General features: G+C 41.3%; 2 protein-coding genes across 2 annotated transcripts; both read right to left on the bottom strand.

The window, feature by feature from the left end:
* Positions 1-1,345: 1,345 nt before the first annotated feature.
* Positions 1,346-17,514, bottom strand: LOC141627369 (uncharacterized). The gene is made up of 6 exons (XM_074440676.1): positions 15,659-17,514; positions 14,846-14,997; positions 14,303-14,759; positions 14,023-14,217; positions 2,285-2,712; positions 1,346-2,181 (listed from the first exon to the last, which is right to left on the bottom strand). Exons 3-5 carry the CDS (start codon positions 14,427-14,429, stop codon positions 2,411-2,413), a joined length of 624 nt encoding a protein of 207 aa, XP_074296777.1. The 5' UTR covers positions 14,430-14,759; positions 14,846-14,997; positions 15,659-17,514; the 3' UTR covers positions 1,346-2,181; positions 2,285-2,410.
* A 10,433-nt stretch (positions 17,515-27,947) lies between these two features.
* Positions 27,948-28,280, bottom strand: LOC141629459 (uncharacterized). The gene has a single exon (XM_074442458.1). It carries the CDS (start codon positions 28,278-28,280, stop codon positions 27,948-27,950), a length of 333 nt encoding a protein of 110 aa, XP_074298559.1.
* Between the last annotated feature and the right edge of the window lie 32,668 nt (positions 28,281-60,948).

The raw sequence follows: 60,948 nt of genomic DNA, 5'->3' as shown, positions 1-60,948 counted from the left end.
CCGGATCAATAATTCAGTATTAATTCTTCCCCTTTCTTTTCTTCTTTAATTATTGTTTATATTCATTGTTATTTCTTTATTTCTCGTTCTTACTATAATTATGTCTAGCTAATTCCGTAGTATGTTAGGATTAGGGAAGCCGTGGTAGCATGTTTTAATTGACTTGAATAGATTAGTCTTGCGATAAGAATTGTATTAGGCAATTTAATTGTTATCAGGTTGAATGAATGCATGCAGGAGACCAAATTTATCTAGTTAACCCCGACCTGGATCGAAAGATTGGAAGGGAAGGCTTGCTTAATTACAATAGGTGATACCTAATTAGGGCGAAAGCTAAGTTAGGAGACCCTAGGGCGGTTTAAGGACCGAAAGGTGACGACCATAGCTCTTCTTATCAATAGTTTAATCGTCTCAGTAAACCCGATAGTGTAGCTGCCACGGTAGACCGACTCCTAGCATATTTCCTTTCTATTATTGTTAATTTCCTTTATCCCTTTTCACTTGCCTTTAGCTTCAGTAGTTTAGTTAGTCCAAATCAATCAAACCCCCAGCATTGTGACATTAGATAGATAAATAGACAAATAGATAGTAAACCGCCTCCCTGTGGAGATCGACCCTACTTACCGCTGACTTCTGTTAGTAGTATCTAGGTATTTTATTTTTGGTACGAAAGGACAGTATCAGGAAGGACCTTACCTGATTGATTCAATAATAGGGCAGGGAGCCTACAGGCTACAGACCCTAGACGGAGAAATGATCCCCAGATCGTGAAACAACTCCCACTTAAAACTCTTTCATGTATAACCCATTTATCTTATGCTTCAACCAGGTAAGACTATTAACCTTACCTCTTACCTAGCATGATTCTATGTGTAACCCCTGAATAAAATGATCCATGTTCTTTCTATGTTCTTTCTATGTGCTTTCCTGCTAGTTGCAATTGCCTGTCATAATTACAATTTTTACCATATGTCTCAAATTACCATGTTAAATCCTGAAAACTTGTTTTACGCCTCTACTGCAATTATCTAGATTATTATATTTGCATGCTTAAACAAATATTCAGGATTGAGAGCCACTCCACCCAACCTGGACAGCATCCCAGAAATGCTTCACAAACCTTTGCATTTTTGCCACATATAAAAAACACATAAAAACTGAGCTTAGTATGAAAAGACAGGTATGATGGTGAAATAAATCCAGGCTACTTGTCTTAAGCCCTCCTGACAGGTTGAGGGCCATAAGCCCTCCTGACAGGCAACTATCTCTCTTACCCAAAAAAGCCCTCCGAACAGGCTAAAGAGCCACAAATTACTGAACGGATTGATGGCCATAAGCCCTCATGACAAGCATTATCTTAACAAATAGTTCAAATTGCATTATTTCAACAGGTATTATCTAAACAGACCAAGCACACAATGGGAACTAGAAAGCAACTTCAAATGCATAAAGAAAAGAGCAAAGACAAAGTTTTTCCAGGGAACATCCTCCCTTGGATGGGACAAAAACCAACTAAAATAAAAATTTGAAGTTTGTCCAGGGAGTACCCCTCCTGGATAGGCCAAAAAAGATTACCCTAAACCAAACTATCAGCCTGCCTTGAAAGCAGTAGCAGAGCTTATACCCTCATCAGTTACCTCTTCCTCTTCATCATCCTCATCCCCGTCAGCCTCACCGCTCTTACCTTTAGTTGGAGGAGAGCCAACCTCATCATCAGCATGCAGCTTGCAGAGATCAGGATATGTAGCATTAAGGTCAACCATTTCTTTCTCCGGATTCCAGTACGGCCTGACCTCCATAGGTTCCTTCATAGCATCAACACGACCTTTGCCAAAGAAATACAAGGAAGCATCCTTATACTTGTCCTACATCGTATCCCTCTTGACAGCCAGCTCCTCATTTGCCTTCAAAAGATCCTGCATAGCCTGCTTCTCAGCCTTCAACTCGTCCTGGACTGCAGCAAGTCTAGCCTGCGTGGACTTCACAGCATTCTGACCCCAACTTGGATGTTTCAACAACCAATCTTGCCTTGACTGCCTCATTCTCCTTCTTTAAAGACTCATTCTCCCTTTTCAACCCTTCTAAGTCCGTCTTCAAAGATTTAGTGTTCTTCTTCAGGCATTGCACCTCCCAGTCCAAAGTCTCATTCTTGGCATTCGAAGATTTTAGTTCACAGGCACCCTTTAGCATGTCATTTACATTTTGCAAGAAAGTCACGAATCAGGCAAACTAGGGCAAGAGACAAACAAGCAAAATAAAACTAAGGGAAAAAAAAAAATTATACCTCCTGCAATAGAGTAACCAAATTAGCAGCACGGTCCCTAGAATGGTACATAGTAGCTACTGCCTGAGCAGACATCTCCTCAGCCTAATATTTATAGCAAGGATCATCAACCAGAAAAGAGTGAGCCTAGATTTGTTCCTTGGCAAATTGAACATCGGCGAGCCTAGCCCTGATCTCACTCACACCTTCACCACCAACTCTTTCAGAAACCTCATCCGACCTTTTTCTCTTACCAGCTTGACTGGGCTCATCAACCACAACCCGCGGAGGAGACACCAATTGAGCCTGATGATCAGGCACCTGGATTTGAAGCGTACTATCACTCCCTGTAGCCTGACTACTCCGGGAATTTTCCCCTGTAATCTGGGAAACACCTGCCTTTACCAAGGACAGGCCAAAGCTAGCAATCCTTGCAGAAGCCCTAGTAGCTATACGACGAAATTTTATATCAGCAATACTAACATATGCTCAGGCATTATGATACGTGCCTAATGTATAGTCTTTTTGGCCTATTTCAGCACGTATTTCTATGCATTTCTATGCTATTTTTATAGTATTTTGCCCCGAATTGGCTACTTTGGTGTATTTGGTCCTTTTTGTAGGAATGATCGCAAAAGTAGCGGAACCATGCTCTTTTCTGTCCTTTTGCATGCATTTAGAGGAGACGGGATTGTCCCAGAGTGAGATGTTGCACTTAGAAGTGTTGTTGCACGCATTACGAGGTATTTTGGTGAAGACGCGAGCTGAATTGAAGACCCAGGTGGTCTATCGAGCTGTCAAGTGGTCTATCGAGTTGTTTTGTGGTCTATCGAATGGCCCCTAAGCTTCCCAAGACTCGATCGAGCTATTCCTTACTCGATCGAGTAAGATGCACGTGATCCAGGCCTCGATCGAGTGACCTGTTGCTCGATCGAGGGCCTTCTGTTGAGACATTGGTCGATCGAGTGGTGTTGCCTGCTCGATCGAGAGGATTTTGACTCCGTGGGCTTAATTAGTCCATGTTTTATTTTCCGCATAAACACTTAGGGGTTTTGGCTATTTAACCTATGTTTTACTAGGTTATTAGCATTCACTCTTTACTTAATCATACTTTACTATCTCTTTTACTCTCAAGTTTTATTTTAGAAAACCTACTGTTACTCTTACGTTACTTTCACCTTGGGATTATTTCACTCGGATTTCGTTGTTCTTTACGCCGGATTGCTTAGATTGTAATCTCTTCCTTCTCTTAATAATAATTAACCTTTCTTGTTGCCTTAATTCCTGTTTATGTTATCGTTCTTCTTTGCCCTAATTTCTGTCATCGCATTTTATTATTATTTCGTTATGTCTTCTGCTGGAATTTTATGTGCTGTTAGATTAGATATGAATATGAGTAGCTAAACCCCTTCATGTTGGGATTAGGGGATCTGCGGTAGGATAATGACGACGTAGTGAATGAGTTAGACGAATTGACTAAGAGACCCTGTCACTGTAGCAATATAACTGTAATCACCGACCTAGTTGAGTGCACGCTTCTATGTCACCCATTAAACTGGCTACAATTAATCTTGGATCGAAAGATTGGACTAAATAGGCCTGCTATAAACAGTAGACTACCCTAATGAGGACGAAAGTTAAGTTAGTGGTATTTTAGGGTGGGAAGTGGACCGAAAGGACCTTCTAATATCCGTCTCACATTAGTTCGTCTGAGTCATTTACTGCTAAGTTGTTGTACTACCGTAGTGAACCGAGTTCCCGACATGTCCCCCTCTTATTGATAGTTTTAAATCGTTTTATTGCCTTTACTGCTTTTTGCTTTATTTCTCTTCCTTTTACTCCGTAGTTAGAACCAAAAATTCAATCAACCCCCATTGTTACCATAGGATTAGAATTAGACAGCTGTAATTGCATTACCTCCCTGAGGATTCGATACTCGACTGCCTCTACTACATTTTTAGTTGAGACCGTTAGGTTTTATTTTTGACAGGTACGCGACAGCCGTGTCAAATTTTGGCGCCGTTGCCGGGGAGGCAATTGTCCAATTTACTAGCTGTTTTATTTTTAATTCTACTTTTGGTTTAAGGAACATCGTTCCTTAAACTATTCTCATATCTTGTCTTTAGTTTCGTCTTATGCGCAGGTCGCAGGGTGGCCCACTACTACCTTTTGATCCCGAGATTGAGAGATCTCTGCGCGTAAAAAGGAGACTATTTCAAGAGCAACAGGCCGAGGAAGAGCCCAGTTCTCGCAGTAACTTTTACGAGAACGAGCTTTTTGAAGACAATCCACCATCTTCTCCAGTTTCCAATTCATCACTTGAGTCTATCACTTTCCCAGAATTTCCCGAAATGGCCGAGGAAGCTACCATTGCTAGTCACTCCGAGCCCACCGCTGACAATATTTATAAAGGGTTCGAACTGCCTGGAGATGCTAGGAAGTTCGAGCCTAAGCCTTCTTACATTAGCATGGTCGAGAAAAATCAGTTCGGGGGAGCTGCGAAGGAAGATGCAGCTCAACATATGGAGACTTTCATTGATTACTGCTGCTCCATACCACCTCCCACCGGCGTGTGATACCGACCAAATCAAAGAAACTATGTTCATCTTCTCACTCCGCGATCCGCGAGGGAGTGGTACAGGATTTAGACAAAGTCGCTCACGGCATAACAGATTGGAATTCGCTAGCATTAGCGTTTTATAAGAAGTATTTCTCTGCTTCGAGAACCATTGCCATTAGAGCTCAGATAACCAGTTTCAAACAGGGTCCCGACGAGAACTTCCACGAGGCATGGCTGCGATTTAAGAAATTGGTGCGGACCATACCGCATCACGGTTTCGAAAAATGGAGTCTGTGCAACCATTTTTACAATGGTTTATATGATGATCAGAGGGCTATATTAGATGCTGCAGCCAACGGTCGATTTTCTGACAACTTGGGGCCGACGAAAGGATGGAAAATCATAGATGATTTAGCCACCCATAGGGCTGAATACGGGAATTCAAGGGGAAACCAAAGGAGAGTTGCTGAGTCCTCTTCAGTGGCCGCGTTAGAGGCCCTTACTGCTAGGTTCGACAAGTACGAACTAGGGGGAGCTCTCAAGCCAGGGATGTACCAGGTTAATGCTATGACAGACGGCCCTTTCGTCTGTACGAGGTGCGGGGTAGACGGACATGTCGCTGATTATTGTCCTAGTCCTTATGAGCAATGTGCTGCCTTCCAACATTACAGGCAAAACAACACTCATTACGAGCCGAATATCCACCCCAACTTGAGGTGGAGTAATCAGAACAATGTACTCAATCCCACCGCCCCTCCAAATCAGTCGCAACAACCATATATCCCTCCACATCAGAAGCAACAAGGCTATCAGAAGCCTCCGTCCTTTAACCCTCCTAACCACGGTTCATCTTCAGGTGGGGTGAGTGAAATGGGCGAGTTAAAGTCTATGATGCAAGCCATTACAAAGCAGCTTCATGCGAGTGATCAACAAAGAAGCACGAGTGATCAACAGAGAGACGCGACCATAAAGGCACTTGAAACTCAAGTTGCCCAACTCGCCGCGAATCAATCCTCGAGGAAGCCAGGTCATTTACCGACTCAAAATGAGAAGAACCCAAATGAGACGGTACATTTGATAGAGTTGAGAAGCGGTCTTTCTTATGAGGGACCAGAAATGAAGAAATCAGACCTGGAAATAGTCAGAATCGATGATGAACAAGTGTTTCGTCAAGAAGAAGGGGCTCACGACAAAAAGATTACTCGATCGATCTGAAATCGGTGTTCGATCGAGTGGAAATGGTGAAGAATCGTCGATCGAGTAGTCACTCGCTTCGATCGAGTGAATCGAAGTCGAAGATGGTCGATCGAGTGGACTGTTGCTCGATCGATCAAGTTCTTGAAGAAGTCGCGATCGATCGAGTGACCACATTACTCGATCGAGTGATATTGATGACGGGAAGCTTATTCGAGAGCCTGCTAGTGCTCGTTTAAGCGATGAATTACCAGAACGGCCTCGTTCGAGAGGTAAGAAGCGTCCAAAGGATACCGAACTCGCTCCGGAAGACACTTTGGAGGCGAGAAATAAGGGACTCGAGATTCCACCATCGTTCCCTTCCGAGGCGGCCGAGAATACCAAGATTAATCAACAGTTTAGCAAATTTGTTGAGCTTTTGAAGAGTTTGGAAGTTTCCGTGCGTTCATCGAATTGCTAACTAAGGTACCTTCTTACTTGAAATTTATGAAAGAGATTTTAGCACGTAAGAGGACCATAAATGATAATGAGACCGTAGCCTTGACCGAGATGGGGTCAACCCTATCTCAAAATAAGCTACCTATTAAGCAATCGACCGGGTAGTTTTTCGATCCCTTGTCACATAGGTATGCAATTGATTGATAATGCACTATGCGATTTAGGCGCTAGTGTAAGTGTTTTACCTTTGTCTCTAGCTAAGAGACTTGGTGTGACAAAACTGAGTTGCACCAACATGATCGGCCCGATGGCCGACCGTAGTTTATCACGGCCACTAGGTGTAGCAGAAGACGACTGTTCGGATCGGGAAGTTCTTTATTCCCGTCGATTTTGTCGTCCTAGATATCCCCGAAGATGTGCACACCCCTATCATTTTAGGGAGGCCATTTTTGTCTCATCGCCCGTGCAAAGTGATAGATGTTGTGGGAAGACTTTGACATTTCAGGTAGGGGATGAGGAGCGATTTTTCATCGCCCAAATTCGGAGGGCCCCATGCAAGCTCAACCTTGCAATGCCCTCTTCTCGTTGACCCTATTATTGACACTCCGGATGAAAGTTTGGAGAATATTGCTATTATTGCTAACCCTCCGCCTCAGATTGAGAGCAGCAAGGAGGAAAATTCGTCTGTTGTCCTTACTGCAGGTACAGATGAAGGCAAGAAAGGAGCAGCCAAAGGACAGGGTGGAACCATTGTCAATCAAACTGGAGCCAAGAAGGCTAAGGAAGCTGACAGAGCGACGAGAACAAGGACAGTTCGAACCTACATAGATTTGAACTATGTTCCTCCTCCTCTTGCAAACAGCAATTCAAGCTCATGGAAATCAAAGAGGACTACAAGATCGCGAAGTGACGTCCTCCGATAAGCCCACGAAGGGGCTACTGAAAGCTAACGGGAATTAAACGGGGAAATGCCCCGTGTAACAAAGTGTAATAGATATTTATTTGAATTTCCTTTGAATTGACTTTATTACGTTTTTATTAGGACAATTAGTTAGACATCCTTTTCTTAGCGTAGAATAAGACTATAGACTGTGTTGCTGCATATTTGGTATTTTTGGGATGTGTTTGGATATGTTTTACGCAGGTTTGGGGAAGATGCACGCAATTCAAGGAAGAAAGGACGAAAATTCACGAAGAAGTCCTCGATCGAGTACTTTTTGTACTCGATCGAGTGGAAGTTGGTTCGATCGAGCGTGCTTGCTACTCGATCGAGGAAGGCCACAGAGGAAATGGTCGATCGAGAGGCTGACTACTCGATCGAGCAAGGGACATCAAAAAGACCTCGATCGAGTGACTTAAAATCACTCGATCGAGTGAAATGAACAGTGGACGGGAGTTTCTTCTATACTTAACTCCTTATTATTTCAGTTTTCATTTCTAATTGTTTTAACCCCTAATTTCCGTCTAAACCTCCCCTAATTGCGATTGTTTTTTCCCCCCAAATCCCCATTTCTTGCCCAAAATACTCAATCCACCACCTACATTCTATTGTTAACCAATTAATCTTCAATAACCCCTTAATTTCCCCCTCCTTCTTGCTCGTTTTTGCGGTTTTTAAAAGGGATTAGGGTTCGCGGTTTTTCTTGATCGAAAATCCGCCTTGCTTGCTTGCTATTTGAAGTTTAATTGCACATTGTAGGTTAATCATCATCAAGTAAGTATTTCTATCACACTCCTTGCAATTTCTCTTGATTTAATTCAAATTTCTTTGAGGTGATTGCATTAGGGTTCGAAAATTCCATGTATAGTCGAATTTATTCGATTAGATTGTGTTTTTTTTGCCCTTGATTAGATTGTTGATGTTATCTTAGCAATTCCTCGCTGTTTCTACATGTTTTATTCGATTTTTGCGCGAGATTCCGCGATTAGGGCTTCTCAGTCGACAAATTTCATCGATGTTAGAGACGGTTGTCTTCGCCATGCTTCATTAATTGCGGTTATCGCCTACTTGCTACTCGTTTTTAACCGCGTTAATCGTTTTCCGTCCCCTATCGCCATTATATTTGTGAATGGTTACTCGCCGAGTGGTTATTCGCCCGGAGTAATACATGCCCCCATTTTCGGTTTTCATGATGTATTCACCCTTTTGCAGTCGCTGTTTTATCATATTATCACCACTCACATGCTATTTTTCGAAAATTTTTGAGGAATTGTTTGGTTTTGTATGCTGTACGTCGATTGTTTCGACTGATAGGGCCTCATTTTTTCTTTGTCACATGTTGGTTAGCGGGTTGTTTTAACCACGGTTAGCAGCTACCTCACCTTATTCATGCCCTTTGATAATATGCAGGATGGACGCGAGTTCTATGTCCTCTACTAGTACGTCCTCCTCCACTCGTCGCTGAGCGAGTCGTGGTTCCTTCGTTGCCACTAGCTCGCTTGGTCACCACCGCAAAGACCGGTTCTACTTGTCTCACTGCAGGACGGTTTACTCCGCGGCTAGCTCTGCCGGGAGCTCGGTTCAGGCTACACCAGCCACTACTCCTAGCGGGTCTTTCTCTTTGCTGGCCTGTGGACGCACGCCCCGTTTCCAGCAGCCTGGTATGCTGCCACCGAGACCACACCAAAGCAGCTAGCGCCTAGCCATCACTTCCACCCGTCCGAGGTCAGCAGTTACGGAGAGGGCGCTATCGCACTGCATCGAAGATGCCCACGGTGACGTTTCGCTTCGCAGGCTCACCGGAAACGGTTAGTCGCCTTACTTCGTTGCCCCCTCTCCTCCACCCGTTTCCTTGCGCGGACTGACCTAGAGACCTTAGGCATTTACGAGGAGGTCTGTAGTTTGTTGAACGGGACGGGTATGTCGGGCCCGATCACCATGGAGGAGGCTACTATTCGCACCCTTACCTACGAGTTTTTTAGCTCCTACTCTTTTGACACCGACTCTTACACCGCCGACCACCCAGTTCTTGTATTTACTTTCGACTCCGCAACGAGTCACATCACTGGACTTTGGCCTCGGTTTGGCCAGGTTTTGGGACTAGTTAGTAACGGTCTCACCCCCCACCTAGAGACCTCCTTCAGCCACTTTGGGTCGCTCTTTCTCACACTCCCTTCCACTCACGGAAGGGAGCTCACATTCATTTACTCGCGCCGTTACTACTTGCGTCGTTAGGAGAGACCATTTTTGGGCGCCCGAGTCCAACAACGTGACCAACACCGAGCTAGCGATTCTCGCGGGTACCTCAACATTGACTACGGTACCCCGTTTGTTCTAAACATTGCTTATCTAGTAGCTCAAAGATTGGAACGGAATTGGGACTCGGGTCAAGACCGCTATTGTCTGCGGCGGGCTAGTGACTAGGATCGCCCGTCACCTTTACCCCACTGACCCTTCACTCACTTCACCTGACGAGATGGCTTACCTTGACCTCGATGCCATGGCTGTCTTGACCTGGTTCCCAAAGGCGAAGGGGAGCGCGAGGACGTGGAAGATCTGTGGTTCCACGTCTGTTACCTTGCCGTGCTCTACCCTTCCGCCACTTTTACCGCTCCCTACTGCTGCTGAGGGAGCGAGGCCACCTCCACCTACCTACCACCTTACCTTCACCCCTCCTCCTTCTTCTTCCAGGAAGAGGAAGCGGGAGGCCGGAGCCTCCTCTAGCTCTCGTGCGCACATGTGCCCAGCCGGACCGACCCCCACGCCTCGCGCCTACACCCACACAGCCTCCCACACCTCTACCTTCACTCACTCCACCTCCTTCTGGTTCGGTTTTTCCGGCCAACTTTGTCTGCCCTCCTGCTTTAGAGGCGCCCGAGGTCATGGACCAAGGGCGTCGTGATGCCGTGCTTTCGGATATGTGCAGGTACATTACTGAGATGAGACGGGATATGGCTTTAGCTGTATTCCCGCTCTACGAGTTCCACATCCGAGCCCGGCGACCGATTCCAGAGGGGTGGCCGCATCCTTCCTTCTACCGATACCCAGCGGACGGGTACCCTCCACTTTCTTCTGACTAAGAGGAGGAGCCGGAGGAGACAGAGGTAGCACGAGAGGTGCGGTTACGGGCAGAGCAGGCGGCACAGCGAGCTTCCAGAGAGGAGGAGAGTGACCCTCCGTTCGTACCCAGTCCGGAGGATCAGGCTGGAGATGACGACTGAGTCTCCCCCTTGTTTGTTGCTGGTTTGGGGAGACTGTTTTGTTGAGTCGGAGTACCTGAGAGACGGCGGTGCCGACGACGAGTAGGGCTTTATCGGTCTACTCACTTCCCCAGTTTTCTGGCTGGTTTGGGGAAGTTCGTGTTTTGTATGTTTTCTTACTCTCTTTATTTCGTCTCCTTTATTTTTCTTTTGTTGGTTGTATACCCCCATCCCCCATTTTTCTGCTGGTGTATGCTGGAGGACAACGAGGGCGTTGTCCGTTTTGGTTTGGGGAGGGTATTGCATCCTTTTGAGTCTGCATCTGCATTTGTCTTGCATTCACGTTTAATTTTTCAGTTTGCATTTGTTGTTTATTTTCATAAAAATCAAAAATCCAAAAAAAATTAGAAAATGTTAAAAATTCAAAAAATTTCACGTTTATTTTTGCATTTAGGTTGAGTCGGAACGGTAGATTCCCGTGATGAAATTGCACTATAGCTTGTCATATTACTTGAGCCTTGCACTTTATCGATGGTTTTCAGCCTTGTCATACGCATAATCTACGAATTTCTGTTCAAATACTAGCTGACTGTTTAGACTTGACCTATAAACTGGCAAACTACTTAAAAATTCTGAGTTTTAGAGCCATAACTGACATTCATGACCAGTTCATTAGGAATTTTGAGAGTAGTACTCCTTGCATAGCATGTTTGTCTCATTTGCACATTTATGACATTCAATTTCTCGTCAAATGCACATATTCGGGTTTGTGGTTGGTGTCACATGCAGGGAGGGTCTTGCAATTCCCCTTCTTTATTTATCTTCACCCATTTAGCTCCACTTTAGCCAAAACTTGTCTTTTTGACCCATCAGCTACATTCCAAACTGAGCCTGCCTAGTCAAGCTAGTTAGTTTGTCCTTTTGTGGTATGTTTTTCCATTGCAGTTTGGCCTGTCTTTCTTGTTGGAGTTGGTGTTGTATTAAGGGAGGAGGAAAGAAAAAAAAAAACAAGTTTTGAAAAAAAAAGAGAAACGTGAAAGAAAAGAAAAAAAAAAAAGAAAAAAAAAAAAATAAATAGAAAATGAAAAAAAAATGATGAGATTCACGTATATAATGAAAAAAAAAAGAAAGAGAAATTGTGTAAAATGTTGTCCCCTCTCGTCAGAGTTGAGAAGATGTTCGAAGATGTACAATCGACAAGAGGGTTGGTTGTTTCAGTCAGTTGTTTCAGACGATGTGTTTAAAAAAGGGAATTTTGTGACCGTCTGACTCCTCCATTCTTATTCCACATTTTTTGAGGAGATTGTGTTTGAGTCTAGTGAGTTTTGTGCCAAGTGAAGGGCACTAGTACTTAGTCTTTCAGTCAGTTTGAGATCCGGATGGTTTATTATGGTCCTGTTAGGAACTAGCTTGACGCTTTTACCTCCACATTTCCATAACTTGTTTTGCCTTTTCTCACCTGAACCTCACTATTCCCATATTATTTGCATACCCTCGGCTGTGACGGACATTGTTGGTTGGAATTTGTGCATTAGTACTTGAATTGTCTTTCATCTTTGTTGCATGCATGCTATGTAGGTCGCAGTTAGGTGAGTGACTGTCTTTTCTTCTCTCTTTTACATATAGCATTTGCCCTTTGCTTCATGAGAGAAGAGTGACCACGCGAGAGTCCAGTTTTGTTGGTCTTGCAAGGTCGATAGGTCACTTTATTTATGAACGACTTATAATTCGTTTTGCGTATTGACCGCTTGGCTCAATGTTGATTTTTGTTGCATTAAATTGGTTCAAGTAGACAAGTTAAGCTAGCTCTGAGTTATCATTTCCGTTCCATTAGTTTAGTTTTGAGTTTACTCGAGGGCGAGTAAAGGTTTTGTTTGGGGAGATTTGATACGTGCCTAATGTATAGTCTTTTTGGCCTATTTCAGCACGTATTTCTATGCATTTCTATGCTATTTTTATAGTATTTTGCCCCGAATTGGCTACTTTGGTGTATTTGGTCCTTTTTGTAGGAATGATCGCAAAAGTAGCGGAACCATGCTCTTTTCTGTCCTTTTGCATGCATTTAGAGGAGACGGGATTGTCCCAGAGTGAGATGTTGCACTTAGAAGTGTTGTTGCACGCATTACGAGGTATTTTGGTGAAGACGCGAGCTGAATTGAAGACCCAGGTGGTCTATCGAGCTGTCAAGTGGTCTATCGAGTTGTTTTGTGGTCTATCGAATGGCCCCTAAGCTTCCCAAGACTCGATCGAGCTATTCCTTACTCGATCGAGTAAGATGCACGTGATCCAGGCCTCGATCGAGTGACCTGTTGCTCGATCGAGGGCCTTCTGTTGAGACATTGGTCGATCGAGTGGTGTTGCCTGCTCGATCGAGAGGATTTTGACTCCGTGGGCTTAATTAGTCCATGTTTTATTTTCCGCATAAACACTTAGGGGTTTTGGCTATTTAACCTATGTTTTACTAGGTTATTAGCATTCACTCTTTACTTAATCATACTTTACTATCTCTTTTACTCTCAAGTTTTATTTTAGAAAACCTACTGTTACTCTTACGTTACTTTCACCTTGGGATTATTTCACTCGGATTTCGTTGTTCTTTACACCGGATTGCTTAGATTGTAATCTCTTCCTTCTCTTAATAATAATTAACCTTTCTTGTTGCCTTAATTCCTGTTTATGTTATCGTTCTTCTTTGCCCTAATTTCTGTCATCGCATTTTATTATTATTTCGTTATGTCTTCTCACTGGAATTTTATGTCTTTGTTAGATTAGATATGAATATGAGTAGCTAAACCCCTTCATGTTGGGATTAGGGATCTGCGGTAGAATAATGACGACGTAGTGAATGAGTTAGACGAATTGACTAAGAGACCCATCATCGTAGCAATATAACCGTAATCACCGACCTAGTTGAGTGCACGCTTCTATGTCACCCATTAAGCGGCTACAATTAATCCCGGATCGAAAGATTGGACTAAATAGGCCTGCTATAAACAGTAGACTACCCTAATGAGGACGAAAGTTAAGTTAGTGGTATTTTAGGGTGGGAAGTGGACCGAAAGGACCTTCTAATATCCGTCTCACATTAGTTCGTCTGAGTCATTTACTGCTAAGTTGTTGTACTACCGTAGTGAACCGAGTTCCCGACATGTCCCCCTCTTATTGATAGTTTTAAATCGTTTTATTGCCTTTACTGCTTTTTGCTTTATTTCTCTTCCTTTTACTCCGTAGTTAGAACCAAAAATTCAATCAACCCCCATTGTTACCATAGGATTAGAATTAGACAGCTGTAATTGCATTACCTCCCTGAGGATTCGATACTCGACTGCCTCTACTACATTTTTAGTTGAGACCGTTAGGTTTTATTTTTGACAGGTACGCGACAGCCGTGTCATATTAAGTCAACATATAAAAGACAAAGACTTACTTCCTGATGATGAGGCCCCTGAAGCCTTGGCACTTTTAGCAGCCTTATAAGTACTCAGCTTAGCCTTCCTGAAGCGAGGTAAGGGCTCTTGACCAAGACAAGCAGGCCACACCCTCTCCTCATCTGGCAAGGCCATAAATGCTGTAATAAGGTCAGTCGATCCCTCAGCATCAGGATCACAAGCCCAGTCAGCCACTATGGTACAACAAAAGTAAGTTTTCATTAAAATCTGATTTACATACTATTATAATTTGAATTGAACGCAGGGAAGAGAACTTACCACCCTCTACAGCCGGATAACTAAGATAATCTAGGTCAGGGGCAACAGAATCTGCCTTGATAAACATATAGGTTGTGGCCCAACCCTTTTCATCACTTGAATCAAAGTTGGTTATTAGATGAGTCATCTTTTCCCTGAGTCAAAAGTTGAAGCGCCCAGTGGTATTACTTTTCAAGTGATAAACGTTCTTGAAATCTTCAAGGGTGATCACCAAGTTGTGCTTGGCACATAGATGCTCGACAGATTGAACAATCTTCCAAACCATCGGCATAAGTTTAAAAGGAGCAACCTTGATGGCCCTGATAACCTCAACCATAAAAGGAGTGAAGGGAAGCCTGCAACCCCCCTTGAACGCCCATTCAAAGATACAAAACCAGCCAGGGTTGCACCAGTTAGCGCTGACTGGACCACTCTCAGGGACCCAGACCTCAACATCAGAAGGAAGTAGACCTCTACCCTTCAACAAATGTTTAAAAGAAGGTTTCAGTTGATTGGCCTCAGGGAATGAAGCAGACAAAGATTTCACAGGGGCAAAACCGATACCTTTGTGCGTAATAGACAGAATTTCTGCAGGGGAAGAAATTTCCATAACCTCATCCTCATGGACGACTTTTGGGACATTTACCACCATCGGAGGCTGATCAGCCTCACCAGCCTTTGGTGCAGCAGTCCTTCTTCTTCCACCAGCCAATTTTCTTGATTAAAGTATGAAGATTATTGAAACAGGAAAACTTGCCTTGCAAAGAAATTAGAGAAGAGAGAAAGAAAGTTTGAAGAATTGAAGAATGAAAACGTGAAATCAAATAACGGCTCAAACAATTTATAGCCGCAAAAACAAGCCAACGGATAATGCAAGTGGTTGAGTTCAATCATGACTCTCCTAGGGTTTGATTAACCTACCCCATTTAATGGACACTGGGCGTTATAAAGTTAAAAGGGGCTCAAATTCTTTTCCGGTAAAGATTCTCATATTTTTTGCCAGACCTGATTTTTTTATCTTCTCAGTCCTGGCCAGACCCAATGTAAATAAGGAGATAAGGGGCAATTGTTGGGCCAAGATTTGTCCTGCCTGATCAGACAAAAAAATCAGGCACAGAAATACCTAGTCTAGCCTGAACGGAAGCAACTCAATACAAAGCATATTATACCCAAGCAGGTGCCAGTCAGGAGGGAAAGATAGGTTAGGCCATCTATCCAGACCAGACTTGAAGGAATAACTCACCAGTCGTATATTGGGCACTACTAGAACAAGTCAGGCAACAACCAAAGCATAACTAAAGCCTAGAAAGACAGTTCCTACTTTCATGGAAGACCTATTCAACAGAATCAACGAAGAGTGTGGAGAAGTTAACTAACCAAAGATAACGGCAGACGGTTTCTGGAGTCAAACACCTACCTCCGGGTAAATAGGGCACGAGGCCTATTACCTAGGAACGTCCAAAACAAACGTTAGAGAGCCGTTGCAAACAAGATAAAACTACTATAAATAGCAAGAAGGAGAAAGAAGAAGGATCATCTACTATTCACTCATTTTTACCCTCATTTTATTATTGTAATCACTCTGAGTAAATCTACTAAACATTTACATTTTATCTCTAGCCTGACATACAAATTCCCTGTCAGGATACACTAAAAGATAGTAATAATCCCTCCTGGCTTGGTGCCCGTAGTTTTTTTCCTTATTCCCAAGGTTTTCCACGTACAAATCTCTGTCTTTCACTTTATTGTTCATTCTTTATTCATCGTAGTAGTCAGGCATAATTATTTGAGTTAGATTACCATACAATTAAATTCCTGTTCAGACTTTACTTCCGTATGAAATCTGACTAAAAAAATATAATATAATATAATAATAAATATAGAGCTGAGTTCCGGTGAGAACGGATCTCAGCCCTTCCTTTATCTCACTGAAGTCAACGGTCAACATCTGACTTGGAAATAAACCCAAAACCACGCCAATCTTTTGTCACTTCTCACGACCAAGTAACTATGCTGGAAGACATCAAGCACTTATCAAAGCTGAAGAAACCAACTCATCAAAGAAAATATAGTGCCGCCATATATCATCGTTGAACCTTCTGAGCAACCTCGTCGGTTTCTTCAACCTACAACCACTTGTCGTCATTGATGATGACCCTACTTCATCGTCAAATATGACCAAAGGCTAATCTCCGGTGTTTACTGGTGTTGTCGCACCGTTACCGCCTTACCGGCCAACATACCGTTACATCACTTCCCTTAAATTTCGTCATCACGACCCTACACCGTTGACCTTTCAATTGATTGGCTTTGAAGCACTTAGGTTGCCATCAGTACGTAAGTGAACTAGTGAAGCCATACATGATCAATCTTTCCTTACTCTCAACATGTCTTTCTACTCTCATGTGCTGTGTAAAACCCTAGATGAGTCAGGATTTTTGGACTGAATACAACATGTTTCACAAATAAAAATAAAATATCAAATGGACTTTAAAATTCATGAAATTTGGTAGTAATTAACTTTGATATATGAATAAACTCCGAGTAAATTTCAGGATTTTTAAGCCACTCTAACTATTTTTAATAAACTCAACAAACTAGCCTAACAGATGAAATGTCTGACAGTGTGCCTAAGCTGAACTGTGCTTGGGTTTAGAATGACACAACGATATAATTATGTTCTGAAATTTCCACAAAAGACTCACAATGAACTTAAGAAAATAATTTGACAAATCTAAACAAAGAAATCCACAGATTGACACAGGAATTCTAAGCCTAAATCTAAACAACACAGTCAAGCATAGAATTAATCTGATTAATGCCAAACAGACTTTGATCAATTAACCATAGAAGATTCATAGATTAATTATCAGGTCTAGACTGAAACTACAACAACGAACAAGTTTGAAAAAGGTTGAGAGGAATTTCAACATTTAATTTCATTCAAAAGTAGTCTGTCCCATACAGTGGTGGTAGAGGTCCTTATATAAGCCTCTTACCCTAATTTTTTGAGTTTCAATCTTATATCCAAGGGCTGATAATCTACTTTAGGAAACGTACAAAGCAACAGACATATTTTACAAGAGAAATAAAAAGATTGGATACAAAACAAACTGAATTAAAGTTGGTGCAGGCTGAGATAAGTGATGCAGGTGTCTTGTGCAGGGTGGTTGTTGTTGTTTAGCGATTGATCTTTTCCAAGGTCAAAGAGTGAGGACAATAAGGTTTTAAACTCTTTGTCTTGGAGTTTTGCGGTAGCTTGAAGTAGGAAGGCAGCTCCACAAGGCTTTATCAACAGCTTCAACTTTGTGTATCCAAGAAAGGAAATTCTGCTTTATGTCACTATCAGTCCTTTGCATCAACATGTGACTTAGTTTGGGGTTAATTTGTTTAGCCTTTACTTGGATGATTTTTGTTGGCTTCTAATCTTAGTTAGGGACCCTCCCAGCTGGCCAGGTTGGCAGCTGAAAGTTGGACCTAGTGAGCCTTCTAGAAGCCTGGACAATGGGTGGTGCATTGGTGGTTGACCGAGCCTGCTCTGCAGCCTGGTTTGAACTATGAGCCCTTGATTCAGCTCCTGCTGCATCATGCCTCGCACGACATTTATCCGTCCTCGAAATTTTAAATTAATGAATATACTTCACTTAAAAGTTCTATTGTATCCATTAAATTGTTTCTATGCAAATCCAAAATATACATTAGCTTATATGTACGTAAAATGTTATTCATGTTTACATAAAATGCACCTATTATGTATGTAAATTAAATCTCAAATATACGTAAAATGACTAAGTGTATATGTAAAATGTACCTCACTACGTTTATATAAAATGCATATAATGTATATATAAAGTTAATGTACCTCACATAAACATAACATGTACTTAATGTATGTTTAAAATGTACATAATATATGTGTAAAATGTAACTCACATGCACATAAAATTTACATAATATGTATAAAATGTATGTACTCTCTCCATCTCGATCATTTGTTTACCTTTGGTTTTGACATATAAACCAAAGATAGGGGAGAAGACCATTTGTAGATAGAATTATTGGATGACAACTGACAAGTGGATCAATATGAGACGGATGATCAAATAACACATACAAATCATTCTTAAATAAATGTTTAGGGCGAAGGAAGTAACTCAAATGTACATAAAATGTACCTATTTTTTTTTTTTACGGAATGAACATATATTAAAAGGAAAGGAAAAGGTTCAAATACATCATTGAGGGAGGTCGAGATTCCGAAATAAAGTCTACCATATAAAGGTCTATTACAAATGAAGGGGCATTAACCCAAATAAAACACCCATTATAATGGCTAATGTCTTTGATAACGAATTTAGCGATTGCATCCGCTACTTTGTTGGCCGATCTCTTCTAAAAAACAAGCTTCAAATGAGGACATGCCTTTAATTGTTCCCTACACTCAAGAATAATGTTAGTTAATGGACCACAAGGAGTGTCCCTCGTCAAAATTGCGTTAACGGCATTGATACAATTAGAGACTATCATAAAATTATTAGTGGACTCAATAGCATAACGCAAACCCTCTCTAATCGCAAGCACCTCGCAAATGAAAGGGTTAGGGGCAACCAAGCGAGTAGACAAACCCCAAACCTAATAACCAATACTATTCCTAACAACACACCCACAACTAGAGAAAGGGGAGGAGAGGGAAAAAGCTGCATCAACATTGATCTTAGACCAATTATGCGGGGGAGAGGCCTAGCTATAAGAGCACGAGGCAGAAACACGAGGACCAAGGGTCAAGGGTGAGGGTTGAGAACGCTGGTTGGAAGAGACCCGCGAGGAGGTTTGGGAGGAAATGGTAACAGAGAGGCAGGATGTTGAAGGCAGAGGGTTCTAAGAGAAAATAGAGTCACATCACCTGAGCCACAAACGCCAAACAATAAACGAAAAAAGGGTGGTCCATGAGCTGTCCGCAGACGTGCAGTTTTCATGTACCCAAGGCTGAAGAACGAGGGAAAAAAAAGGAGGGTTTAACATTAAACCGGGACCACATATCACTATCAATACTACAATCGCGTAGGATGATGCGTGCATTTTATATAGGTATTTCATACTTCATTTGCACGCATTTCTATGCATTTTGTGTAGTATTTAGCTACAAATGTCTCCCGAATTGGCTACTTTGGTTTGTCTTGTATTATTTGCAGGTATGAACCGGAAAGGAGTGTAATCAAGCCTAAAACATGTCCATATGCATGCATTTAGGAGATGAGTTGAGTCGGAACCTTAAGACTACTATTTTTAGATGCGCAAAGGAGTAAGACAGCTATGCGAACAAAGGAAGAACTTCAAATTACTAGTGCCTAATTTAAAGAGCCATATCTCGAGTTCTACAACTGATTCTCAGGTGATTCTAATTGGAGATGAAAGTTGTCCTCTTAGCTTTCCAACTCCACCGGAAACGCCCTGTTTGCCCAAGTAACGAAGAAATGGCAGCCGTTTGAAGTTCAGTGCGCGAAGCAGGAATTGTGCGCTGGAAAGTGCTCGATCGAGTACAATTATGTTCGATCGACTCCTTTTTCTACTCGATCGAGTAGTGCCTATTTAATAAGTGTTCGATCGAATACCTAAAGTACTCGATCGAGAGGTTTTAGCTTGTTTTTGCTCGATCGAGCGATATAAAAGTCCTCGATCGAGTAAATCTCTATTAGGCTCGGGCTTTTTAGCTTTAATTTGTGTTGAGGTCAAATAAAATCCTATTTCCTATAAATAGGAAAGCATCAAACGTCATTTTTATGATACTATAGACCAAATACACTACTTTTTCTCCTTTCCTCTGTTAGACACTGTTTCTTTGCTACTTTTCCGGACTATCCTTAGTAATTCTCTTTCCTTATTCTCTTCTTAATTTACGATGTTGTTTATTCTTTTACTTTTCGTTCTTGCCTTTCCCTTATCTATGTCTAGCTAATTCCCCTGCTAGGATCTAGGGGAGTCAATGAACCGATGTTAATTGCTAATTAGGTTTATAGATCGTTTGTTGTTGTTATGTCTTTGTTGTTAATCACTGCTTATAACTGTATCTAGCTATTTGAATCGATGCATTTAGCCTTTTTATTCTTGGTAAGCCTTAACCTGGACCGGAAGGTTGGTAGGAGTGAGACCTACAGTGAACAATAGAATGCTTTAGTGAGGGCGGAAGCTAAGCTAATGGTATTTTAGGGCGAATTGAGACCGGAAGGAGATATTCGTTGCCCCTTTGACCGACACATCGACTAATCTGTGACCTTAGCTCTAATTAACTGACGTTCGTTGATAACCCGACATCCTAGTTTTCTCTCTTTCTTATTAATTTCTCTTATCATTAATTCTCTTCCCTTAATCTTGCTTAGTTTAGTTTTATTCAATTCAAAAACCCCAATTATGACGTAGACAGACCGAATAGACAAGTAGATAGTGACCGCCTCCCTGTGGAGATCGACCCTACTTACTGCTAGCTTCTGTTAGTGTAACTAGGTATTTTATTTTTGGTACCTGACGACGGTATCATAGGATGTGGAGAGAAGACTCGGGGAGAGAGGAGCTGTCACAAAGGGGGCAGCAAAAGGAGGTGTTTTGGTAAATTTCTACCAATTTAGGGTTAAAGTGGTCTTAGCATTGAATCAATATAACGATTGGGCGATGATTGTAATTTTTATGTATGTTGGATTGTATGCGTACGTAAATAAATGACACAAGCGATTTTGGTTACGCGGAAAACCCAATTTAGGAAACAACCGCATGGGGAGACGGAATCCCACCAATATTTGCACTATAATTCGATGGAGAATATAATACGGACTATTTGGCTATGTCGTGGGAGTTAGGGTTCTTCTATGTATTTTTCGATGATCGTTTTGCCTTGCGTTGATGCCCCTTATATAGTGGAGTTCCCCCTTCTAGGGTTCTTTGCTTCCTCGTCAAGTATTCCTAATTATGCAAAAGGTAGGACTTTCCTTATTCCGAATATGGTAACCAGTAGGATTTCCTTATTTTATTCTTGAATAAATGAGTGTCCAAGTCTGAGTCCACTTCTTTAATACGCGCTGCTGCTGTCCTTCCTTCCGATTACTCTGCTTCCTGATCTGCTTCCCTGGCTCAGCCCATATCCAGAATTTGGGCCTAATAGTTTGCCCCCAATTTTTCGCGAAAGTCAAACCCTAGATATTTGTACGGGAAATTGCAGTGTACCGTTGAATGACTTCTCGCATACTCTTTTCCAATTCACATTTTAAACTCCCAACTACTTCCACCTATTTAATGGCATCCGTCCCCCCTTCTCTCTCTCTCTCTCTTCAATCATTTCATCCCCTCAAAACCCTCAAAACCTTGAATTCTCAAATCCGTCTTCTCACCTTCCTCTCGCCGTCAACGCCGCCTTCCCCTTTCGTCTTACAGGTACTTTCACTCCTCTCTTTTCTTCATTTCTTCTATGGCAAAAACTCGTTTCGCTGCCTCTTCGTCCGCCGCCATCGACCTCGTCGAGGATGACGTCTTCCCTTCCCAGGATATCCTCAAAAAACCACACTTCTGTGACTCCCACCTGACCCAAAACAACATCCCCAGAATCAAAGCCCTCTTAGGTCTAGGTGATGAGGTGGATATTCACATCCCTACTCTCGGTCAGAAAGATGACGCCTTTCGTGAGGGGTGGATCTGCTTGTACATGTACCCTTTCGTCCTTGGTCTTAGATTTCCTTTTCCTCTACTGATCCAAGAGTTTATTCATTTGAACTCTTTGCCTATGGTTCAAATCGCTCCATATGCATGAAGGATCCTTCTGTCTACTGTCTCCCTTAACGATAGCCTGGGTATTGAGATCGGGCTATCTGATCTGGCTCACAGGTTTGAGTGTCGGTCACTTGGGAATGGCCAATACACTTTTAGGGCCATGGAGAAGACTGAAAACTTCCTTCAATCTGCGGCCAAAAGCAAAGACGATGGCTAGTTCGAGTATTTCTTTTACATCAAGCTTGAATCCATTCCTTTACATGCCGACTACCTCTTTGAACACTGGATCCTGGCCAAGAGTGAGTATACTTGCATGTCTTTTTCCCTGATTTCTTCTGCTACTCACCTTTCTTACCCTGTGATTTGTTGTAGAACTCAAGAACCCTAAAAAATCCGAGGACGAGGATACTTCTGTTGGCAAGCTCTTCTCCATCCCTGAAGGGCAAAGGACGTTCCCTGCTCTGCTTTCTGGCCTTGACAACTCTGCTGCTGAGGAAACCATGTCTTCTGGTAAGCGATTATTTCTGTCTCTTACTTATCTCTGTAGCTATTTACTTTGAATACCCATATTTGTGCTCTGGCATTCTTGTAGGAAGCACCCGCCCTACTACCTCTGAGATCCTGATACGTTAGGCAAGGAAAAGGATTGCTGAATCCACACCCTCACCTGCTTCCTCTAAAAGGAGGTCTGCTACTAGACCTACTCCTAAGCTTATTGAGGTTTCTCCCATATCACGTGCTCCTGGTTCCCCAACCCGTGCTGATGATCAGTTAATTCGCCTTCCTACTGGCTTTAGGGATACTAAACGTGTTAGCTACTGGCCCTCGTTGGAGCGGCTCTTGACACCAACCTGCACCTGGATGTTTGATGAGACTGATCCTTAGGAGATGACTGATCTGGCTGCTGAACAATGCTTCCTTGTAAGCCTACTTTCTATTGCCCCTATCTCTTGTTTATAACATCCAATTATCTTTCTGACTGACGGTCTTCTCATGTGCCCCAGGCTCTGCAAATGTCCCTTTACCTCCGTAAGATGCTGAAGAGAGCCAAGGTTAAATGTCTGGCATCTGTGTGGAAGAACAAGGAGCTCATGGCCACCTGTGCTAAGCTGAGGGAGCAGCTCCATGCAGCCAAGAGAGAAGGAGGTAGCCAAGGACCAGCTTGCTAGGACGCACGACCACTGGGCTGACCAAGGGTGACGCTCGTGCTGAAGAGATGGTTGAACTGGCCAAGAATGTGGGAGCCTACACCGCCTTTGAGGGGAGGATTGACTGCATCCGGGCCTACACTAAAGGGAGGCACACCTCTTGGAATTTGGAGGAGGAGCAGGAAGAATTTGCCCGTGCTTTCCCCAATGGTATGGATCTGAGTGCTCTGTTCCCTGCTGATACTGAGGTTGCCAATCCTGAGCCTGAGTTCCTTGCCATGGACATCTCTGGAACTATCTCTGGGGCCAATGTTGTTGAGGAGATCCTGGCTGAGAAGGCTGGTGGTGATGCTGCTATGGCTTCTAGAGTTGTTCAGGTACCTTCATCAGAGGAGCAGACGGAACATGGGGAGCAAGGATATGGTCAGAGTGCTACTGTTGAGAGGATTGAACACTCTTAAAAAAAATTAAATCATATTTTCTGGGGACTTGGCCCTGTGTGGTGCAAGTTTTGTAATTATACTTTTGAACTCTTTTTTTTTATGTTTGATGGCGCCTGTTGGTGTGCAGGCTTAAAACTAATGTGGCACCTGCTATGGGTAGCAGGTGTCCTTATTTTGAATTGCCTTGGGCCTAGCTCTTAGACCCCTTTTGATATGTCTTATGTTGCGCTTTCTGCGTCTGGGGATTAGTTCCCACGTTTGATTGTCCAGGAGGCTGACCTGGTTCCAGGTACACAATCTCTGCCCCTGGTGGCAGATGTTTGATAAAATATTTTACCCATGACGTAAAATAATTTACTAATAGGATAGCTAGTTAAAGCGTACCTCTCATTGTCCTTTTCTGTTTAACAAGGAATGTTGCGTTCTTTGTGGTTCCAGCGTTTGTAGTTTCGTCTATGCAACTATCTATATGGCCCTACGTCGTAGCTACGATTTTATCTGGGATTAACGGTGAGGTACATGTGGTCTTAGTATTGTCGTGCCCTGCTACCTCCATCCTACCGTATGCCCTCCATGTGGCTGACTTAGTAAACGTCTCGTAGCCCACATGGCAGGGGCTAGACCCTTAAAGTTTACCCTGCATGACAAGTAACCAACATTAGTACTCAAAGCCTTTCTTCCTAGATCCGTGAAATGCTAAAGTAGTACAAATTACCTGGTGCTATCTCATGGTGTTCCAAGGCAACAACTGGATCCAGGAAGCCACAACCTGGACTACTTGGTTTAAAAACGACTCAATTTGCTTTGAAAAACGAAAAAACTAAAAATTATGAAAAAAAAAGACAACCCATAAACTAAAGCATATATTACCCCCACCCCCTTTTTTTTGAAAATTTTCTTCTTTTTTTTTTTTTTTTTTTTTGCTTCATGGACTGTTGAAAGGTCCTCTGTACACTAAGGTTTCAGCACTTTGTCAGACAAAGTATTGTTTCAAATGGCGAATGTTCTAGGGTTTGTGCAGGATCTAACCTTGCATGGTCATCAACCTGTATGCCCCATTCTTAACAATGCTTTCGACCTGATACGGTCCTTCCCATTTGTAAGAAAACTTACCTGCCTTGTGTATTTTGGTATTCTCAAATACCCTTCTGTGTACCAGGTCCCATACCGCAAGGGTCCATACATTGACATTATTGTCATACGTTCTGGCTACAGATTGCTTGTATGATGCCATGCGTATGTAAGCACTTTCCCTTAGCTCGTCAACTGTATCCAGGCTCCTAGCCATTTCGATTTGATTCTGCTCTGCTGTCTGACAGCCATACCTATGTATTGGTACCAGAACTTCTGACGAAATCACTGCTTCTGCCCCGAATACCAGGATGAATGACGTATGTCCCATTGCCACCTTTGGTGTCGTCCTGTCTTACCAGAGTACCAGCTGTAATTCGTCTGCCCACTTACCCCCTATCTCCTCCAGCCGCTTCCTAAGGTTCTCCAAATGATTTTATTGCTGGATTCTGCTTTGCCGTTGGTTTGTGGGTAACGGGGAGCAGACTTCCTCAGTGTTATGTTCCAACGTGAACAAAATCCTTCAATATTATTAGATATGAACTGGGATCCATTGTCGCATACGATTTCAGATGGTATCCCAAATCTGCTAATGATGTTACGCTTTATAAAAGAGATCACCTGAGCCTCCTTTACTTCCGTCATAGCTTCAGCTTCAATCCATTTTGAAAAATAGTCAGTCATGACGAGCATGTATACTCTGTTGCATGGAGCCCTGGGTAGCTTCCCCACTATGTCCATCCCCCACATCATAAATGGCCATGGAGAGATGATTGGATGCATTGGTTCTGGTGGCTGATGAATTGATGGGGTTGCCTTCTAATACGAATCACAGGGCTTGGCGTGGTTTACAACGTCTGCCCTCATAGTAGGCTAGAAATATCCTTGTCTTAAGATTTTATTAGACAGACTTCGCCCTCCAGCGTGATTCCCACATTCTCCGCTATGTACGTCCTGCAGCACTGTGTCAGCTTCCTCTTTATTTAGACATCTGAGATAAGGCCCTGCCAGAGATCTTCTAAAGAGCACGTTATCTATTAGCACGAATCTGGAGGCCCTTATTCTGAGACTTTGTGCTTCTTTCTTGTCTTCCAGGAGTTTCCCATCTCTCAGCCACTCCACGTAAGGTGTTCTCCAATCTGAAACCCCCTGCTGGTTTCCATCTGAGACCAGGACTCCTGCTCTATTTACGTCTTGCACGTGCGCTGCCTCCCCTGGATGATTCTGCTCTAACTTCTTCTGTATAGCTTGAGTTAGAACATGAGTAATTGGTATATTGGAGAGTTCCGCGGGCTGGAAGGTGGCTCCCAACGTGGCTAAAGCGTCTGCTTCCACGTTCTGATCCCTTGGCACCTGAGTAATCTTAAAAGACCAGAATTTTAACTTTTACTCCGTGGCTATCTTCAGCTAGGCTATCATCTTTGAATCACGTGCCACGTACTCATTGTTCACATGATTCACCACAAGTAATGAGTCGCTATACACCCTCGGGTTCCTCACCTTGAGTACTTGCGCCATTTGCATTCTTAATATAAGTGCCTCGTACTCAGCTTCGTTATTATTTGCTTTGAATTCCCACTTGACCGCTTGTACCACCATATCGCCCCTTGGGGACCGGAGGACCAGACCTACTCTAGCTCCCCGAGCATTAGAGGTTCCATCTATGTATATGGTCCAAACTCCGCTTTCCTGGTCCCTTAGTAATGTCAACATCCCTTTTTCTGCTTCCACATGGGTAGCAGGACAGAAATCTGAGACAAAATCTGCCAGTGCGTGGGACTTTATTGTCGTCCTATATTCGAATTATAAATCATAACCACTAAAGTGTATTGACCACTTGGTCATTCTTACAGATAGTTCAGGCTTCCTCATGATCGTTTTCAGTGGATAATTAGTCACCACGTGGATGGTGTGAGATTCAAAGTATGGGCGTAGTTTATATGAAGCAGTGACCAGAGCTGAGACTAATTTCTCGAAAGGTGTGTACCTAGTTTCTGCAGGAAGCAGAGACTTACTAATGTAGTATACTGGATGCTGCTTCCCTTCTTGTTCTTTGACCAGAACAGCACTTACCGCTGCTTCTGTAACCGACAGGTATAGGAATAGTTACTCCCCCTGCTCTGGCTTTGCCAATAGTGGTCGTGTGCTTAGGTAGCACTTGAGTTCTTTGAATTCATTCTCATGCTCCTCCGTCCACTGTAACTTCTGGCTCTTTCTTAGTATATCATATAACAGCTTGCATCTATCCGAGGCTCGTGAGATGAATCTACTTAAGGCTGCCACTTTTCCTGCTAGCCGCTGCACGTTCTTTGGCCTCTGTGGTGACTCCAGCTGGAGGACTGCCTTGATCTGTTGCCTACTGGCTTCAATCCCCCTCTGAGTTACCATGTATCCTAGGAACTTTCCGGAGGACACCCCAAACGAGAACTTGGATGGATTAAGCTTCATCTTATATTCCTTTAATGTTTTAAAGGTATCAACTAAGTGCTCCATATGCATATTGGCTCTCCTAGATTTCACCACCATATCATCTATGTATACTTCTATCGTCTTCCCTATCTGCTGTTTAAACATTTTGTTTACTAGGCGCTGATAGGTAGAGCCAGCATTTTTCAGGCCAATGGGCATGACATTGTAGCAGTATATGCCTCGTTCCGACATAAATGTTGTCTTCTCTTGATCTTGCAGATGCATCTTGATCTGATTATAGCCACTCCAGGCGTCTAGAAAGGTAAGCACTTCATGCCCAGCCATGGCATCCACCATTGCATCAATATGTGGTAGTGGAAAAGGATATTTGGGACAAGCTTTATTTAGATCTGTGAAATCTACACATACCCTCCATTTTCCATTATTCTTAGGCACCACTAGCACATTAGAGAGCCAGTCAGGATAGCTGACTTCCCTGATTTTTCCTGCTACCAGGAGGCTGTCCACTTCCTTGTTGATAACCTCATTCCGCTCTGCCGCGAATTTTCTTCTCTTTTGCTGCATTGGGGTAGAGCCTGGATTCACGCTTAACTTGTGTGAGATAATAGATGGATCTATGCAGACCTTATCGTTGTGGGACCAAGCAAAATAGTTCATGTTCTCCCTAAGAAATTGAATTAGTTGATTTCGTAGCTCCCCGGTACAGGTTGCCCCAATCAATAGTGCTCTATCCGGGTGCGCCTCATCCAGGTGGACCTGATCTAACTCCTATGAGGGTGTCTCCTTGTATCCCTCCGAGGTTCCCCGGTCCTGTAATTGCTATGAGGGAAGCTTAGTTGTGGCTTTCAGGGCTTGCTTATAACAGCTTATGAATTCCTCACGATCTCTTTTCACTTTGACCACGCCCCATGGAGTTGGAAACTTGAGACACTGATGGTACGTTGAAGGGATCGCTTTCATTTGATGCAGCCATGGTCTCCCCAAGATAACGTTGTAAGTGGCTGGACCCTCAATGACTAGGTACCTCACTAATTTGTTGACTCCTTCAATATAAGTTGGAATGGTTATCTCGCCTACCGAATGTGCTGTCTCACCACTGAATCCCACTAGTGGCACAGATTTCTTTATCAGGTTTTCAATTTCGAAGCCCATTACTTTGAGAGTTTCAAACATGATGAGGTTCACAGAGCTTCCGGTGTTTACCAACACCTTTCGCACGGTGTAATTCCCAATAGATAACGTTATGGTGAGGGCGTCGTGGTGCTTTTATGCCTCATTTCCTACGTCAGCTTCGTCGAACGTAACCATAGGCAAGTCACTTTGACTCACTCTGCATGATGTTTCTGGGTAGTCTCCTTTGCCTTCCGTAGCTCGCCTTTTGGCTGGAGAGTAGATTAACCTTGACAACTCAGATCCACCTATTATCACGTTAATGATTTTGGTGCAAATAGGCGGAGCGGAGGGGAGCACCTGGTTTGCTGTCTCCCTCCTATCCTGCTTGCCCCCACGTGGTAACAGGTGGTTCAGATTCCCCTTTCGTACTTGAAATTTTACCTCCTTCTGCAGCCTGAAACAATCTTCTGTTCGATGTCCGATATCCTGGTGCCACTCACACCTCTTGCTGCGGTCCCGGTCGTCATTAGGCATGTCTTGCGTAGGTGGCTTAGGCCACCTTACCTGGTCACCTAACTCCTTCAATGCTTTTAACAATCCTTCCATTCCTGTGTTGAACCCGTACACAGCTAACCTGGGCGGATACTATGGCTCTTTCACTTATCGAGATTTTTCTGCCACTTTGATGATGTTGGGCCTGCTGTATGGTTTAGTCCTCTCGTCTTTTTTCTATGTTGGGGTCTTTCTACCTGTTCTGTCGAAAGTTACTGCTCATTTTCTGGATATTATATCTTCTTCCAACCTTAATGCCGCTGTTGCATGCTACTGTACTTCCTCGAATCTCTCACAGGGATGCATCATTAATTCCTTGTATACATCTGATTCCTTATCTAGGCCTTGCCTGAAGGCATTAACTACTGTGGACGTGTCACAACCCTGTATGGCAACCTTTTCTGCATTGAACCTGGTAACATAGTCTTTGATTAATTCCCCAATTTCTTGGATAATCCTGTAAATATCACTCGGCTGCTTTGGAGTCCTTCGGCTACTGGCGTATTGCTAGTTGAATGCGTTGACTAGATTGGCGAATGATGATATAGATTTGTTGGGTAGACTAACAAACCATTGTAGAGCTACTCCTGATAAGGTTGACCCGAATCCCTTACACATACATGCCTCTTTCGAGACTCTCGCTGTTGTAGTCACCATTATCTTCTACTTATATTGGCTAATGTGATCACAGGGGTCTGTGGTCCCATCAAAGAGAGTCATTGTTGGGACGATGAATCCCTTTGGCATAGCTACATCAGCTATAGCGTCGGTGAAGGGTGAATCATCATAGTTGTCTAGCGTCGCCTTCTCCATGGGTGGTGGCATTCCTGGGACTCTTTGGAGGAGGCTGCGTAGTTCCTGGTACTGCTGCTCTATATAGGCTTCCCTTCTTCTAAGTTGCTGGTGCACCTGTGGCTGCAGATCAATAGTTCCTGCGAGATTCTGCTGCCCAGTTGCTGCTGGCTCGTGTATCTACAATGTTGCTGGACCCAAGCTACTTGCCCACGCATATTTTGATCTGTGCTGGACTGGTTCTATGGCTGACGAGGCAGCAGATGTCAACCTGCCCTGCTGGCGCTCCTCTATGCCTGTGCCGGAGAGATTGTTAGAACGCATAAAATTATTTGGAGGTAGAGTACCTGACATGGGTGTAGGTTCCTGGCTTGTTGGCTCGTCATCTGGTGTTTGTGCCCCCAATCCCACTGGAATTAGGCCGCTTCTCTACTGTGGCGTGGTTTCCATATCTAGACGAGTTACCACATCTTGTGGCAGATGGCGCATCTGCCTCCTCTCTCTGTCTCCCGATGGTATTTCTCTGAATCTGACATCCTGCGTCCAGGCCGCTGGACTGGGAGCTTATTGTCGTAGCTCATTAATCTGGGCCCGGAGGAGGTTGTTATCTGCTTCCATCTGAGATCTCATACTCCGATTTTTTCTTTCATCATTCTGATGGTCCTCACCAGAGTATCTAGTCCACTTATCATGATACTGGTAGGGCTTTGTGGTGCCACATTCTGATGCCTAGAGTGTTCTCCTTTCTCCGGTTGTCCCATCCTTTGCTTACCCTGGCTGACACCCGGGTCTCTGGCCTTCGCCCTTTTCATTTCCTGTGGGTTCACCACCGTCTGTGAACTATGGCTTTGCTTGACAGCTGGCACTGGAACTGCTCCTGATGTAGGCGCAACGTTTGGTGGCTACGTTGGAGTTGTGCGTACCGCCGTAGTGGGAGAAGTTGGTGCTCGCGTTGTAGGAACGCCGTCCACCTTGCTCTGATTTGATTCTGGTTGTCCTGACATGCTACTGTTCTTTGTATACTGATTAACGGAGACGACCACTAGGCCCCAAGGTGGGCGCCAAACTGTTTTGGTAAATTTCTACCAATTTAGGGTTAAAGTGGTCTTAGCGTTGAATCAATATTACGATTGGTCGATGATTGTAATTTTTGTGTATGTTGGATTGTATGCGTACGTAAATAAATGACACAAGCGATTTTGGTTACGCGTAAAACCCAATTTGGGAAACAACCGCGGGGGGAGACGGAATCCCACAAATATTTGCACAATAATTCGATGGAGAATATAATACGGACGATTTGGCTATGTCGTGGTAGTTAGGGTTCTTCTATGTACTTTTCGATGATCATTTTCCCTTGCGTTGATTCCCCTTATATAGTGGAGTTCCCCCTTCTGGGGTTCTTTGCTTCCTCGTCAAGTATTCCTAATTATGCACAAGGTAGGACTTTCCTTAATCCGAATATGGTAACCAGTAGGATTTCCTTATTTTATTCGTGAATAAACGAGTGTCCAAGTCTGAGTCCACTTCTTTAATACGCGCTGCTGCTGTCCCTCCTTCCGATTACTCTGCTTCCTGATCTGCTTCCCTGGCTCAGCCCATATCCAGAATTTGGGCCTAACAGGAGGGAAGGAAGGATCTATTATGAAGGGTTATTAGGGAGCTTGTCCCACTAAACCAACCACAGGAAGACCTTAATTTTTGGTTGAGTTGGCAACTCCCGAAGCCAAAACATATCAATTGAGAAGGAAGGTGGGCGGGGGAGGGTTCGAGCAAAGAATTATAAGTAGCTCCTAAGGAGAATTTGTTCTTCGGGGCAAGAGAAGTAGAAAGAATGTCATGCCTAGTAGTGGAGGGGAGGGGTATGGCAAGAATGATGTTGGTAATAAAATCAGAGAGGATGAAGTCGAGGGACCACTGTCCATTAGAGATAATGGACCCCAACTTAGCAATTGAGGAGTTTAGGCTAAGGGGGCCAGAGATAGCATTTTCTAAGGGGTTCAAGGCAAGACCAAGGGTCATTACATAAACAAATGGACAAACCATCACCTATTTACCAAATGAGATGGTTTTTAAGAATTGGCCAGCCAATATCAACATTCTTCCAAATATGGGAACCACGCCAAAATGAGGTGATGGAAGAAGAGGAAATATTTTTTTTGTTTCTGATAGCGTCAGAGGCTAAAGAGAATTTATCCAATAGAATTTTCCAACTAAGTTTGGTAGAGAATGCATCATTCAGAGGGAGAGAGGCTTTGATCCCTAAACCACCAAGGGCTAAGGGTTGGGTGACTAGATCCCAGTTAGTGTGGTGGAGCTTTCTAGAAGAGTGACCGACCAAAAGAAGGATCAAGCAAGTTTGTATAGATCGTGCAAGATAGTAGACAGGAGGTGAATGCATTGCATGGAGTGAGAAGGGATGACATTAAGGTGGATTTGTTTAAACAAAGTCTTCCAGCTCTTGAAAGGAAACGGGTTTTCTAGTTTGCAAGCTTAGAATGGATGACATCTATAATAAATTGAAGTTCAGCTTTTTTGGGTTTCTTACAAGTGAGGGGAAAGCCCAGGTAAGTCCCAAGATTTTTGGTACGCTGGTGTGGACAAGGCCCTCGGGAACTGCGTCCGCGGGATCCACACTAGGCATAATCGACTCGAGGTTCTTTCGAATCGAATTAAGACCAATTAGAGTCGCCACCAAGTTTTTTGGGAACTTGGAACCGTTCAAGTCAACTTTACACCTTTCATCGAAAAGCATAAAGCCAATCGACTACGAGTGATTAAAGATAAAGACTTGTACCCTATATCACTCGATTTGAATGACTCTCGTAATCCAATGGTATTTAGACGGATCCACAAACCATAGATCTTGAGTAAGGGGTGAGGGTACGTGTTGGGAAGCCCATAAGGACACCCAACCCCGCCCGTCAATAACGGCCTCTACTAAGTCAAGTATGGATTTCAAACAAGGTCATAGCTACTACGATATATGATATGCAAACATCGTTTTAAAAACCCTAACATGTGACAACAATTTCTATGTCGTTTTAGATGCAACTAAGCTAACTTTGTCAAAGTTGTAATTTAGCATGTGGGTTGATTGATCTAACAACATACAAACGAAACAAACAAGGCTTGATGGGAATGGGGGAGCCGTTGGGATCTATCCTATTACAACCCAGGCATTTCACGCCGACACAACGAGAAATAAATTATAACTCAATCTAATTACAACAACTATCGTAATTACTTTGACTCAGATTACAATACAAACTAACAAAATACAACTTAAACTATTAAGTCTTAATAAACGAAACAAATGTAAACAAAAAAGCTAAAGCTAAGTTAGACTAATTAAAGATGTTAGCCGAATTATTAGTTAATAAACAAATTAGATTAGAATTAAACTAATTAAATTAAAATAAATAAGTACAAAGGCTTGAAATAAATTAGGTACAACTTATTAATTAAATTGAACCCAACTTATTAAAATTATTCACCAATCCATATTTATTAAAATAGGATTAGTAAACAATTAAAGAAACAAAAGAAGAAAAGAAACTAAAACTGGCAGACCCGTGCAGTGCACGGATCAGAAGTCAGACAGACCCGTGCAAGGCACGGTTTTTGTAGATAAGCAAAGTTAATTATGTTTTAATTACGAAATCAGTAAAATAAATTACGAAAAAAATTCATTAAATTAAATTTACAGATTTTGAACCATAAAAGATAATTAAAACGACTTTTAAAAAATTAGAAATAAATAAAACAAATTAAAGGTTAATTAATTACAAATTGAATTAAATAAATACGAACTAGGTTAGGTACAATTCTAAATCGTCAACGAGTGCAAATGGAAAGGTGTTAAGCACGCACTTCCATGCTAGCGAGAAAATTAGTGAAAGGGAAGATGAATTCAATTAAGTTACAGAATTGTTAATCGGTTTTTAAAGCTATGTCGACGTACCCTAATGTGTCTAATTAGGTTATCAAATCGATCTAATATCATCTAAATGAGTTATATGTTAACAATCAGAGGTCATACTAACATGTAAATGGTCCAGGGGTAGGTCGAATCACACGAAATAGAAGAGAGGTCAAAAACGAAGAACGAAGTTAGAATTTGTTTTATTAATGCCCTACCTTGAACACGAGGATATGTAAATGAGACGGGGGTGTACGACCGACTGATGTAGCGGTTTCTTTCCCATCTCAAGTCAACGCGGGTGTTCATGGTGGTACTTTAACTCATACTCGGACTAAACTAGTTTCGTAGTTAATTAAACAATCGATAAACAAAAACGATAAACGAATAAAAACAAACTATAAAAAACAAACATAAAAAAACGAAATAAAAGGGAGAAAGAGGAGGATTTGATGCACCCTCAACCTACATGTATCGTTGACACCGTCTTGGGTCGTAATCGATGGTAGATTTTATCTTGAGAGGCCGTCGTCGACGAAGAAACAAAGCAAACACGCGTTTTTATCGAATCTGGACAGCAATTTTCAAACAGCGATTTCTCCCTCGTTTCACGATGAAAATTCGATTTAAAAGATGTTTTGAAAACTAGAAAGAGAGGAGAACAGAGATATTAAAGCAACCCCTGCTCGTTTTGAGTTATTGGGCACGAAAAACGAGCACAAACAGAACTGGACAGACAGGAACAAACCGCGAAAACAGAGTGTATAATACTCTGTTTTTCGAGGGATTTCGTGTACTCTCAAGGGAAATTTGGCTCGTAAATCTTTGTCTAATGTGTAGATGGATGTTATATGGTTAATTAGGAACAAGAAACTCGAGTTTTGATGGAGGTTTGAGGGAGGAACGAACGGTTTTTCGAAGAGGACACACAAACTGTTTCAGTTTGGATGTCGGTTTTGTGGAGGGTTTTTGAGAGGCAATTAGGGTTTGTTTCTGAGGTTTAAAGCTTGTGAGTGAAGGTAGGATGTATGGAGAACTTAGAGGAATGAATGTATGGTGAAGGGGTGGTATTTATAAGGAGTTAAAGTAGGGTAAAAGAGAGGGAGAGGCAGTCGGGCCTGCTCACGCATAGCTGCTGTCCAGCAGCTTTTGTGAGGGTTTGAGAGGGGTTTTCTTGGTGATTAAGCTAGGGTAATATGGGTAGGATACTAGGGTATGGGTTAGGGTTAATGGGTACGGGTTTTGGTGGTATTTGGAGCGGGTTTTGGGCTCGGGATTTGAGCTGCAAAACAGGGGGGCTGCTCGTGTATATGCGGGCTGTTTGGGGGGTGTTTGGGATGGAATTTGGGCCGTGGTTATGGGGGTTCGAACTGGGTTGGATGGGTAGAGGCTTAGGTTGGTTAGTGTACTCGATATTCGTGCCAACTCGTAAAGAAAACGGGCCCAAAAAACGAGCTAAAATCGAGCTCAAAAACATGCTTCTAAAACGAGTTTTCTTCGCTTTTAAAATCGATTTTTCAAATCAATTAACACATTAAAATAAATGATTTTTCAAATCAAATATACTCATAAAATGATTTTTCAAATCAATTATTTATTTTATTTTCAATAAAATAAACTTGGGAAAATAAATTCAAAATAAAATAAATTAAATTGAAATCACTTTAAAATGACTTTAATTTAAATATCATTTAAATTAATAAAATGAACTCACTTAAGAAACATTAATTTAAATATCATTTAAATTAATAAAATACTTCATCGACGACGCCCATTCTACATCGTAAAACGAACCCAAATAATGACAATGACAACTAAAGAATACATGTGTCCTATCATCATCGGGTGTTTGTCGGGTTCTCTATAAATTCCAATATCGACGGATACGGGTATCTCTGAGCCCCCACTTTGACCGAGGCTTGGACAAGGCGAAAGTCAAAGTATACCCAAGGTCCCTCTCGACCCGAGGATTCTTCGGGTCGTTTATAGTCCATTAGACTTGCGTATATAAGCTACTTGACCATAAGAAGAGATCATACCGAAACTTCGTTGGGGATTGACTCTTGCTTCGTTGTGTCATAAATTGCATATATGGTGGATTGAGCCTTATCCTTAGGCGCCTACGTATCCGTTTCTGACGGAATCAAACCGCGTCGTAGTTCGGCCCACCGCCGACACATGCCCAAAGTTTATCATCTCCGGCATTTGTCCAAAATTCATCATCGTTGACATTTGCCCAAAATTTATCATCTCTGGCACTTGTCCGAACGGGACGGGACTTTCAAGGAGGTTGCCGCCGCTTTCATCATTTGCTTTACTACGGAATTCTTCCATTTCATACTCTTGTATTGAATTGAATTGTTGGTGGATATCATCCTTTACATCTTGATAATGGTCTCTGAAGCCAACGGCTTCGTAGCCTCCGATTTGTAATGGCTCTAAAGTCGAAGACTTTAGAGCCCCCAGTTGAAGCATATCCTGCTATAATTGAAACACAAAAAATGTACAAGCGATAATCATCACATAAGCACATTTGGATTATCGATCTTGAAATTGGATCATTTGAAATACTGGGTCACCGACCCGAAGATTGAATTTGAAAATTTTGAATAATTGGGCCATCGACCCGAAGTTTAAATTTGACATTACTTGGTATGTTGAGCCATCGACCCAAAAAATTGAATTTGAATTTTTGAATTTCGAAAGATTGGATCATCGACCCGAAAAGATTCTACTACTTGGATCATCTATCCATAATTTGCAAAAAGTTTTTGAAATTTCGGAATTTTGAACTTTTGAAATTTTGTTGAAATCGAACCTTGATGGGTCAGCAGGAAATACGACTCAGACACTCTATATGACTCGTAAACAACGTGGGCGTAGCCCGCTACCGTAAAACAAAAAAAGAAAATAAAACCCTAAGTGTGCACGGGTTTTAATTCAATTATTGACTTGTTGGGGGTAGAAATGTAAATTGGCCGTTCCGGCGCCAAAAGATGGCAAATGGGAATCACAAGGTCGTCGAACTTGGGACGGAGATATCGTAAGGCATGGGCGTGCTCCCGAGGGCACATGGGAATCAAGATCACTTGGCATTGACAAGGTGGATTAAAATCACAGAGCAACAACGTTGGCTTCGCCCAGACACTAAACACAGACTGATTTTATGAGAACAGTTGGACATCACACATCACTCTTGTTGGGAACATTCTGTCACTCTTCTCCTCGCCTCCTTTCTTTTCAACGAGTTTCATCATTTCTTGCCACCGCCTTCTTTCTTTTCAGCGGGCTTTTACTATTTTTTCTTCCACGCCTTCTTTCTTTTCAGCGGGTTTTTCATATTTTCTGTTCCTAACATAAACCCACATCTATCTGAATCAGCATCTTTGCCTACACCGTTAGATAAAGCTCATTCTGAGACTTGATACTATTCATCCGAACCTATATCCTTATCCTAGCCTACATCGAGTGCTAAGACCGACTCAAACAAAGGTGGCTTCATTTGGACTTGGTTAGGACCCGTAAGAAACCGACAAGATGACAACTTGGTTGATGAGTGGATTGAATCCCTTATTCTGAAGGACTGCCTACGTATTCGCGTGGAGCGAAATCAAATCCGACGTAGTTCGATCATGGTGCATAAACATGGCATTTTGATTGTGTGTACACACTCGAAGGTTTCACCTAAGGTATCATGTCGTATCCCGTCCTAGCGTGTAAGGTACCGTTGTATCCCGTGTCTAGGGTTGGTACAAAAGGTTTTGATTCTTTGGGATGTGGAGCTTGGCAACAAAAGGCTTGAATAGTGGACCGTCATTCTGAAGGTTCATTTTCTGGTGCTAAGGCCAATGGGTTATGGCTTACATCGTGGTTGGAAAAGGTGTCTCGGGTTTGATGAAACCCGAGTGCAAATGGGTTGAAGAATGATGTGGGTTCAAATTTCTATGTCTGGACCCTAAAGGCTGGGTGTAACAACACAAGCGGAATAATTCTCAAAATTCCCGACTATCCCTTTGTAACTGTCTCAGGAAGGACTTAGAGGGTAAAGAGGTTACTACTGACGCTTTTGGGCTTCGCCCATTGAACTTCAACTATGGGTACTTGACTTGAATTCTGGCTTCCGTAACTTCGACATTCAACCAAAAAGCATTCCGCAATAACTTCAATATCTTTTTTCATTTTTTTTCTTTTGCTTTTTTTTCGTCTTTTTTTTTCCTCATCTTTTCATTCTTTTTCATCTTTTTTTTTTTTCTCTTCTTGAAAATGGTCTTCTATTCATTCCCTTAGTCACAAACGGATACACCTTAAAAACTGGGCTTCGCCAACTAAATTGGGTAAGAACTAACAATTCCTTGTTAGAACGGGTTGATATCTTCTCTCTTCGAGATGGGATGATTTTGTGGGGATGAGCTTGCCTTCCATCATCGATAGGGAAACCAGGAGCTAGTCCGGGTTCATCATAGAATCATCTAAAGGCTTGTGATAAGCACTGGTTCTGATGGAGGTTTTCTACCACCAGACATGGAATAGGTAAAGGAATCAAACACGGGATCCTAGTGTACCTTACATTATGAAACGGGACATATTTCTACCCCAGGGATCTCTTTGAGTGTGTTGTGCATTTTATCATGCTTCGGAATGATTGAGGATTGGAAACAAGACATATTTGGAAACGAACTGCAACTTTTATTGGAAAGACAAATGCTTAACAGACTCAAAGGAACGATTCCTAGGACACACCCTAGGTCATCGCGGAACAAACGACTCAAATTCAAGAAAAGAAAGTCTTAGACTCGACTTGACTAAGATAAGAAAACAGATCCCGACTCATAATTTTCAAATCTGGTCTTGAGCTTTCTCTTGTTCAGCTGTCAGCTTAGATGCTCAGCTCTTGTCCACGATCCCTTTGATGATCGGCCTCCATCCCGAGGTAGTCCTCTGAGGATCTACGCCGGTGATGAAGGTTGGTGAATCGAATTGTCTTTTATTAACTTCGTTAATGAGAGGAGTACATTCTAGAGCGAGACTCCCGATTTGAATTTCATTCTTCGGGTTTGGAAAGAATTCAAAGAAATCCACAAATATTTTCCCGATAAACACCCCTTTCAAGTGACATGGGCGGATAAGATGGGAATAATCGATATTGTCTTCGACAGAAACAAAGTTGGCGTGATCGCCAAATGGATTGGTGATGTTATTGGGTTTTATGGCTGGGATTGGGAGTGTTCCGTTCTCAATCATGTCTTGAATTTCGTGCTTTAGTCTAAAGCACCTTTCAGTATCGTGGCCTTTCCCTTGATGAAAGGCACAGTAGGCATTTGGTTTATACCATTTACCTTGTTGATCAGCGGGAGGGTCCGGAGTTGGACCAATAGCCTTCAGCTTTCCTTGGGCTATGAGCCTTTGGAGAGCGTATGTATAAGTGCATCCGATATCGGTGAATGCCCTAGGTGTTTGGCGTTGCGACTTCTTCGATTGCCCTTCTAAGAGATTGATGGCTTCATCAATATGGGTCGTTGCTGGGGCCTTGCCCTTAGACGATGAGGCCCCTTGGTACCCTTTTGGCTTTTCAGCCTCTGTCCTTATGACATCATCTTCTACCTTTATCCTGATTCTTATCAATTCTTTGAAAGAGCCAAAATTCTGGTATTTCAGAGCATTGCGGTAAATAGGTCGTAGATTCTTTACGAACTTATCTACCATTTCAACTTCGTCAGGCTTCTTGGCTAACTTCACGCTTTCAGCGCGCCATCTTGCAAGGAATTCAGTAAAGCCTTCTTTTTCTTTCTGTGTCATCACCTCCAATGTTCTTATGTTGGTTTGAATCTCGACATTGTCAAAGATAGTGCTTACGTAACTCCACCGTAATATCTTCGAAAGTGGGGAAGTTCTTAAGGTCCAGATTGTAGAACCACGCCTTCGGGTGTTCATCTAGAGATTGAGCGAAAATTTCAGAGAGCATGTCAGCAGGTACTCCCTTCAGTGCTAAGTACCCTTTATAGGCCTTAACATGGTGGACTGGATCTTCGGTGCCTTTGAACTTTGGGATGTCAGTGAGTAACATGTTCGTGGGCAACTTATCCTGAACTGGGGCATAGGCCCTAGCATTTTCATAGTGGATGTTCTTCCCCTGGGAGAGTTTCAGACGGTCTTCGATGAACTTGAACCGTTTCTCCGATCGTCGAGGTGGAGGGAATCTTCACCCAGCTTAGATTCGATTGCATCCATTCGGGTCATCATGAGGTTCACGGCCTCAGTGAGCTTGTTAACAGCATCTTCCATTGCTTGACGTCGGGTTTTTGGCGGCCTTTCTACAAGAAAACCCCGTACTGAGTCAATATTTAAAGTAAGAGCCCCTGCACACTTAAGGACACGACCCCAACTTGACTCAAACAAAGACTCGACTTGAGACTGACTAACCAAAGGTTCGACTCACGGTTGAATTTAGACCTTGGTTCATTTTAGACTCGGCAAAACGACATGACTCAAACTGTCATAGCACAATTCTAAACTGGACTCGGTGTGACTAAACCCGTGATTGGACTAACATAGTCCATAGGTTCGGGGTGAAACGCCCTAAATGGCCTAGCTTGGGCGTTTTTGTGGACTATCCTAGACCAAAAGGTCGACCAACATGACTCAAGGCCCAAGAGGTGAGCTTGGGTGACCCAACAAGGTCGTGTTCTAGACTCTTAGAACGAAACACACCCGGCCTAACATGGCCATGACCCGGACACGACTTGACGCATTTCATGCTTGGTTGAGGTTCGAGAGGCATTTTGGATTGATTTTGAAAAACGAAAGATTGATTCGAAAATGAGATTTGAAATGGGCAGCATGCCGGCTATAAAAGCTCATTTTGGGCCGAAAATTCTAGTCCTATTTGGGCAACATTCCGCGTTTTTAAAACCATGCTATTTTGAAAGTAAGTTGTTCAAAAGTTCGGTTTCGAAAAGGACATGGAAAATTTCGAAAAGACTCGGGAAAACAATTTGCACATTGTCATTCTCATGTTATAAGGATGTATGCTCCTAGACATCTCTAAGTCTCGGCAAGTCTTCTACAAGAAGGTCTATGCCCTCCATCCTTTTGCGGTCTTATAGAGCAAGGTGTCTTAAGGTAGAGTACCTAGAAGATCGTCCCCACCATCAAGAACCACGCGAGGTGAAGTGGAAGCGAGCAATGTGCAGCTTCCTAGCATAGTGGGACGTCGCCCCCCACGCACCACGAAGAAACGCTGGGACGGCCCGGGCAAGTCCTTAAGGGTTTATGCATGAATCGTAGCACTATGAGTAATGTTTTACTTTCCAACACTTTCTTTTCAAGTTTCACCTCGGAGGAAAAGACCCTAGAAACAAAGTGTAACTAGTCCTCTTTTCCCCAGCGAAGTCGCCAAACTGTGGACAAGGCCCTCGGGAACTGCGTCCGCGGGATCCACACTAGGCATAATCGACTCGAGGTTCTTTCGAATCGAATTAAGACCAATTAGAGTCGCCACCAAGTTTTTTGGGAACTTGGAACCGTTCAAGTCAACTTTACACCTTTCATCGAAAAGCATAAAGCCAATCGACTACGAGTGATTAAAGATATAGACTTGTACCCTATATCACTCGATTTGAATGACTCTCGTAATCCAATGGTATTTAGACGGATCCACAAACCATAGATCTTGAGTAAGGGGTGAGGGTACGTGTTGGGAAGCCCATAAGGACACCCAACCCCGCCCGTCAATAACGGCCTCTACTAAGTCAAGTATGGATTTCAAACAAGGTCATAGCTACTACGATATATGATATGCAAACATCGTTTTAAAAACCCTAACATGTGACAACAATTTCTATGTCGTTTTAGATGCAACTAAGCTAACTTTGTCAAAGTAGTAGTTTAGCATGTGGGTTGATTGATCTAACAACATACAAACGAAACAAACAAGGCTTGATGGGAATGGGGGAGCCGTTGGGATCTATCCTATTACAACCCAGGCATTTCACGCCGACACAACGAGAAATAAATTACAACTCAATCTAATTACAACAACTATCGTAATTACTTTGACTCAGATTACAATACAAACTAACAAAATACAACTTAAACTATTAAGTCTTAATAAACGAAACAAATGTAAACAAAAAAGCTAAAGCTAAGTTAGACTAATTAAAGATGTTAGCCGAATTATTAGTTAATAAACAAATTAGATTAGAATTAAACTAATTAAATTAAAATAAATAAGTACAAAGGCTTGAAATAAATTAGGTACAACTTATTAATTAAATTGAACCCAACTTATTAAAATTATTCACCAATCCATATTTATTAAAATAGGATTAGTAAACAATTAAAGAAACAAAAGAAGAAAAGAAACTAAAACTGGCAGACCCGTGCAGTGCACGGATCAGAAGTCAGACAGACCCGTGCAAGGCACGGTTTTTGTAGATAAGCAAAGTTAATTATGTTTTAATTACGAAATCAGTAAAATAAATTACGAAAAAAATTCATTAAATTAAATTTACAGATTTTGAACCATAAAAGATAATTAAAACGACTTTTAAAAAATTAGAAATAAATAAAACAAATTAAAGGTTAATTAATTACAAATTGAATTAAATAAATACGAACTAGGTTAGGTACAATTCTAAATCGTCAACGAGTGCAAATGGAAAGGTGTTAAGCACGCACTTCCATGCTAGCGAGAAAATTAGTGAAAGGGAAGATGAATTCAATTAAATTTACGAATTGTTAATCGGTTTTTAAAGCTATGTCGACGTACCCTAATGTGTCTAATTAGGTTATCAAATCGATCTAATATCATCTAAATGAGTTATATGTTAACAATCAGAGGTCATACTAACATGTAAATGGTCCAGGGGTAGGTCGAATCACACGAAACAGAAGAGAGGTCAAAAGCGAAGAACGAAGTTAGAATTTGTTTTATTAATGCCCTACCTTGAACACGAGGATATGTAAATGAGACGGGGGTGTACGACCGACTGATGTAGCGGTTTCTTTCCCATCTCAAGTCAACGCGGGTGTTCATGGTGGTACTTTAACTCATACTCGGACTAAACTAGTTTCGTAGTTAATTAAACAATCGATAAACAAAAACGATAAACGAATAAAAACAAACTATAAAAAACAAACATAAAAAAACGAAATAAAAGGGAGAAAGAGGAGGATTTGATGCACCCTCAACCTACATGTATCGTTGACACCGTCTTGGGTCGTAATCGATGGTAGATTTTATCTCGAGAGGCCGTCGTCGACGAAGAAACAAAGCAAACACGCGTTTTTATCGAATCTGGACAGCAATTTTCAAACAGCGATTTCTCCCTCGTTTCACGATGAAAATTCGATTTAAAAGATGTTTTGAAAACTAGAAAGAGAGGAGAACAGAGATATTAAAGCAACCCTTACTCGTTTTGAGTTATTGGGCACGAAAAACGAGCACAAACAGAACTGGACAGACAGGAACAAACCGCGAAAACAGAGTGTATAACACTCTGTTTTTCGAGGGATTTCGTGTACTCTCAAGGGAAATTTGGCTCGTAAATCTTTGTCTAATGTGTAGATGGATGTTATATGGTTAATTAGGAACAAGAAACTCGAGTTTTGATGGAGGTTTGAGGGAGGAACGAACGGTTTTTCGAAGAGGACACACAAACTGTTTCAGTTTGGATGTCGGTTTTGTGGAGTGTTTTTGAGAGGCAATTAGGGTTTGTTTCTGAGGTTTAAAGCTTGTGAGTGAAGGTAGGATGTATGGAGAACTTAGAGGAATGAATTTATGGTGAAGGGGTGGTATTTATAAGGAGTTAAAGTAGGGTAAAAGAGAGGGAGAGGCAGTCGGGCCTGCTCACGCATAGCTGCTGTCCAGCAGCTTTTGTGAGGGTTTGAGAGGGGTTTTCTTGGTGATTAAGCTAGGGTAATATGGGTAGGATACTAGGGTATGGATTAGGGTTAATGGGTACGGGTTTTGGTGGTATTTGGAGCGGGTTTTGGGCTCGGGATTTGAGCTGCAAAACAGGGGGGCTGCTCGTGTATATGCGGGCTGTTTGGGGGGTGTTTGGGATGGAATTTGGGCCGTGGTTATGGGGGTTCGAACTGGGTTGGATGGGTAGAGGCTTAGGTTGGTTGGTGTACTCGATATTCGTGCCAACTCGTAAAGAAAACGGGCCCAAAAAACGAGCTAAAATCGAGCTCAAAAACATGCTTCTAAAACGAGTTTTCTTCGCTTTTAAAATCGATTTTTCAAATCAATTAACACATTAAAATAAATGATTTTTCAAATCAAATATACTCATAAAATGATTTTTCAAATCAATTATTTATTTTATTTTCAATAAAATAAACTTGGGAAAATAAATTCAAAATAAAATAAATTAAATTGAAATCACATTAAAAAGACTTTAATTTAAATATCATTTAAATTAATAAAATGAACTCACTTAAGAAACATTAATTTAAATATCATTTAAATTAATGAAATACTTCATCGACGACGCCCATTCTACATCGTAAAACGAACCCAAATAATGACAATGACAACTAAAGAATACATGTGTCCTATCATCATCGGGTGTTTGTCGGGTTCTCTATAAATTCCAATATCGACGGATACGGGTATCTACAGCTGGATACTCAAAGAGGCTTCAAACATATAAATGTCCTCAAGGGGAGTGTGCCTAGAGAAGATAAGTTTACTTTTAAGGCAATTGATTTTTTTACCATAAGAAGAGTAGAAGGAGAAGAGGGTGTCTTGGAGAGCACAAAGGTTTTTCTCGAAAGAACGACTAAACATAAGGATATCATCAGGAAAGAGAAGGTGGGAGAAGCAAGCTCCTCCTTTTCTAAGGGGGAAGGGTGTCCAACCGCTGTCTGAGCAAGATTGGTGGATGAGGTTGGAAACGACTTCCATACAAATGATGAATATGTAGGGAGAGAGAAGGCCTCCTTGTCTAATTCTTCTAGAGGGGAGGAAATTGGGAGATGGAGAGCCATTAAAAATGACATCGGCAGATGAGGTGGATATGCAACTCATAATGAGAGAGATGGTTCCACTTTTAATTTTGACTTGAGAGAGACAAGTGTGAATGAAGTCCCATTCAAATCGATCAAAAGCTTTCTCGAGGTCAAGTTTTAGAGCAAACCACCCTACTTTGTTTTTGGAGGTGTGCATGGAGTGAAGAATTTCAGAGGCCACGATAAAGTCAGTATCAGTGCCTCTACCCGGGATTGAGCTACCCTGGTTAGGTGAGATAACGTTAATCGTGAAGGGATTCAAGCGGTTAACAATGATTTTTGTGACCATTTTATAGGTAGTGTTGCAGAGATTGATGGGTCTAAAGTTGGAGATGGATTGGGGAAATGGATTTTCGGGATGAGGGATATACAGATCACATTTATGGTGGAACGAACACATTTGGTCACAAAGATGCTTTGAAAAAGGGGATAATATCAAATTTAATAATAGGCCAGCATTTCTTAAAGAAGCCTGCGTCGTAACCTGTAATACCTCGGGTATTCCGGTCTTAGGGTACTCCATCGAGTAGGGGGTACTCTATCGAGTAAGTTATATGTGGGTTCTGGAGTACATTCTGATCTGAGTTTACTCGATCGAGTGGAGGCAACTCGATCGAGCAGGATGTACTCGATCGAGTACGTGAGTTACTTGATCGAGTGTCTGTTTATTTACGGGTTTTCGTCGCGGTTTGAAAGTAAAAGTGGAAGAGGTATTTAAAGGTTATTTCGTCAGTTTCTTTTCATTCTACATTTTATTCTAAAAGGGTTTCACAAAACTTCAATGATGTTCAACCTCTCCACCTTTTACAATCAAATCTAAAGCTAGGGTTCATAACTTTTGAGGATTTTTACACCTTTGCGATCGCCAGTAATTGGCTAAGTTCTTTGATGCGTGTATTTTATATAAGGTTTTTACCTCATTTCTACATGCATTTCTGTACTATTTACGTGGCATCTAGCTACAAATACCCCCGAATAGTCTACTTTGGTTCGTTTTATGTAAATTGCAGGAATATACCGAAGAGGAGCTAAATCAAGCCTAAACTCGTCCCATTTGCATGCATTTATGGAGGACAAGGAGCCGGAGCTTGGAATCTATCACTTTGAAGACGCCTGAGCTGGTTTCGGAAGGTGTCATAGTGTCTAACATGCCAAAATAGCTCGATCGACTACTTTTCTAGTCGATCGAATGCTTTATATACTGAAGGTTACTTGATCGAGCAGTCCCAGTATCTAATCGAGAAGACAATACAAGGAGTTACTTGATCGAGTGGTTTATTTCCACTCGATCGAAGGGTTTGTCGCTGAGTTACTCGATCGAGTTGTTTATTTCCACTCGATTGAGTGTTTTGGCCCGTATAAGAGTTTTTCTGCCTAATTTCGTATGGGCTTTTGTATTTAAGCTATGGATTAGGTTTAAGGGAGAGATTTTCGTATGCTACTAAAGAGAGTAGACTGCGTAACTCTTATTATCATCTTTCATTCACTTAGACTATTATCTACTTCTACTGCTTATTCATTTTTACTCTCTTTCTACTCCTTTCTACTCGGATTCGGATTTGTATTTGGTATTATTTCTCCTTTCATTTCTTAATCGCAATTATCGTTTTATTTCTATCTTTCCCTTATTGCTTTTATTACTGTTTACTTAATTCTCCATTTTCTGTTATTATTATGTTTAATTCCTATTACCTATATGTTATTGTTGTTGATTCGATAGTAATGTGTAGCTAATTCCCTTTTGCTAAGACTAGGGAATCCATGATTATGATGGAATAACAATTGCCAGATTAGGTCTTATGCTTGTATAGTCTCTGTTGTTAATTGCTGCACTTATTTGTATCTGTCTAATTGAGTCGACGCAATTAGGCATTTAAATTATAGTAAACCTCGACCTGGACCGGAAGGTTGGAAGGGGTGAGACTCGTAGCGAACATTAGGGCACTGTAGTGAGGTCGAAAGCTAAGCTATTTGTGCTTTAGGGCGAATTGAGACCGGAAGGAGATATTCACTGCTCCTCAAACCATACTTGCATTGACCTGAGATTTAGATTGCTTGACTGAATTATCATGGTGAACCGTCTATCTTAGCTGCTTTCTCTATTTTTGCTTAATCTTTATTCTCTTGCTTTTCCTCTCTTTCTTAGGATTTTTAGTTTAAAACAAACAAACACAACCCCCCAATTGGTTACCGTGACGAACTTAGACAAAGCTGACATTTTCCCATCTCCCTATGGAGATCGACCCGACTTCCCTTGCTATATTAGTTAGAGCCAGTTGGTTATTTTTTATAGGTATACGACTGCCCTATTAAATTTGGCGCCGTTGCCGGGGAGGTGGCGCAATTTTGTTGCTTTATTTAAGTCTGTCTCTCGTCTCAAGGAATTTATTCCTTGAGACTGATCTCATTTTGCGAAGTTTTTTATTAGTTTTGCAGGTTATATGTTCTATAACAGAACATCGTCACACCTGCTCTGCTTTGTAGACTCTGTCTGCCAAAATGCCTAATATAGCCAGCCATTCAGAGCCTAATGTGGATTCGCTTCCAAAAGGTTTCCTATTACCCACTACTGAGTCGGGAACCTTTGGAATCCATCCATCTTACATACAGCTGGTCGAGAGAAATCTCTTTACGGGGGTACCTGAAGAAGATCCGTGCAGGCATATAGAGCTATTTACGGAGTATTGCTGTACCATTCCTCTTGCTGCTGGGGTGACACAGGACAAAGTGAAGGGAGTTCTTTTTCCCTTTCTTTAGCTGATGATGCCCGGAATGGTTGAGGGATCTAGATAGGGAGGCAGCCGGTGTAACCGACTGGAGCTCCCTTGCTTTGGCCTTTTACAGGCGATATTTCCCACCGCAGCGCACCAATGCCTTGAGAGTTCAGATTACTTCTTTTGAGCAATTGCCTACCGAAGACTTGGATAGGGCTTGGACTAGGTTCAAGAAGCTCGTCCGTTCTGTGCCTCACCATGGTTTCAAGCGTTGGTTCCTTTGCACCCAATTTTACAACGGGTTATATCGGAACCAGAGAGCTATTCTTGATAGTGTAGCTAAGGGGAGATTCACTAAAAATGTGGAGGATGATCAAGGGTGGCGTCTTATTGAAGAGATGGCTATCCATGTTGCAGAATATGGAAATCCCCGAGGGAGTATGCAAGTTAACGAGTTGGCTTCAGTTGTAGTGGAAAGTCCTAGCAAAAGCCTGGGTAATGTGGAGATTACGGAGGCTATGAGTGAGAGTGCACAAGTTTGTGCAATTACTGAGCATGTGGAGATATGCGGTAGATGTGGCATGGAGGGACATTACCCCATTGATTGTCTGGCAAGTATAGAGCGTGTCCTTACTTATCAGAAATACAAGCAAGGGGTTCCTTTTTCTCAATTATATGAGGAAATGCAAAGTGTTTCTACTCCTTCTACGCCAGCGCCGCAGCCGGTCTCTCCTTCTACGAATGGGGAAATTGCCGAATTGAAGTCCCTAATGTTGAGTTTAACACAAAAGTTTGGGGAGAAATGCAATAGGAATGAAACCGCTATAGTGGAGTTGAGAGAACAAGTCGCGCAGTTAACACTCGCGAAAGACCAAGCCAACCATCCACCGACATGCAACCCAGTTAATGCTGCGAATCTCCAAGGTGGTCTTGCTCATGAGGGCCAAAAGTACCAGAAGACAGGGTTTTGACAGCTGAAAATACCCCGGATGATGATTTGGACGAGTTTCTGGAAGATATTGTTGCTGCGTGCTGTCCAGACACTCGATCGAGTGAAATTTCTACTCGATTGAGTGAAATAGTCCATCAAATCACTCGATCGAGTGATAATTGTGGTCGATCGAGTAATGTCCAAGTCATAGATGCTTGATTGAGTGAACAAAGTGGTCGATCGAGTAAGCCTGAAAAAGAAATCACTCGATCGAGTGAAGAAAATGATCGATCGATTAAATGCCAACATGAAACCACTCGATCGAGTGAGGAAAGTACTCGATCGAGTGCCAGAAGCAGCGGAGACACTATTTTGATATCTAATTCCGCTACCGTGTCATCTTCCCCTGCTGTGGAGACGTCACGCACTGATAAAGGTAAAGAGGAAGTCGCGGGTCCACTCATTGCTACCAGAGTACCCTTTCCAAGCCGTCTGAAGGACGCGAAGGTCGAGCGACAGTACGGTAAGTTTGTGGACGTTGTGAAGAACCTCCAAGTAACTGTCCCTTTTACCGAACTTATTGCCCAGGTACCTACTTACGCTAAATTTATGAAAGATATTGTGACGCGTAAGAGAGAGCTAAGTGAATTTGAGACCGTTTCATTTATGGAAGAGTCTAGTAATTTACTTTTAAATAAGGCTCCGCCTAAAATAAAAGACCTGGGTAGCTTTTCTAGTACCTGTATTATAGGCAATATGGTTATTGATAAGGCTCTTTGTGATTTAGGAGCCAGCGTCAGTGTCATGCCCTTATCTGTCTGCAAGAAATTGAATATGAGTCATCTTAAGTTGACTAGTATTACCCTATAGATGGTTGATAGATCTGTTAGGAGACCCTTGGGTGTCTTAGAGGACGTGCCTGTGAAAATAGGCAAGTTCTTTATACCAGTAGACTTCATTGTTTTAGACATAGCTGAGGACACCCGGACCCCAATTATCTTAGGAAGACCGTTCCTTTGTACAGCTGGGGCCATTATTGATGTCAAACAAGGGCATTTGACTCTTGCAGTAGGGGATGACACGATCATTTTTAGTCTGCCTAGTACCTTAGCTCGGCCAATGATAGAGGATACATGTTATTCAGTCGATATTATTGACGAGTCTATTTATGACTTCTGGTCGGGTTCTTTTATGAAGGACCCACTAGAAGCTCTTATGCTTTTGGACGAGTGTGCAGATAACCCAAATGACGATTATGCTGTGTTGGATTTGCTTATAGATGATTTAGATGAGTGTGAGCTCACCGACGCTGAGGGAGAGCAAGTGGAACAGATGATCAGTACCCTTTGCTCCATTGAGGTAAAGGTGCCGGAACGTAAGCCTCTTCCCTCTCATCTAAAATATGCTTTTTTAGATGATACTGAGCAATATCCAGTCATCGTTAGTGATAAGCTTGATAATGATCAGCTGACTTCTTTGTTAGCTGTGCTTAAGAAAATAGGAAAGCGTTGGGTTATTCTTTGGACGATATCAAGGGGACTAGTCCCGATATTTGTATACACAGGATAGAGCAAGAGGAAGATCACAAACCTTGCAGACAGGGTCAGCGCCGGCTGAACCAGAAGATGCAAGATGTTGTGATGGCTGAGGTAATGAAGCTGCTCGACACAGGTATTATCTATTCTGTTGGTCATTCTAAATGGGTGAGTCCAGTGCAGGTGGTCCCGAAGAAAGGAGGGACTACCGTGGTTAGGAATGACAAAAATGTGTTAATACCCACTCGAGTAGTGACTGGTTGGCGGATGTGTATAGATTACAGACAGCTGAATGCCGCCACCAAGAAAGATCACTTTCCCCTTCCTTTTATTGATCAAACGGTAGAAAGGTTAGCTTCTCATAAGTTTTTCTGCTATTTAGACGGGTATTCAAGGTTCTTTCAGATCCCTATTCACCCAGATGATCAAGCTAAGACTACATTTACTTATCCTTAGGGCGTGTTTGCTTATCGCAGGATGCCTTTTGGTTTATGTAATGCCCCTGCCACCTTCTAAAGGTGCGTGATGGGGATATTTTCAGAGTATATTGCGTCTATTATGGAAGTTTTCATGGAATATTTCAGTGTGTATGGAAGTGATTTTTCTAACTGTCTGTCTAACCTTGATAAAGTGTTACAGCGCTGCATTGAGGTTAATCTCGTGCTTAACTGGGAGAAGTGCCATTTCATGGTCAACGAGGGAGTTGTCTTAGGGCACTTAGTTTCTGATAGGGGAATAGAAGTTGATAAAGCAAAGGTGGAAGTGATTCAGCAATTACCACCTCCTGTTAATGTTAAGGGGGTGAGGAGTTTCCTTGGCCACGCCGGCTTTCTATCGCCGGTTTATCAAGGATTTCTCGAAAATTGCTAAACCACTTACATAGCTGCTACTTAAGGATGCCCCTTTTGTGTTTACTGATGAGTGTCTTTCTGCTTTTAACAGGTTAAAGCAGGCTTTGGTCTCTGCGCCGATCATACAACCTCCCGACTGGGACTTGCCGTTTGAGATAATGTGTGATGCCAGTGACTATGCACTAGGATCAGTGCTAGGCCAACGGAAAGACAAAGCTTTAAATAAAATCTACTATGCGAGCCGAACTCTGGATGAGGCTCAAGTGAAGTACACTACCACTGAAAAAGAGCTGCTAGTTGTAGTTTATGCCTTAGAGAAATTTCGTTCTTACTTGATTGGGTCAGAAGTTACTGTTTTTACTGACCATGCAGCTTTGAGGCATCTCCTTGCTAAGAAGGAGGCTAAACCACGGCTATTGAGATGGATAATCCTTCTCCAAGAGTTTGATTTGCAGATCAAAGATAAGAAAGGAGCTGAGGACGTTGTAGCTGATCATCTGTCGCGACAAGAAGGGGAAGATTCTTTACCTATTGATGAGTCTTTTCCTGATGATTCTTTATTTGTTGTATTATTGTCTATTGTTAACCAAGAGCCTTGGTATGTAGATATAGCTAATTACGTTGTCAGTGGCAAACTGCCGCCTGACCTTTCTCATCAGCAGAGGAAGCGTTTTCTGTATAACGTTAAGCAGTATTTTTGGGACCACCCTTATTTGTTTAAGGAATGTGCAGATGGTCTCTACAGACGGTGTATTCCGCAGTGGGAGACCAAAGTAGTCCTGGAAGGCTGTCACTCCTCTTTCTATGGTGGTAACCACGGTCTATCGCGCACCGTGGCTAAGGTACTTCAGTCTGGATTTTACTGGCCTTCTTTGTTTGCTGATGCTAAGTCTTTTGTTTCAGCTTGTGATGCCTGCCAACGATCAGGGAACATTTCAAAGAGACATAAGATGCCACAAAATGGTATCTTAGAGGTTGAGGTTTTCGATGTCTGGGGCATTGATTTCCAAGGACCGTTCCCGTCCAGTAAAGGTAACAGGTACATTTTAGTGGCTGTAGATTATGTGTCGAAGTGGGTCGAGGCAATTGCCTTACCTCATTGTGATGCCAACACCGTGATAAAAATGTTTAAAAAGGTTATATTTCCCCGATTTGGTGTCCCTAGGGTCGTCATTAGTGATGGGGGAATGCACTTTAAAGAAAAGAAACTAACTTCCATTCTGTCTAAAGTTGGTGTTCAACACCGGCGTGGTTTGGGGTATCACCCCCAAACTAGTGGTCAATTTGAGGTCTCTAATCGCGAGCTAAAATCGATCTTGTCTAAGGTAGTTTCTAAATCACGGAAGGATTGGAGTCTTGAATTAGAAGACACATTATGGGCCTACAGAACTGCTTTTAAGACACCAATTGGTGCATCACCTTATAGGTTAGTTTATGGGAAATCATGTCATTTACCTGTTGAGTTGGAATGTAAGGCTTGGTGGGCAATTCGTGAGCTTAACTTTGATCCTAAGTTGTGTGGTCAGAATCGTCTTTTGCAGCTAGATGAGTTAGAAGAATTTAGGCTTAATGCCTATGATAGCACGCGCATTTATAAGGAAAAGACGAAGAGATGGCATGACAAAAGAATTCTACCTCGGGAATTTCATGTTGGGCAAAAGGTGCTGCTGTTTAATGCTCGACTGCGTTTATTTCCTGGCAAGCTGAAGTCCAGGTGGAGTGGTCCTTATACGGTGACAGCTGTTACTAAATTTGGATCCGTTGAGCTAGAAAGCCCTGAGGGAAACCGGTTCAAGGTGAATGAGCAATATGTGAAGCATTACCACGAGGCTAATGAAGCAGACAGTCGTGTTGAAGTCCTGTACTTCGACGAGCTTGACGCGCCAGTTAATTGATGCCAGAAAGGTCGCGCGGGACCTCTTAAACCTGCGCTCTCCGGGAGGCAACCCGGACTGTTTTGTTGTATTTTTGTTGAACTATTTCTTTGCCTTTAGCTTTTTGTTGAACTTTATAACACAAAACTATGCTTTTTCTACATTCCCTATGCTTCTTATACGTGTTTTGCAGGTACAGTTACTCGATCGAGAGATTTTTCTACTCGATCGAGAACTTTTGCCCAGAGAGCCACTCGATCGAGTAGTATTTTTACTCGATCGACAAGCTGCAATTGCGCTATCACTCGATCGAGTGATTATTTTATTCGATCGAGCCCTTTTTTACACCAGATCACTCGATCGACCTGTTCTAGGTCACTCGATCGAGTAGTTTTGTCTTCCAGCTGCTACTTTTCGTCTGTTGAGCTACTTCTTGACTTCCTTTGACCTCCCATGTTCATGGTCGGTTTTGGGAGGTCCCTCTTCACGATGTTTTGTAAGTATTCTGCCTCGAGTTATCCTTTTCTCCTCAGTTTGCATTTCTTTCCCTGTTTTTGGTTCAATGAGGGCATTGTATGGTTTGGTTTGGGGAGGTATGCATCCATATCTGTGTCTGCATGTTTTCTTGCATTTTCGTTTGCACGTTTATTTATTTTCGCATGCATTGTTGTTTTTAATTTAAATTTTCAAAATCACATAAATTTCAAATTTTTTCACGTTTAATTTGAGTCGGAACGTTTGAACAATGACGCTACATTGAATCCTTACCTTAGCCTTGCATATTCTTGACATTTAGCTGGCATGATTATGTGCATGATCTACGAGTTTTTGTTTCTCTCTTATCTGAACGAATAGACTTGACTCACATACCGGCAAGCTACATTACATTCTGAGGTTAGAGCTTTATAAACTGGTGACATTCATGACCGGTTTCATTTAGGATGTGAGTAGTACTCTCTGTAAGGCATGTAACATCAATTTGCATAAGCATGGGTCTAGTCTTCTTAATACCTGTATGCATTCGGTCTGTGGATGGTGACACATGTTAGGAGAGGCAGTTCCCTTTTATTTCATTCTACCCATGAGCCCCACATAGCCAAATTGCCCTTTTTGTCCTACTAGCTACAAACTATAATTTTTCCTACCCTAGCCAAGCTAGTGATGTGTAGCTGTTTGGAATACTTTACTGCAGTTTGGTTACTTTTATCTGATTTCAGAAGATGGTGGAAGAACTGAAGGGAATGAAAAGAAAAAAAATGATGAATGATTATGAAAAAAAAATGAAAAGAAAAAATCGGAAATATGAAAAGGAAAAATCATGTGCGAAAAAATGGAAAATTATATGGATGATTTTTACTCCCATGTTTTACTTATATTTTATGGGGAGCTGACAAGTTTATGGCGTATTATGAGATGAGTGCATTGAATTTGCACCGTTCTGTTTTGTTATATTGAGTACGAAGTTGGGATGCAGTTCAATATTTGGATTCGTTGTTGCTAGCCTGGCTATTAACTCCACATATCCAAATTCATCTTAGTCCCTTCTTACCCATTACCACACTTACCCAAATGTAAGTCCTCAGCATGTGTTTTTGTCATTAGTATGGTTGGAATGCATATGTATGGTTGTAGAGACTTTATTCATGTTAACTGCATGCATGTTCTTATAGGTCGAGTTAGGTGAGTGTCTTCACTTCTTTCTATCTTTCACATATATACTCACCTTGTGCCTAATTTTGAGTGATGAAAGACCCGTGAGAGTCCGATACTTTTGAGTCTTGCAAGGTCGACGAGTCAGTAAGTTTGAAATATTGATTTAATTCGTTTCCACTTATCATTTGTCACTATGTTGGTTGTTGCATTAAACTGGTTTTGGTGGATGATTTGTAGCTGATGCGTTGGTCCCGTTCCACTGTTATTTCTTAGTTGCATTCATAGTTTGCTTAGGGACAAGCAAAGGTTTGGTTTGGGTAGATTTGATGCGTGTATTTTATATAAGGTTTTTACCTCATTTCTACACATATTTCTGTACTATTTACGTGGCATCTAGCTACAAATACCCCCGAATAGTCTACTTTGGTTCGTTTTATGTAAATTGTAGGAATAAACCGAAGAGGAGCTAAATCAAGCCTAAACTCGTCCCATTTGCATGCATTTATGGAGGACAAGGAGCCGGAGCTTGGAATCTATCACTTTGAAGACGCGTGAGCTGGTTTCGGAAGGTGTCATAGTGTCTAACGTGCCAAAATAGCTCGATCGACTACTTTTCTAGTCGATCGAATGCTTTATATACTGAAGGTTACTCGATCGAGCAGTCCCAATATCTAATCGAGAAGATAATACAAGGAGTTACTCGATCGAGTGGTTTATTTCCACTCGATCGAAGGGTTTGTCGCTGAGTTACTCGATCGAGTGGTTTATTTCCACTCGATCGAGTGGTTTGGCCCGTATAAGGGTTTTTCCGCCTAATTTCGTATGGGCTTTTGTAATTAAGCTATGGATTAGGTTTAAGGGAGAGATTTTCGTATGCTACTAAAGAGAGTAGACTACGTAACTCTTATTATCATCTTTTATTCACTTATACTTTTATCTACTTCTACTACTTATTCATTTTTACTCTCCTTCTACTCCTTTCTACTCGGATTTGGATTTGTAGTTGGTATTATTTCTCCTTTCATTTCTTAATCGCAATTATCGTTTTATTTATATCTTTCTTTTAATGCTTTTATTACTGTTTACTTAATTCTCCATTTTCAGTTATTATTATGTTTAATTCCTATTGCCTATATGTTATTGTTGTTGATTCGATAGTAATGTGTAGCTAATTCCCCTTTGCTAAGACTAGGGAATCCATGATTATGATGGAATAGCAATTGCCATATTAGTTCTTATGCTTGTATAGTCTCTATTGTTAATCACTGCACTTATTTGTATCTGTCTAATTGAGTCGACGCAATTAGGCATTTAAATTATACTAAACCTCGATCTGGACCGGAAGGTTGGAAGGGGTGAGACTCGTAGCGAACATTAGGGCACTGTAGTGAGGGCGGAAGCTAAGCTATTTGTGCTTTAGGGCGAATTGAGACCGGAAGGAGATATTCACTGCTCCTTAGACCATACTTGCATTGACCTGAGATTTAGATTGCTTGACTGAATGATTATGGTGAACCGTCTGTCTTAGCTTCTTTCTCTATTTTTGCTTAATCTTTATTCTCTTGCTTTTCCTCTCTTTCTTAGGCTTTTTAGTTTAAAACAAACAAACACAATCTCCCAATTGGTTACCGTAGACAAAGCTGACATTTTCCCATCTCCCTGTGGAGATCGACCCGACTTCCCTAGCTATATTAGTTAGAGCCAGTTGGTTATTTTTGATAGGTATACAACTGCCCTGTCATTCTTCATGTTGTTCTTATGTCTTTATGTTAAGTTTGGCTAACCCTAATTTGGGTGATTTGGGGGTTTTTGGGAATAATTATTATAGTAGATTATAATTGTATGCGTTATTGTTATAGAAGGTGATTTCGTAGAAGAGGCTTTTTAATCTGCTGCTGTTGTTGTTGGTGATTCCATTTCAGGTAGGGTTTTCCCTACTCGGTTATTGTATAATTGATTTAAGTTCTATGGTGGTTGAATCATATGATTATCTCTATGGTTAATTGTATTTCTTGGTATTGACATGATTATCTGTATTGTGATTTTTGGTTGTAATTGTATGTGTTCGCGAGGTGGAGTCATTTGCGGGAATGGCTTCACGCCCTTGATTCGCCCCTTGTGGTTCCCGTCACAAGGTAAATGTGTGTTAGGTTCATATACCTATTATTAGACTCTTCTAATAGTGAACAAATTAACATTTTAATTTTTAGTTCATTAGATCTAGTGCATGCATAACTAATAATAGATTAATAAGAAAAATAATTTCCCTTATATTATTATTTTCGGATTTATGGGCACAAGTAAGGTCTCCTACCTTCACTTGTTCTTGAGCTACGATGAGTATTAGGATGATTCTCCAAAACTCTATATTAAGAGCTCTCCTTTTGATTGCACCCAAGATTTATCCCTTATTACTACTAAATAATATTTGCTAGATATTTATTTAGTAATCTACCTTAAAATTGATTACTAATACTCATATATTACATTAATAATATTAGTAATGTTGTTGAACAATTTGGATCATCATTTCTCAAGTTTTAGAGAAAGATGAACTAATAATGTGTGAGAGGAAGGCTTTTGCATGTGAATGAACGAATACTACAAAAATGAGAGAACAAATTCTTTTCTCTCTTATGCACAAAACCGGTGGGAGGGAGTATATACAAGCCAATGCATGGTCTTGTCTTTTACTTTTGTTCTTTACAAGTAAAATAGGTGTAAGACTACCTACATCATAAGTAATCATAATGTTTTATTTAACTATTAAACAAAACACCCACTTACCCATACTACCTCCAATATTTCGGTCATTTGTATAAAATGGACCTCCATTTTATTTTGTCAATTTGTCATTTGTCACACAATATGTCACATGAAATATGTTACATGTTATTAATTAATTTAATGCATATTTATCAAATAAATATCATTTTTATAAATTAATTAAATTACATACAACAAATTGACTAGTGATTCTTGATCACATAAATAAAATGTGTCATATAATTATAATTCACAACATCTTGTAATTATAATTAATCATTCATTCTTATCTCTATTGTTTCACAAACAATAATCAATTTTAGTAATAAAATATTTCAATTACTAAAATAAATCTTATTTAATCTCATTACAATAAGATATAAACATTCTCTCTCACAAATTGAATTGTTCAATTTTAAGGAATTGATTAACTTGTATCGTCATACAATTAATCAACTTTACTGATAAGGGCATCATCCTTTAGGTGTGACCTTTAGGGATCAACTGACCACCACCGTCCTACGACAGTAACGTCAAACTCTAGCAAGCCAATCGTTACCGATTAATGTTGATTAGTTGACTATTTAATTTATCATCCCTTTCGTATTATTAATATGAGATTTGATTATGATATTTAAATCATGTGATCGAACTATTGTTGAGGACACATACTCCAACAATCTCCCACTTGTCCGAGATAAGTGTGTGTCACCAATTCTCTTGTCCTATTACAATCTCCCACTCAATGCAAGGTGTCTCGCAGGTCGTACTTGCATTTGATCATATCTTGAGTGGCTTCCTCGATCTGGAGAGTAACTGTCTGACCGGAATTATCTACCGTAGATATCTTCCGAGCGTGGCCACGCATTTCTAATTCATTACTCCTCGAGTGCCCCTGAGATTTCAAACAACCCTGACAAGGGGGTGGACAATTCATATCGCACTATTCCCTTTGTTTAGCCACAGTTCATCATAACCCAAAATATACTCATTTGACCTCATTTACGACAGTCGTAGAGCATAAATCAAACCCAATTAGAAATTTGTGCCAACTTGGGCGAATAGTCTCTAGTCAAAAGAATTGACTCATAAGAATACTATAGCAGCTCTTGCCACGACCAGGCTTTACGAATTACCAGAACTCTATAAGCGGTCACTGCCCGAGAGAGTGTCTTATACAGTCTGCCTATGTGATCGAATAGTCATCCCATATGACTCTATGGCACTTGAACATGCCATCAATCGCATCACACTCTAGTCACTTCGAGATGTCACCTCTTCTAAGTGACTAGGGGCGAGTACTATGTCAATCCAGTTCACTTTAATGGGGTTTATTTTGTCTCTACAACCCATTTGGATATAACAAAGTAAAGGGTGAGTTTAAAGAAACTCAAACGATAAAGGCAATTATCATATATGAATAGTCAATACACTATTAGTACTTCATATCTTATAATCTTTAGTGTATCTTTTACACTAGTTGAAATGCAATAAAAGCTTGGCAAGTGGATATACCATATATCCATATATTCCAACTTTATTAATTGTTATTTCCTTCTTTTCAATGTTATATCTAATAACATGAATTTATCTAAGTATATGTCTAGTCTTCTTACTAGACTAGGGCTCTTTAACTTGAAAGATGCTCCCACTGTTATCACATACGTTGACCATTTTATCACAATTTACTTAGATTCCTTTTTGTAGAATTTGCAATGGTCAAAACTAAAACACTTCTCTAGTTTCTTACTCCTTAGTCAATAAAATTAGCCTAGGATTTCGACAAATCCTTTTCAGTTTGGAAACTAAAGTTTGTGCAACCCTTCAACATATAACTTAGTTTATCATCTAAACATATGAACGAATCCTTAACTCTTCTCAAGAATCTCAAATATGTTCTTTAAAGCTTTCACGAGACCATCTTATGAATTAACTTGTTATTGACTTATTATGCTCTTAGCATATGCTTCATCACGGTGTGTGCATTTAATGGCATATATGATCGTTCTAATGGCGGAAACATTAGCAAACGATTTCATGTGATCGATAACTTAATAGGTTCAGTGAACGACTATGACTCCATCATAGTAATTCCACTTCCATCAACATGAATAACCTATTCAACCTTGTTGATATTAAACAGATAGGAAAGATCTTATCATCATAAGACTCTCAATTCTATGCCAATATTCTCTCATATAGATTCAAAAATCTAGAATACTTCACACCTTTTCCTAGTCTCCCAATCACTCTTTCACAGAAGAGAGCATTGGTACATTATTCTCAATAAGTAATATGTTATCAACATATAATACATGGAAAAATAAATCTGGCTCCCATTTAACTTCATGTATAAACATGATTCCTCAATCATGCAAATGATACAATTCTCAATTATCTCATGAACGAAAAATATAATCCTTATGCTTGCTTAAGACCATTCTAGGATCACTTAAGAAAGCTACACATAATATGTTAGGATTCTTATATCTTCATCTAAGGTTTTATGTTCCAAACACATCCTTCTCTAAATTCCCATTTTAGAAAAGCGAATTTTAATTATCATTTGTCATTCTTCATTAAAATGAAATGCGGACATTCCTAACATTATTTATCTCGATCAACATCTTCATGTTAATCTATGCATTTAAGTACTCAAAAGCTCTATTTACTTTAAAGACACCCTCGCCTGAAAGTAAATCTACTCTTAAGTAATAATTTTTGGATTGTAATGCTATAGCTCGTATGTAACAACGTCGATTTGGGACAAGGTCATAATACCATTACTCTCGAAAAGCAACATTTTTAACAATAAGACATGTGTGCTATACTCCCACTCTATAGATTATAGTTCCATTACTTTCACAAAGTAACACAATAACTATAAGACATGTTTGTAACGATCTAATCTACTCCCAATCTATCTCTTAGAAATACATCTATCTTCTTAAGACATATCTTTGTGAGTTACAAACATATGTGGTGAATTAATTGGAAGTTTGTCTAGACTGACGTATTAGCACATAAAAGACCAGCTCTATCATGGCAGTTTGATTCATGTCATATGCGATCCTGATCCATGTTATTTGTTAAATAGACTCTCTATTTCAGGTATCTCCCGGTTGACCATCCGTTTAGAATTACGTGTCTATCTTGGATTGCAAATTCCTAAAATTGAGTTCAATAACTCAAACCGACTCATATTAGTTTGATCTTATGGGTAGTGACACTAGGTCATAATCCATATTTTAATAAATCAAATTCATTACTTACATCTTTGCCACTACGATCGGATCATAATGCTTTAGTACTTTGTTCAATTGATTCTCTACATCATTTTAGAAATTCCTTAAATTTCCCAAATGCTTCACTTTATATTTGATTAAGTAAATATGCCCATATCTACTTAAATCATCGGTAAAAGTGATAAAGTAGTCATAAATTCCCTTACGGTGATGCTCATTAGAACACATACATCGGCATGTATTAGTCCCAACAAATCACTTGTTTGTGTCCCTTGACCACTAAAGGAAGTACAAATCATTTTGCGAACGAGACAAGATTCGCATATTCCATATGATTGAAAATCAATTGGTTCATTAAATCTAGTCGACACTAGCTTTCAATGCGTTTCTCATTTATGTGACCTAATCGAAAAAGCCAAATGTACAAATCATTTGGATCACTAGTTATAAGTCTTTTGGTTTGTATGTTATAGATATCTTTAGTTGAGTTGAAAGTGTCTAAAACATGAATACCATTAAGAGAATTGACTTGGCTCCCAACCATGTCAATTTTCAAACAAAATACAACGATTGTTTTTTATGGCGAAATATGAATCATTCCATGTCTAACATGAAATAATGTTTTAGATAAAATGGGTACATAATCACCATTATGTAGATTATAACTCAAAGCTATTAGCTAAAACAAGTACACAAGTCCCTGTCGAAGTGGCGGCTACCCTAGCTCCATTTCCTTGTCGGAGATTTATATCACTCTTGTTTAGCTTTTCCACATTTCCAAGCCCTTGTATACAATTACAAAGGTGAAAACCACAAACGCTATCCCATACCCACGTTGAGGTGGATGTATAATTTATAT

The sequence above is a fragment of the Silene latifolia genome, chromosome Y (assembly GCF_048544455.1).
Source record: "Silene latifolia isolate original U9 population chromosome Y, ASM4854445v1, whole genome shotgun sequence".
NCBI classification, from domain to species: domain Eukaryota; kingdom Viridiplantae; phylum Streptophyta; class Magnoliopsida; order Caryophyllales; family Caryophyllaceae; genus Silene; species Silene latifolia.
This window is presented reverse-complemented; position numbering and strand designations above follow the sequence as displayed.

What these genes read in the sequence shown, in the direction of transcription:
- LOC141627369 (XM_074440676.1), bottom strand. Translation starts at nt 14,429, where the DNA reads ATGACTCATCTAATAACCAACTTTGATTCAAGTGATGAAAAGGGTTGG. An exon ending in TTATCCGGCTGTAGAGGGTG is followed by an intron (nt 14,218 to 14,302) that starts GTAAGTTCTCTT and finishes GTTGTACCATAG; the next exon opens with TGGCTGACTGGGCTTGTGAT. An exon ending in AGGGGCCTCATCATCAGGAA is followed by an intron (nt 2,713 to 14,022) that starts GTAAGTCTTTGT and finishes TTCGTCGTATAG; the next exon opens with CTACTAGGGCTTCTGCAAGG.
- LOC141629459 (XM_074442458.1), bottom strand. Translation starts at nt 28,280, where the DNA reads ATGGGCTTCGAAATTGAAAACCTGATAAAGAAATCTGTGCCACTAGTG.